Here is a 72,089-nt window from a genome sequence, read left to right on the forward strand (position 1 = left end):
CACCTAATATAGTATATAAGGAAACTTTGGGGGATGCCATGGCACCTGCCTGCCCCCAAAGAGATCCGCCCCTGTTCATATTGATTTAATAAAATAACGTACTACTGAGAAGCTGGAGATTATTGTTGTGTCCTTCTTACTACATCATCCATGTGCATTAGAGCATACACATCGCCTGGCAAAATGGAGGGTAACACACTGACCAATGCATTTGTATCATAGTATCTTGGATAATTGGCATTGGATATGAGTAGCTAAACTAACCATAGTGGCAATGCATTACCACGGTTCTGTTCCAGAATTTGTCAGACTTTGTATTACTTTTGAGGTCTTTTTCTTTTAATTAATATTTATATTATTGAAGAGAAGCCCAACGCTAATATACATTTATTCAAGCCAACAAACTATACATTTCTCTTCATACATATTTAACTCATGCAACGGTAATATATATTTTTTTCACTCATGAGAATAACCACAACTAAAAATTATTTTAAAATTTAGTATATTTTGAGGTAGTAGTTTATTTCAACGTTTAATAATTTTATTAATGTATTTTTATATAACTTATTTGTGTCAAGTAGTACATTATTTAATATATTTTCGTATAATTTTCATTTAATTTTATTTATTATTTAGATATTTTGATTCATTTTGAGTATATTGTGTGATACATTTTATATATTTTCATTACACATTTTATATATTAATGTAAAATATAATTTAAAGTATATTGTAGTTGTAAGATAAGTGAGACCCATTTTAGAGTTTTAGAGGAGTGGTATAGATATTTAAAAAATGTAATTGAGTGGTTTAAATAATTGAGAAATGTAAAATAATATAATATATTATATGGGTCCCATTTATACCACCCATTTGGGTGGCATGGATGTGGGTGCTCTAGAGGCCACATACTTCACACTCACATTCTCACTCACATTCACATGCCTTGTGACACAGTACATATTCTATTTTCCCTGTGTGTTCTGCCAAACTAGGGCCTGTGTTTTCTACTATGGTCGGTTTTAGGTAAAAGCCACTGAAAATCACTTTTATATCATGTGAGTTTACTTGAAAAGAAACCAAAATTAAAGATGAAATTATTTTGGAAGACTAATAATCGAAAAAAATAATTTAAAAAGACAAATAAAAAATAAGTATATTTATTGGGATCAAAAACATATTTAACCCTACAAACATCATCTATATTTTTTGGTGAAAAATATTATCTATTTAGAAAATATGAAGTATGATGTTATTTTTATTTATTTATTTATTTATTTGTATAGTGATATCTTTTTTCTTTTATGTCAAGTAGTCTAGTGATTAAAACTCACACAATTAAATTGTGGAGAAGTGGAGTGTCCGGGGTTCGAACCCCAACTCCTACATATAAAATGCAATATCCCTACCAACCGGCTAAGCTCACGGGATTTTGTATAGTGATATCTAATGCTATTGAAAGAGTTTTTTCAGCTAATAACAAAACTAGATATTTCTTTAAAAAAAACAAAAAACAAAACTAGATACGAAAATATATCAGTATTCTCTCACACTTTAAAATTTCTGAATCCATTCTTAAATTAAAAAAAGTAATATTTTTTTATATGTGAATAAACGGCCCTTAATGAAGACACGTGCCCCCATAGAATTGGACGAATATACTCCCTCCGGTCACTATTATAAGCAAAAATCAACTTTTTAGGTTCATTTATTAAATGACGTATTTGATCAATAATATAGACTAAATACATCATTTAATGAATGAACCTAAAAAATTGATTTTTGCTTATAATAGTGACTGGATGGAGTATTTCCCACGTCCTTTCGGATGGATGAAACTAGAACGAACGAGGGACAAATTTGGTTGGTACCCACATCAACCTAATCATTTTCACGCAGTCTGAAAAGAAAACAAAAGGAGATCACAAATCTGTTGTTGTTTCAAAAAAAAAAATGTTGTGCTGTCTATAATGTTCCAAACAAAAAAGTGTTAGAATTATTGTGCTTTCTATAATGTTCCAAACAAAAAAGTGTTAGAATTATTTTTTGAGTATTTTTTGGTGTGTAAATTTGTACTCTATCCGCCTCATATTAAGTGACACAGTTGACACTGTCACATATACCAATGCATATGTTTATCTTTAATATCTTCAATTCTCAACCAGAAAATATTATGAAAATTTATTATTTTAAAAATATTCATTGAAATGAATCTAATGACATCTTATATGATATTATCTTTGTATATTAGTAAAAAAAATTGGTCAAAATATATTAGGTCAATATTGCACATTATCAAATAGATCATCTATTACGGAACGGGGGAAGTATTTAATTTTAAGCAAGTGCATATTCGATCAATGATTTTTATATCATTAAAATATATGTTAACCAAAAAATACTTAAAAGATTACTTAAAATAATGTGTACCCATGTGTACAAAATTACTTAAAAAAAAAATTGTACACATGACTTAAAAAAAACATGTATACACATTTCTCTAAACTATATTAAAATCTTTTTCGTTTTGTGGTAAAACTTCTGTTTTGAAGGTGAAGAGATCCTTATAACCTAAAATTCGTTTGAATGTTAGTAAAACTGACCTATAATTATTTCACCTAATAATTAAACTCAGGCTCTTCTGATATTCATCATTCAATGAAGCTCATTAACAATTTGAGTCCAATCGTTGGTCGAAAACATATTCAATTTATTTTACCTTTTTGTCAATTAAATAAATTAATTAATGTACGTGAAGCTTTTCTTTTCATTTGGACTTGAGAGTTGAGTGCGATTTTTTGCGTTTTGATGTGGGACACTCTACTTACGTCAGGACTATGCATTGTGATTACGTTATACTAGTGGTCGGCTGGAGATTCTATATATCCTTGACTTGTGTGTGAACAAAAAAAGATAATCTAAACATGTAGCACGTTGTCCATGTTTATACTCAATTTTCTTAATATTTTTATACCTTATAGTTTTTTGTGTTTTTCACTAAACCATATAGATCAATTAGAGCATATTGAATGCTATAATATCCCTTAACTATTGCAATTGGGGTCTCTTAGATGGTCTCCACATGCCATATTATTTTTTAATCAACCTACATTGATTTTACTTCAATGCAAGATCACTTACGATGAATCTCTTAGATGGCTCCACATTAATTTAATTTATTTTCAATCTAAAATTTAAATTGAGTTATCTTATTCAATTATTTTTTTATTTAATAATTAATACTAAAAACAAAAATGTGTTTTTTTTAGCAAGAACAAAAATGAGTTCGTTACCTTGCTTCTGGTTATTTTTATATTTTTATATTTGTATATGGTCAAAACTACAGATATTCATTTTTTGCTTCTAGATCTTTCATGGTTTGATTATTTTTCAACACCTGTTTTCCTTTTACCCTGTTGGTAACAAATGAGAAACTAAATTCTTTCTCAGGGTTCAGGATTCTGAATCGCAATATTGATTCAACAACACAACTCATAAATCAATTTCAACTGATGATCTAGCTGCTCCAAGTCAGTGTCTTTGTTTAATCTCTCCTTGTGAGAAGTATCCTCTCTTATTCTCTCATTGTGAGATGTTTATTGTTTAAGTCTCTCCTTGTGGGAAGTTATATTTTGTCTCTCCTCTGTGAGAAGTTTTCCGTCCCTTTTCTTCCTTTTTAATGGCAAAGCTCCTCTTTAACTTTTCACAGAAAACCACCATGACCATTTGCCCTTCTGTCATTGTATTTCATCACTTCTGTTGGAACACGTCCCATAAAGTCCCTCCAACAAGCATATATCAAGCTACAGGATGGGTATCAATTTCTTCGCTAGCTGTCCGGCCACTTCCTAAACCGCGCCCAAGTCACAAATTAACCAGTTTGAGAAAAATTTCAGCCCAAAAAATGTGTCACGTTTTGGGCAACGTGACACGATTTGAGAATGTCGAATGCCACCAGTTTGAGACTTAGAAATTTTTTGAAGTGCCAAAATCGTGTCACGATTTCAGCATCGTGACACATTTTTCAGAATGTCGAATGGCACATTTTTTACTTAGAAAAATTATGTGAAGAGCTTCAGAGGCGAGGCAAAATCGTATCACGTTTTTCCCAAAACGTGTAACGATTTTGCCCAGTATTGGACTTGAAAAATTTTGTTCCTCTGTTCTTTTCAGCAAAAATCTTTTTGTGTTTTTTAATTTTTTTTAAAGCAATAAAAAATAAGATATACTACCTGAAATAAAAATGTGGGTTGCCTCCCAACAAGCGCTTCTTTACCGTCACTAGCTTGACTGTTGACGACCCTTAGAGGTCCGTCAGAATAAGTCCTACCCTTGCCTTCGGTAGGTCGCCACCCAGATATGGCTTAACTCTCTGCCCATTCACCTTGAAACTTCGGTCACCTTCAGGTGTCATCAACTCAACAGCTCCATGAGGTGACACACTTTTTACTACAAATGGTCCAGACCACTTTGACTTGAGCGTTCCAGGAAACAGCTTCAACCTGGAATTATACAATAAAACTAGTTGCCCAGAGTTAATATCCCTAGATACTAAGTTTTTGTCATGATACCTTTTAGTCATGGCTTTATAGATGAGCGCATTTTCATACGCTCTAAGCCTCATCTCCTCAAGTTCATTAAGTTTCAGGAGTCTTTTCTTACCAGCGGATACTTGATCAAAATTTAAGGCCTTAATGGCCCAGTATGCTTTATGTTCTAGCTCAACTAGAAGATGACATGTCTTACCATAGACTAACTGATAGGGTGAAAGCCCTAGATGAGTCTTAAAGGCTGCCCTATTTGCCCACAGTGCGTCATCTAATTTTTTAGACCAATCTTTCCTATTTGACGCAACTGTCTTCTCTAGTATCTGTTTCAGCTGTCGGTTTGAAATCTCTGCTTGACCACTTGTTTGTGGGTGATAGGGAGTTGAAACTTTGTGCCTGATATTATACTTTTTGAGCACATTTTCAAGAAAATTATTGCAAAAGTGCCTCCCCGGCAACGACGCCAAAAACTTGATAAACGTTTGGCAAGTGTACAAAAAACTATCGAAGTAGTAAAAATATCGATCCCACGAGGACTGTTTTTAATCTCAATAATTTAATTACATTGGAACTTAGGATGTATAAAAGTTATTTTTGTTTGCCACTAGGCAGTAGTTTTAGTTTGATTGCATAAAAGTAATGACAGAAAATAAAGTTGGTTTTAAAGAATAAGAGAGAGATGAGTTTAGGTCTTTCGAATCATCTATGTTCCCCTAAGTGGTATGTTGCACCTATTCTTATGAATGATTTTCTAGTCCCACGATAGTTAACAAAATAGTCCTAATCAATCCCTTTAGTTAGGACCCTCTTCTCAAACTACAGCCCCTAATTCCTTAGGTGGTCTAATAATCCTTGAAGGTTTAAGCACGTTAACCTAATATCACTAACAAATGATTATCTATTCCTAGACTAACCATGTTTATTAGAACAATTCAATTAGGTCTAAGTCGAAAGCTATGGTCAGTAGTCATTCATTCTCACAAAATCATGTTTATATTTGATCAGGATATAAAAAGCATTAAGAACAATTGAATTGAATAAAGACTAAATAATCATTCACAATAAATAGAGTTTCACATCATCATGTATCAATTAGGGTTAAAAAGAATCATCTCAGATCTAACCTCTAATGGATTTAGCTACTCATAATGGTGTTTACAAATAACATAATCATTAGAGGAATTAAAACATACACAAACTGATGGAAGGATGAAGAAATCGTCCTTCTTGGCCGTCTTGTAGTCTCAAAATCGCGCTTTGCTCTCTTCAATTCGTAACCCTTGTTTTTGGAATAGACTTCAGCTTAAATAGGCACAGAATATCGCCCAAATCGTGTCACATTTTAAGTAAATCGTGACACGTTTTCACCTTGTAGAGCAAAAAACTGAATTAGGGTTTCTCCAAATTGTGTCACGTTTTACCGATCGTGACACGTTTCCTTAATGTCGAAGCCATGTTTCCGGTCTTCACCAAATCGTGTCACGTTTTTACCAAATCATGACACGTTTTCCTTTTTGCATTTTCTTCAGTTTTTCTGCTCTTTTTGCTGCATAAGTGTCCTTGTGAACTCCATTTTGTGATCAAAATACATAGAAAATTACGTAATGACGAGATGTCATCAGGTTTCTTTTATGTTAATCTTGTAAATATTGTTTGGACCTTGTTGTTTCTTCCTTAGTACATCTTGTGCTAGGAAGGACACTTTTTTGTTGGTAATATATTCCATTTTAACTTCTTCAAAAAAAAATTAAAAATAATATGCATAATGTATAGTAGAAGAATATTTTTTATTGACCAACTATACATCAACCTTTGTTGATCCATCTGCATCATTTTGGATGTTATTTTCGCACAATACATTAGTTTTTGTTGTAGTGCGTAAAAAATGATGTAGCCTGCCCATAAAAGAAATGATGTAGCCATCATTTTAGTAGGGATAGCAATTGGACCCAAACTCAATAGGCATCCGCAAAAAAAAGTCATGATAGCGGGTAAATACCCACATTGTTGGGTGTGAGTCTGGATCCGGGTAATTAATTACTTGCAAATTTGAACGGGTATGGGCGCGGGTATAGACACTCTAGTGCTCACTCGCCCCAGACTCGCACGTTGTATAGACTATAACGATACATTTATGTAATACTAAAATTAGTTAATTAATCTTAAGTATATGAAATTTATTGTAATATGAACTTGTTTCTTATATTTTTAGATGCTTTTTTATTTTGGCTAAATAATATGGTGTGATATTTTCTATGTTGATTTTGGAGATTTCAGATCATATTTTAATTATGTTGTGGTAGTATTTGTTTGTTATCTATTACCTTTTTTAAATTAAAATGCAGGGTAATGGGTACGGGTAACATCGCTTAGATGCTCATAGGCACTATATACCCTGCTTAAAGTGTATCCATGTCATCCCTACATTTTGGGCACATGCTCGGATGCTCCCACTATATTTTCAAAATATATCATCGAATACTTATTAGGGTTAATTAAGTTTTTAGTCCCTATAAATATTAACAGTTTTGTTTTTAGTCCCTACAAAATAAAATCACACTTTTTAGTCCCTGTGACATTTTCCTTAAGCATTTTAGGGACCAAAAATGTTGATGAAAATTTTTGATAGGGACTAAAACTGATGATGAATTTTTTTTATAGGGACTAAAATGCTGATGGAAAATTTTATAAGGACTAAAAAATGTGATTTTATTTTATAGGGACTAAAAACAAAATTCTGTATATTTACAGGGACCATTTACTTAATTAACCCTACTTATTATTATTGTTGTTGTTGTTCATTTAAATTATTTTATCATTTTTATGATATTATTTAAGTTCTCAATTAAAAAATTAATTAAATCACATACAAATAGGAACGACTCACAACAATATGATGAACAATCGACAACAATATACAAACAATATGGAGACTATAAAAAAAATCCTTATTTTAACTTTATTTATTTTTTGTATTATTTTTATCTTTCAATTTTACAGTTCACTTAATTATTATTTTACCATTTTATTGTTTTTCACTTTATTATTTTACCATTTTATTGTTTTTCACTTTTTTATCAATAAAAACGGAAAGACCGTACCCCAAAAGTAAGATTAAAATAAAAATTTGTTTGTTAAGTGTCATGACGTTTGTTAACATAAAAATATTATTTATTTAGAAAATATGGAGTATATTATGATATTTATTCGTAAAGTAATATCTAATGCTATTGAAAGAATTTTTTCCACTAATGAGAAAACTAGATGAGAAATTAATTGTCATTTTCTGTTTTATATGTAAACGGACCTTAAAGAAGACACGTACCCCCAAAGAATTTGACGAATATTGGATGGATGAAACTAGAACGAAGGACCAATTTGGTTGCCCCGAAAAAGAACATATTGGATTGGTACCCACTTCAACCTAATCATTTTCACGCAGTCCGAAAAGAAAACGAATGGAGATCGCAAATCTGTTGTGTTGTCTATTATTAATGTTCCAAAAAGGAGTTGTTCAATGAACACACGTATTTTTTTAGAATTTAAATACTATCATTTTAATGTTGGTAATTTAAATATCATCTTTACAAGAAGATAAAATTTCTAGAGAGAACATCGAGACTTGAAGGTTTTTGTCATATTTTAAAGAAATGAAGAGAGTAAACCATCAAATTCACCATTAATTTTATAAGACACTTTTAAATAGATGTATGAGATTATAAATATTTCAAAATAGTTTTTGACCCTATTAAACTATCAAATTCATCCTTAAATTTAACTACTTATTATTAACTAGGCCCTTGAATTTTAACAACCTACTGTTAATTTGGTCTCTACCTTTAACCACTTACTATCAATTTAGTTTCAATCATATTTTAAGAAAAACTAATATGAATAAATGTGACACGCGGCTACGTGGTCCTCACCACTCCATCTAACACTCTCCTTCACGTGTTACATTTGTGTGTGGTGGTAGAAGAGGTATGTCACCTCCTATGATGATCACCTTATCACCATTCTTTCAAAATATTGATACTCTCAAATATCTATTTAAGAGCATCTTAGAAACTCACACTAATTTGCATGTTTACTCTAAACAAATGTATCTGAAGCTTCTACTCTACTTACGTCAGGACTATGAATTCATTGTGATTACGTTATACTAGTGGTGAGCTGGAGATTCTATATACTACTATCATATTTACTAGATAAATAAACTAACACGACTTGACCAAAACAATAAATAAACCCATCATGTAGCAGGTTGTCCATTTGTAGTCAATTTTTCTTGTTTTTTTTTTTTTAAGCAAAAAGATAATTTAATAAAACGAAAATAGAAAGATACAAAGACTGGGGGGACATAGGACCTGACCCAGGAAAACCCAAACGGGAATACAACTTTATAAATCAGCCTAGGTGTATCTACTTTAATCTATCCTAACAAAGTTCACTAATCATAGGCGCAATCCAGCGAACCCGCGTACGGGCGCGAAATTAGATTACAAAAAATAATGAAAAGTGAACATATGCATAGAACAATTAAAGTGCAGTTTTGACGAATGGATTGACCGCCAACACGGTAACAAAATCCAAGAGTCAACAGCTCCCTGAAAAACAGCAAGTATAAAAGCTCTTTCGAGCAAGCAACGCGTAAGAACTCAGATCGCGGGATGAGTATGATACGTCAGTAACCAGACCCTTTCGGGTTATTGTAACCGACCCTTTCGGCTTTTTGTAACCAAACCACCGCAACAAGCAAGCTGCTAAATTCAACCACTGCAAAATAGTCCCGATCTGCTACCACCCCAACCTCTGTTGTACAAGGAACAGGAAAACACATACCAAACTGCCTAAACCGTGAATAGCACAAAGACGTGACGAAAACCAGCCACCTACAAACACCACCATCGACCCAGCCAAAACAAGCAACCAACACCCGAAGCAAAACAAATAAAACTGAATTTGATAGGACAGCAACACGGTCACCAGCGCAAACCACAACCGTCGGCAAGAACGACCTCGAACCACCACGATCCTTTCGACGACGAACTATCTGGAAGTGCGTTGAAGGAGGATTAATCGTAGAGGAGAGAGATGCCCACACCTCAAACACTGGCAATGGAGCAGCCATGACCGATCACCACCATCAAAATCAGTTGAAACAGCCACGGATCTGGAAAAACAACAATCAACCCCAAAACAACCGCAAATCTCCGACGCAAACCAACAAGTTATAACGCCGAGAAACTTGAAACTGAGAGGTAAAAGCTCCATCCAGCACCGTGACAGCAACCGCAAACAAACCACCAAAATCCACCGGCGCGGCAACCTCCGGAGGCATGGTTTGGGTGGTGCAGGTGGGTAGCACCAACCATCTCACCACCACAAGTCTGATGTCTACATGATGAAAGCACATGTTTGGATTAGAAGGGGAAAGAGATTTGTGTAAGGCGGTTGGCTTTTTCTTAGAGAGAAGTGGAGGATAGTTTAGAGAGAGAGAGCCGATAGGTCTTTAAAAAAATTCCATATAGTTTTATTAGAGCATATTCAATGCTATAATATCCCTTAACTATTGTGATTTGGGTCTCTTAAATGGTCTCCACATGCCACATTCCACATGCCACATTATTTGTTAATCAACATATATTGATTTTACTTCAGTGCAAGAGGTTTTTTGCAGGACTTGAACACGTGACTTTTCAGTCACATGACAACAACTTTACCAGTTGCGTCAAGGTTACCACTCATATGTTTTGCACGTCTAACTAATTTTTTTTTAGAAGGGTATATCTAACTAATTTGTTTAACTAGAGTATATATTTATCAAAAGTTTTAGTAATTATGTTCAAATCCCGTAAGTTATTTGATTTTTTTTTTTTACATACAACCGAAAATTTTCGATTAGACCCAAATTTCATTAAAATTTATTGTTAATATCCAAATTGCCCATGTTCATCTAATTTTTCAAAACCCTAATTTTTTTTATCTCTCACTCTAATTCTTTGTATGCTCTCTCACAAACATTCATAGATCAATCTCAATGAAACTTTGCTTCTTCAACGACGATTTTATGAGGTTTCGTGTTTTTTCTTCAATTTCTTTTTGTCACTTTGTGTTTGGAAAATGTTCTTCGATTCTCTTTGATTTCATATTTTTTCTTCAGATTTAGAGGTATAGTGTAAACTCAATTTACGTACACTACCGTATACTTAGTTTACATGACTTACGTATTCTGAATTTACTCAGACTTGTATATATTTTTTACATTTTAGAGGTTTACGCGAATGGAGTTGTTTATAGTTTAGTGTATGTAAACTCAGTTTATGATAGTATATATAATATAGGTTTACGTACAAGGTCGTAAACTCAGTTTACATGACTTGCATTTATTTAATTTACGTAGATTGAGTTTATTGAATAATACAATAGATCATTTATTTTAAAAATATTTTTACACCATTACCTAATGAAAGTCTATCATCTTACACATAAACTTATTTTGCAGTCGTCTTTTAATTAAAGCTAACAACAAAAAACACAATATGTCTCATAATAATCTTCACTTTTTCTTTTTTTTTTCTCCGTATCAAAATAATCATCGCATGCAACTTTTATTATTTTCTCCATCAATGAACTCTTATATATTGAATTTCATTTATCTTAACTACTCCACTAAGTACAATTAAAAAATATATTCAACTTGTAACCAAAAAAAATATTCAACCAAATAATATTAATTTTAATATTAAAATCAATCCAAATAATTATTTTTTAAGAACCATCCACGACAGGGCCGGACCCTAGGGGTTGCAAGCAGCGCTATAGCACCGAGCCTCCCCAGGGTATGGGCCTCCAAAAAAAATTTATAGCCCAGTACCCCCCACTAAAAAAAAAAATACTCTTTCTCTAATACATACCAACGCGCGTTCCATTCCTCTCACCATCAGTGTTTCGTTTTTCTTTTACTTCCTTTTATGGAATTGGCTGATTTTTGTTGAATTTTAAAATTGTTAAATGCTGGAATAGAGTTTGATAGAGATTAATTTTATGAGTTCTTCAAAGAGAGATTAATTTTATGAGTTTTTCAAATTGCTAAATTGGCTGATTTATGGTTTAATTTTATGAGGCTGACAAGTTCAAATAGAGATTAACGTTTTCCCCTTTCCAAAACAACAGTGACATTGTTCTTTTAAAAAAAATACATCTTTATTTTATTATGGGCCTCATTTCAATTTCAGCACCGAACCTCCATATTTGTAGGAACGGCCCTGCGACTCAAAAACGACGACTCAAAAACGACTATTAAGTTAAGACAGAGAGTTGTACCAGAAAGAAAAGTTAAGACGGAGAGAGCATAACTATCTTAAAATATACTCCCTCCGTTTCAAAATATAAGCAAAATTCACTTTTTAGGTTCATTCATTTAATGATGTATGTGGTTCATAATATGGACCACATACATCATTAAATGAATGAACCTAAAAAGTGAATTTTGCTTATAATTTGAAACGGAGGGAGTAAGTGTAAAATTAGTTTATAGTACTATCTTAAAATATTTTTATTTTTTCGTCATTTTTAATTATTTTTCTCTATTCACATTTTTTGATTAGATAGGAGAGTGCTAGCTGTAGGACGAGGAGCACATCATAAGAAAACCTTGTAAGTGCGTTAGTGAAGGAAGAATTTAATGTTGTGTTTGTTTTTACCCGACATTTAAGTGACATTTGAATCTCTTGTTCTTTTCTTTCTTTTTTTAGGCAAATACTCCATCCGGTCCTAAATATAAGCAAATTTCACTTTTTAGGTTCATTCAATTAATGATGTATGTGGTCCATAATATTGACCACATACATCATTAATTGAATGAACCTAAAAAGTGAAATTTGCTTATATTTAGGATCGGAGGGAGTACAATCTCTTTCCGCGTGTTACTATATTTAACCATTTCTTTTATCAACGTGCGTTTTAGATGCATGAGATTGAGGACAAACCTTGTTTTTGTTTAAGTAGAAATGTGAATGTAATTAATTATTAATGAGAGGAACAGTACAATAAATCTATTGTCAGTGCATTCATATTGATTTGATAATAGTATAACATACTACTGATAAGCTGCAGATTATTGTTGTGTCCTTCTTCCTACATCATCCATGTGCATTAGAGGCCACATACTTAGTTATCTTATCTCGTTCTCACTTGACACTCACGTTCACATTAACATGCCATGCCTTGTGATACAGTACATATTCTATTTTCCCTGTGTGTTCTGTCAAACTAGGGCCTGTGTTTTCTACTATGGTCGGTTTTAGGTGAAAGCCACTAAAAGTTTTTTTGTGATGGCCGGGGTTTAAACCTCGGAACGTGCATATAACCAACTAAGCTAAGAGCATCTCTAATGGGAGGTCCTTACTTAACAAGGACCACTCCCCGTTAAGGACCCTCCATTGGAGGAAGAAAAATTGAGTCCGAACGGGCAACTATATAAGAACTCTCTCTCCTGAGTAACTAACGGGTCCCATGTTTAAAAAAGTAATAAAATGTGTACTACTTGGTCCCACTTGCATAAATAAGTACTCTCTCCGTTTCAAAATGAGTGTCGCTTTAGTCAAAAAAATTTGTTTCAAAATGAGTGTCGCTTTCAGTTTTCAATGCAATAATAACTTTTTCTTTTCAATTGTACCCTCCAATTAATGCTCTGCACACTACTTTCAAAGTATTACTTTTAAAACTAACCAATAGTTAATAAGGATAATTTGGTAAAATAACCATTCTTTTTCTTTTAATCATTGCATTTCTTAATATGTGTGTTAACACCTAAAACGACACTCATTTTGAAACGGAGGGAGTAGCTTTTTGTTTTTTTGTACTAAACCATATAGTTTTATTAGAGCATATTCAATGCATAATACCCTTAACACTTAACTATTGCAATTTGGGTCTCTTAAATGGTCTCCATCCACATTATTTTTTAGGGGTTAAGATCCTAATATATTTTCAACCTATGATTAGGCTGAAATTGTTAACCTAATATTCATTTTTTTTTTACGTTTTTGTAAATTAAATAAATTAACACCCAAATTATATTTTTTTTTTCAACCTAATATATTTTCAACCTATGATTAGGCTGAAATTTTCCAGTTACATCCAAATTTCATTAAAACTTATTGATAATATCAAAATTACCCTTGTGCATCTAAGTTTTCAAAACCATTTTTTATCTCTCACTCTAAATCTTCATACGCTCTCTCACAAACATTCATAGATGTGTGATCAATCTCAATAAAATTCAGCTTGTTAATTTCTTTTTGTCACTTGATGTTTGGAAAATGTTATTCAATTCTATTTGATTTCATGTTTTTCTTTGGTTTAGAGGTATAGTATAAATTCAGTTTATGTACACTTCCTTATACCCAGTTTATATGACTTATGTAAATTGAGTTTACCAAAACTTATATTTTTCCCCAATTTTAGAAGTTTATGTGGGTTAAGTTGTTTATGGTTTAGTGCATGTAAACCCAGTTTACGATAGTGTCTATACTATGGGTTTACGTACAGGGATATAAACTCAGTTTACATGAATTACGTAAATTGAGTTTACGTAGACTGGGATAGCATAATACAATGAATCATTTATTTTATAGTTATTTTAGTCGTTTTAAGGTGTAATTAGGTTTTTTTTTCAACGTGACTTAAAAATTCAAAATATTTTTACATCATTATCCAATGAATGTCTATCATCTTACACATAAACTTATTTTGTAATCGTCTTTTAAAGCTAACTATCAAATACTCTCTCTATCTCATAATAACTGGCACTTTTTCATTTTTTTTCTCTATATCAAAATAATTGTCGTTTTAGCATATTAATACAACCTTTCATTATTTAGTCCATCAATGTATCATTATTTATTGAATTTCACTTATCTTAACTACTCCACTAACTGTAATTAATAAAGATGTTCAGATAAATAATTTTGACATTAAAATTAATTCAATTAATCATTTCTTTTTTGGAATCTTTAGAGTGAGTTTCTTTCAAAGTCTCAAGTTTTATTCTCTGTTGTGACCATTTCGATGAATTAACTTATTTTTTTAAAATAAAAACTAACATTTTTTTAAGAACCATCCATGATTAAAAAATACAATTAAGTTAAGATGGAGGGAGTATGTATTGAATAAAGGTGTAAAATTAATTTATACTATCTGAAAATATTTTTATTTTTTCCGTCATTTTTAATTATTTTTCTCTATTCACATTTTGAGTAGCTAGAGAGTGCTTGCAGTTACATCATAAAGAAATCTAGTTAACGTCAAAAAAAAAAAAAAAAAATCTAGGGAGTGCGTCTTTAGTGGAAGAGGAATTTAATGTTGTGTTTGTTTTTACCCGACAACATTTAAGTGACATGTGTATCTCTTTTTCTTTTCTTTTTTAGCCAAAGTATATTGCTTTCCTCGTGTTACAGTAATCATTTCTTTTTTTTTTATCAACGTGCGTTTTAGATGTACATGAGGACAAACCTTGTTTTTGCTTGAGTAGAAATGTGAATGTGATGAGTGGAAGAGGACAGTAAACCTTTTTGTCAGAGCATTCATATTGATTTGATAAGATAATACATCCATGCATTATAGGCCACAAACTTGTTATCTTATCTCGTTCGCAGGTGACCGTTTACATAATTTTATGACCTATTACTTTTTCTAACCTACTACGTGTTTCGGACATCACTTGTGTACGATTGAGATATCAATGTCATATAACATTGATCAATAAATGTGTCAAGTAGGAAGGTTAAAGAAAGATAAAATATATGCATGTGAAGTGTTACGTGACACACCTTCATTGGCCAATGTTATATAACATTGGTATCCCAATAGTACGCAAGTGCTGTCCCCAACCCTAGGGTGAAAAAAAGAGTTTTTCACCAATTCAGATTTTATAATTCGAAAATATCAAAAAATAAGGCGCGCTACTTGATTTTTTCGGATTATAGAATCCGAACACCCCATAAACACCCTTTTGTAAGGGAAAAACAATTCGGATTATATAACTCAAACTGTATCAACACAAATTCTGAACATGTTTCTAACATGGATAGTCATTTTATGGTCAATATTAATCTTCCTAACTATCATCTTTCTGTTTTAGGTCATTGTCAGTGGTTCCCAGTCAAAAAACGATATTCAGGCTACTTGATCCGATTGCTCCGAAACTTTCACAGAAAATCAGAAGAAAAAAAATCACGGATCAAGACCCATTTATAATTTTATTTTTATTTTTCATATTCTCAGAAAAATCCGAAAAAACTTGTATTAGTTTTATTTGATTTTTAGAATTTTTGTGGTATTTTTTTATTTTTATGATTTTATTTGAGAAATTTTTAGCATTTTTTACTTTATTTTTTTGTTGTTTTTAAAAGCAAATTTTAAAAACTGCTGAAATGGGAGAATGATATTTCGGATTATACATAAACATATTTTGGATTATAAAATCCGAACTCAGTTTGGATGTTTTCGGATTTTATAATCTAAAACCTCGGAAGTATTTTTTGAAAATTTTACAAGGTGCGTGAGAATGACATAATGTAGAAAAGTAATAGTCTGATTTTAACTCACATTCACATGCCTTGTGTCACAATACATATTCTATTATCCCCGTGTGTTCTACCAAACTAGGGCCTCTGTTTTCAAATCTCTTTCCCTATCATGGCCAAACTTGTGCCAAACTAGGGCCTATCATGGCCGGTCCGAGGGTAAGGCGATTGAAAGTTGAAACCATTCGCTTTAGGCCTACTAGAAAAATAGATTTTTCATTAGTTTTACAATTAAAATGGTCATATATTTCCTAAAAAAAATAAATTAAAATGGTCATATATGTAGAGAAGAAAGACTCATATTCAAAACTCGTTTTAGACTTTCATATATTTTTTTAAGATTATTGGACCGACTTTGTATTATATAATTCTATTATCTAGTAATTAAATGTTTGAAATGAATTTTATTTATGAATACCACACCAAATCAAACTCTATATATTAAGAATTTACCTTAAATATTTCAGACGAACTATATCAACAAATTGATTTAGGAGGGTTTCCATAATATTTTTATTTTAGCCCAATTTTAATAATTTTATGTTTTTTGTTTGAGTTTATTATTTTCGGCCCATTAGAATTTTGTTATTTCCTTATTTTAAGAGACAACTTTTATTCATTCAATGTTATTTTAGAGTGTTTTCTGTTAGCTTACGCTTCAGATTGCATCGCATATTCACTCTAACACCAAATAACATACACACACTTCTTCGGATATCAAATATAGTAAAATTTGTCCAAAAAACTTAATGTGTTTGTATTTTGTAATGCCCTCGTTGTTTTGAAACAAATCAAATTGTTGAAACAACCAAAGTTTTGAAAGAAAAATCACGTTAATTAAAAATATTATTTAGTTATATTGATTTTGATTCCTTTTAGGCACATCTTATGCTTCTAAAGGATTTTAATATAGTTCTTTGTTGACTTAAAAAAAATTTGTTATTCTAAAAAATATATTAGTCAGTTATATTAAACCTTTTAAATGTAACAAGAAATATAGTTATGTTTATCAATTCTATAAGAATTCACATATTTCATGAAAGTTTTAGTTTAAGATAGTTTTTTTTTAAGCCTGTTAAGGATAGTTAAAAATATTAAAATTAAATATGATTTACCTATTCCATATGAGTCTCCTACTTGAGTGCATCAAACATAATCACTTATGTCTTTAGTTTAATTTTTTTTAAAGGGAAAAACATAACAAAGTGCTCCATATTAGGCAAAAAAATATTTCCAGAAGGAGCTGGTATATGATCAATCATGCACATCATCACATGAACGATCCAGAACGAACTCATTATATAAGTTGGATCAACATTCATTAAATTTTCTTCTTCCTTTATGATCATTATTTTCCAGGTTTGTCTAATAACCTCCAACAAAGAACCGGTTGGTGGACCATTAAAATTGACAATAGAAGAGTCATCATTTCACTTGTACCATGACTTTCTAAATTTTAACTACACTCATTCCAAAAAAAATCAAAATATTTTCTTTTATGCGCAAATGTAAACTTTCATGATACTCCCTCCGTCTCTATATGTAAGCACTCTTTGTCTCTAATAAAATGGTGGTTACATATAGGGACGGAAGGAGTACTAAATTTTGTTCCCTACAATAGTGGTTCTATGATAAGATCAAATTTAATATAAAGAGATAATATATATAAAAAATAGATTTTGCTAACAAGTGTCCTAAACACACTTATTAGCACTTCCATAAAAAAAAAGGCTTAAATAGGTTTTTCGTCCCTGCAAATATAGACCATTTGAACTTTCATCCCTGAAGTTACTAATTCTTCCAATCTGCCACTGCAAATATTAATCATTTGAAAAATGGTCCTAATTACAGCTGATTAGTAACTTCAGGGACGAAAACTCAAATGACCTATATTTGCAGGGACGCAAGACCTATTTAAGCCAACCACCTCGCCCAATCATCACTTGCCACATGGGCACCACGTTGCTAATGAAAGCCCACCTCAGCAAAAAAACCTAATTAGGACCAAAAGTCAAATGATTAATATTTGCAGGGCAGATTGGAAGGATTAGTAACTTCAGGGATGAAAATTTAAATGACCTATATTTGAAGGGGCGAAAGACCTATTTAAGCAAAAAAAAAAAAAAAAATTAGCCGTGGATTAAAAAGATGATACCATAGAGAAAAAAACTACAAAAAGAAATGAATGGAGTATCATTTTGGTATTAAAACTTTGGTTCCTAACGGAAATAGACTTTTTTTTTGAAGGAAAACGGAAAGAGACTTAAAGTGTGTTTGGATGAAGAGTTTATGAGGGGAAGGGAGGGGAGGATTTACTTCTCATCTTTAAATTACGGCTTATGAAATGTTTTAAAAAAGTTAAAATATTAACATGATAAACAATCATATAATAATTCAATCACACATAATTTATTTTAGAAAAACATGTTATATAATTTGTTATCTAAAAAAGAAAAATAAACTCTCACATCCTAAACCCTCAATCTAAATACACCCTTAATAATCTGAAGTTCAGCCAAAATGTAAGTAAAGCCTGATTAAAAATTATTCTACAAAATAATCAAACTCACATTCTTCCGATGATTCAGCATTTAATAAAACTCATTAACCACTTAAACTCAATCAATTAGTTAATACGGCTGCTTAAAAAAATATGGATATACCCCACTTTCTGTTGTTCACATCATCTTCATTTAGTTGATGTTTTTTTTTTTTTTTGGTAGATAAACAAAATGACAAAACCATTATAAACTCACACACACAAGTGGAGGTGCCGGGATTCGAACCCCGGTCATAACGTCAGGCCTAACAATTTCGGCATTTTGCCAGTTGAGCTAGTTGCAGGCTTCATTTAGTTGATGTTAGCAATAACAAAAAATAAAAAACGGAGCTCGCGTATTCTACGCTCACACGAAAGAAAACAAAGCCTCTCACTTATGTGTCCTATGCTAACGTTGTTCTCTTGAATAGGACGGTTGTTTGGACAATAATTTTATTTTTAATTTAGTTAAAATGTTTTTTTCAATAGATATCTTTTTGGTTAATCAATTTAGTCATTAAATATATATATTTTTTAATTTATTTATTCTGTTAAATTATCCACCAAAACATAATAAGAAAATAAATATTAATGATTCATTGTAATTGTAAAATTAAATATAAATTAATTTGAGACACAAATTTTGTTAGAATGACAAATAAGTTTCGATAGAAGAAGTGATTAATAAATGGAAAATGTTAACAACAATCTTAGGCCTTTAGGGCATTGTATAAGTATTTACAATTACTTATTTTTATATTAAAAATTGTGTAATTATGACTTTTACATACGTTTAATTTGTATTTTCGAGATAAAATTTCTTTTGGTAGATTCTTTAACGATAACCTAAAAAACACTTGTTTAAATAAATATTCCTGTGATTAATTTTAGTATATTTTATATTTTATCAATAAGAGGACGTATGTGTCTTTATCAGCTTGTTAATTGTTATGACAAGTTAGCACCAAGAACGGGAGGGATCTATGCTCCACTTCAATAATTATAAAAAAGAAAGCACGTGCTCAAGTCTCTTCCCTCGTGCATCTTCCAAAGTCTTCGTGTCCTAATTCTCAATTTTAAAACATAGTTTTCTTAACACAAAAAAATTAGAGAATTAACAAACAAATAAAAATTTAGTTGGATATATTCATCACTTAAGATTTGTAGGCTTGCTTTTGACACTACATGCATAATACTGATGCATGAGTCCATGATTCGACTTACATATGACCTATTACATATTGTAAGTTTTTCTGATAATATGCAAATGCATATGAATAAAGAGAAATTTTAATATGGTTGCAGGACCAAAGAAATAGTGTTTGGTCATACACACATAAAAAAATATTTGTTTAATAATAAAGAAGAAATTGATAAAAAAGAAGATTGAATATTTTGAGGAGAATCTTTTTATGTGTGTATCCAAACATTATTGATTTGGTCTTGTGACCATATAAAAATACCTCTATGAATAAAATAAAAGAGATTCTGCGTGAGGGGAGTATATCGGCAAACAAATCGATTCATGAGATAGAGAGAGGGAGTCATTGTATTGTGGTTTATACTCTCGTAAACAATGAGTATAAACCACAACAACAAATTTGAAGTTCAACAAACAAGCAAGAGAGAGAGGTTTTCGAGTATAAATCACAACAACAACGACAAATTTGAGGTTCAATAAACATGAGTGTGAGAGTTGTTTAATAGCTAAATGTGTAAATATTGAACAACAAATGACTTAAGATTTAAGAAAAACATGAGGAGTTCATCAGCTACTTTACGGTTGCTCTTTTTTTTTCTTCTTTCTAATGACACTTGTACGGTCGTTGTTAAGTTCAACGTAATATTCTTAGATACTTTAGAGATTAGTTGAGTATCACTACCTTGTAGGAAATACTTATTTAACATTTAGATATATTTTAATATAAATTACCATTGTGTTGACCTAAGTTCAATGGACTAATCCTCTAATATTCTAAGCTTATATTGTAACTCAAAATATATGGTAACATAGAAGTATTGAACGAAATATGCCTCAATTCATTAAATCTGAATTCTGATTAGATGTGTTCAAGCCAAACCAGCATCTTATATGTCTAACTTCATACTTTGTTTCCATAATTATTTTTCATGCGATTGATTGACTTGTGCTTTGTATTAATTTGTATTACCAATTTGTGTGCTCATGAGTAGGTCATTTCTCATTATTGCTTTAAATAACTCTAATTCTTCTTTTGTTTGCTTGTTGCATTTTCTATTTATTTTTAGAAGAGACAAAGTCGATTCTGGAATGATCGATTTATTTTGACATGTTTATACGTTTTTTTTTTTAGTATAAATGATTTTGCCAAGAATTGACTTTAACTTGAAATTCGAATTTGAATTTAAAATCATTGTGTTTACAATTGAATTTTAGCATTGACGATATTGTTCAACATTTTCTACAATAATACACTATTCAACTTATATACTTTTATATTAATATCTTCAAATATAAATTACTCTATATAGTTCAACATGATTTTAACCCGAATCAATTTAGGCTTAATTACAATTTTAGCCCCCTAAGTATCAAAAAGTTGTGATTTTGGCCTCTTAACAAAATTAATTACTTTCGAGCCCCCTATGTTTAGCCCCTTATGCAGTTTTGGCCCCCCCAGACCAATTTTGACTCAGTTAATGCAGACGTGGCGCACACATGGACGCCACGTGTGTAATTTTTAAAAAAGTCACGTGTAAATGTGTTAATTAAAAAATAATTTAAAAAAACAAAATAATTTTTAATTAAAAAAATAAAAAATTACACACATGGCGTCCACATGTGCGTTGACTGGGTCAAAATTGGCCTGAGGGGCCAAAACTGCAAAAGGGGCTAAACACAGAGGGCTCGAAAGTAGTTATTTTTATTAGGGGGCCAAAATCAAAACATTTGAATGAGCGCATAACCAATTTATTCACTGTTAGAAACTTATGTTGTATTTGATGGTTTAATGGTTTGATTGGGGAAGCGAATCCTCTCCGGACATTGGAGGGTCCTGCTCAATCTTAGCCATGAATTTCAATATATTATTAGCTATCATTTCTAGTGGTAAAATGATAGGTCTTGAATATAAAGATTTTGGGCTTGACCTCGATAATACCATTAAAATGAGGTAAAAGTAAATATCAGTCTCTTTAAATTTTAAGGTTTTTCATGCCTTGAAATGGGAAACCATTGTCTCACCTTAAAAAATTTCATAAAAAGAAAAACTGAAGGCCAAATAAAATTGAAGAAAGAAAGGACTGTTTTGTAATCAATGTCACCATATGCTATGGACCAACCCTATTTTTATATAGAACATTTATATCATTACTCCTTCCGCCTTACATTAGGTGTCTCATTTGAGTTTCATATGGTTGTTAAGGAAATGACTAGTAGTGTTGATTTTAATAACAAAATATGTATCATTTACTAAAACATCTTTATTAATTATATTTAGTGGAGTAGTTATATAGATGATTAAAAAAAGAGACTATGTTAGTGAAAAAAGATAATAAATATTGTATTAATATTATAAAATGGACAAATAATTTCAGACAAGAAAAAATAGGAAAGATGACATCTATTGTGAGACAGATGGAGTAATATATATGTTTGAGTTTAATATATTTACATCGTCAATATAACAAAGTTTTACATATACATTCAATAATATGTTGCCACGTCATTTAATAAGTTAAAAACACATGACTTGCATACATCATTAAATAACAACGCATTATTCGATACATGCTTAAAGTTTTTTTTTTTTTGGTCAGGTAGCCTAGTGGCTAGAATTCACCTTATAAGGTGAATAAGTGGGGTGTCCGGGGTTCGAACCCCAGCCCCTGCATATAATAATGCATTGTCCTACCAGCTGAACTATGCTCACGGGACTACATGCTTAAAGTTTTATTAGATAGACATTTGTTTCCTATCCTTCTTCTATTCCATTCTCTCCCAAACCAAACAACTAAATGCACCACATATGGTAAAAAATATGCACCACAAGTCAATATGTCTAACATAAGATATTTGATTCTTCTAACAATTTCAATCAAGTGCAGTGCTTATGTTTAGACAAACATCTCATAGTTGAATTCAAATTGTCAACCGTCCAAGATTTCAAACATTCACGCAGTTACAACTTTGGCAATCGTTGGATGAGATCAAATTATCTAAATTTTAGTGCTATCTTTTAAACTTTGTTAACAAGTACCCCGATATATTCTTTAAGGATCTTAAATTTAAAAATTATTCTTTAAAAAAAAAATCAAATACTACTATTATAAATCCAATGTGTTGAACACTCATTAACATTTCCTATCCTTAAAATAAAACATGTGAACCCCGGACAAAAAAAAAAAAAAAACCCCTGTGACACCTTGCCTGATGTTAATTCGGATTCCTCATAGTAGCATAAAGTATTAGTCTCAAGTCTCAACCATTACACGTTATTTTTTTTTTTTGAAGGACCATTACACGTTATTTATTATTTTAGTTAAAAAAATGGACCACGTGAAGAAATTGTAGGGTGAATATTGTGTCAATCATACGGCTGAAATCCCAACAGCTGCACACAAGGCTTATCCTAAACGAAAAAATAAAAACCATTTACCCTCCCAAAAAAGAAAATCTTGCAGCTCTCAAGGCTATAAATAGGGCACTGAAGCTACCACACAAAACACAAAAAATCTTTGCTTCTAAACCATAGTAACCCACAAGAGTAATTCTAGTGCACTTTTTTCTCTGAATCAATATGGTTAGCCTAGTGCGATCACTTATTCACATTGGTAATGATAATAGCATTGACCATAACCCTTTAACCATGTCTGATGAGCACATTTTGGAAGAGATTTATGTAACTCATGTCCATAGTGACACTAAGTTTGATGCTGAATCTCTTTTCAACATTGCTGGGAACATCCTTACACGTTCAACCCATGTTGTTGATAACGTTCTGCAAGTATGTAAATATACATGCACATTAATCTTTTTTTTTTTTGTTTTCATTTTATTTATGCATTTTGATTTTTGTGATTTTGCCAACTTCTAATAATATATTTTTCGGTTTGATCTTTTTATATATAGTGCCTCTAATTAAATACAAATAACTTGTTTATAATTATCAGGGACATCAAGGAGGTCTGGACCACCTGGATAACATTAATCCACCAGCTAGCTTCACTTCACCGCTGTGTACTTTGAAGCAAATTAACTCTGAGGTGTCAATTTAATATTTTATTTTCGTATGATAAGTAAATAGGGGTTAAATATAGTTTTAGTCTCTACAAAATTATGAGATTTTAATTTAGTTTAATCTCACAAAATACTATTTTAAAGACTAAAAACATATCCAATGGAAAGTCATTTACTTTTTTTGTTACAAAAGTCATTTACTTACTTATTAAGATCTCCCTCTCTAATAACAACTGGACCCATAATTAAAATAAGAAACAAAACAGATAAAAGTTGAACATATTAGTGCAACCCATTTAATGATTTATTTTAGAGGTGAAGAATTGGAGTCATTGAATATTTAACAGGTACTTTCATTAAAAAAGTTTCTTAACAGGTACTTTCACTAAAAAAGTTTTAAATAGGTGATGGGTAACCCATTAATAGTTTTGACATTTTTATTTTCCCAAAATAAATGTATATAATTATCCACATCAAAAGTCTCTTATCTATGTTTGTTAACAAGTAAAAATCAATACAAATAATAGAAAATAAAAATAAAAAAGTTTTTTATAATGTAAACACACACACTTAACGAAAAAAAAGTTTCCAATTCTAAGTGTTTTGTCCATTTCATAATAAAATGCATTATGAAAATGTTTTTTTAAATGACATATTAATTGTTATATTAGTATTTTCTTCTTTATCAGAATTCAAACTTCAAACCTTTAACTCTAACTTAAACTGCTTTGTCCTTTCTTCCTTTGATATTGCTTCAAACACTTTTTACCTTTTCTCAAATAAGCCCACAATTGAATCAACGAAAAACCTTATCCATTTGAATATAACATTTTTTGTTTTATCGAAAGATTTGGTACCAATTCTTTGCTACAGCTCTAATAGTTATTTAGAGGTCTAAAACAATTTTTATAGTGAGACCATTTAAAATAAAAGTTATAATAATACAATACTTATGAAAATAAAAAATCAAGTTTTGACGAGTTTAAGGAGAAAATGAGACCCTCTTTTTGACCAATTAAGCTAGCTGCACATCTATAATCATTTTGTTATATTGTATATTTATAACTAAATTGAATTTAATTATTTTTTTAGTTCAAAATCTTTTTTTAATTTAAAATCTTAAGGCCTAAAAACCTAAATTGAATTTTTTGCTTTATTCTTTTAGAGGTTCATACTGATCAAATTCTTTTAACCTGAGTTTGTCTAACGTGGACCTCCGAAGAAAGGGGTCCAAAGGGAGGCCCTTGTCAATTTTAGTAAAATAAAAAAAATTGGTATAAAAGAGGGCAAAAGCTCGGTAAAATAATAAATTTTAGAGTTAAATATGTTTTTGGTCCCTATAAAATTGGGAACTTCTAAGTTTAGTCCTTACTTAATTTTATTAGCATTTTTAGTCCCTACAAAAAGAAAATTACATGTAATTTTAGTCCTTGTAAAAACTAAATTTGTTTAATTATCCTTGAATTCTTAAATTTTTGAACGATATTTTGGAGACATGTTTAGAACATTATAAAATGTTCATTTACTAAAAAAACAGAATTTTTTAACATGAGAAGAATTAAATATGAATTTTTTTAAACGACAAAAGTTCATGAAAAGAGTAACAAAAATATGGACGTCGAAATCAAATATTTTGCAGAGGGACTTTTAGTAATGTTCTTAACAAGTCTACAAAAAATTGTTTAAAAATTCAAGAATTTAAGCATAATTAAACAAATTTGGATTAAGAAGGTACTAAAACTAAATGCAGAATGTTTTTATACGGACTAAAAAAGCTATTAAAATTAAGTAAGGACTAAATTTTAAAGGTCCTAATTTTATAGGGATAAAAAAAATATTTAACCCTAAATTTTATAATAATGAAAATGGAAAAGGTGTAATATTAAAATTAAGAAGGTACTAAAACTAAATGCAGAATGTTTTTATACGGACTAAAAAAGCTATTAAAATTAAGTAAGGACTAAATTTTAAAGGTCCTAATTTTATAGGGATAAAAAAATATTTAACCCTAAATTTTATAATAATGAAAATGGAAAAGGTGTAATATTAAAATTTACTAAAAAGGTACATGTCCATCTTTTAAAAAACAAAATTGGAGAAAGGAGAATTTTTTTTTTTTTTTGACAAGTGAGAAGAAAGGAGAATTATTATTTTGAGTTTCGAATCATCTCCAACATTTTTTAAAAGTTCATATTAATCAAATTCATGAAAGGAAGAAAATTTCAGCGTAGATCTTTCTTAAGGGCATCTACTAAACTAAATTCTTTATTTAAAGAAAAAAGAGTTCTATCCAAAAAATATCCTTATGTAAACTTTATAGTAAAAAATAACTAATACATTTATATTGCACGACGATGGCAGATGTCATGCAAGGCACCAGGTGAGGAAATAGCATACAAAACAACACTAGCAATCCTGAAAAACCTGTCAAACTATTCATGGGTTGCAAAAGGAGTTCTCACTCTTTCTGCTTTTGCCCTTGAGTATGGAGACTTCTGGTTGTTATCACAGAACCAACCAACAGAACCACTTGCCAAATCATTAGGCATAATCAAGAGAGTTCCTCAACTTTCAAAGCCTGAAGCACTGAAAAAACATCGCAATGAAATTTTGGAGCTCAACAATTTGATCAAGGCAACTTGGCAAGTCATTGAAATCATCATTGAGTTGGAAAGACTCAACTCGCGTCATGACATCAAGGAAGTTCCAGCTCTTGCACCAGCTTTGGAACAATTCCCAGTTGATGTATATTGGGTTATCATCACCATTGTTGCAATTGTTACTCAGTTTGAATGTCTCACTACTAATTCGTAAGTTTAATTATTCTTAGCACTGATGTGATACATCATGGACTATCATGTTAAAACCTTGTTTTGTTTATAATCAAGTTAGCAACATTATAAGTCAATAACTTCATTAAATTAATTACTGTCTAAATAGTTACAATTTTTTTTTTTTCCAGGGATAAGAGGCAGGATTTATCTCATTTTGGTCAAAAGATTAACATCATAATCAGCAAATTGAGGAAGCATTTGTCACAATGCACTATACAGATTGGTAATTACAGCTTTACACATTTGGAAAATTATTGATTTATATGTTTTTGTTTTGTCAACCCAAAATGGAAGTATTTTCTTCCCATATTGATGGAGATTATTTGAATTCGCAGATGAAGCAGAATATAACAAGTTACTCAGGAAGCTCTTTCAAACCCCGACGGAAATTATGGAAGTGTTTAAGGTGCTGATATTTTGGAAAGACACTCCAAAAGCTCCCATCTACGATGGTTCCACTAAAACACTGGTTAGTAGTATTGATCGTATCTTAATTTAGTTTCATTTGATTTATGTTTAAGTATGTACAACGTTGGTTTATGTTTAAATATGTTTTTTATAATTAAACAGGTTAATATCGAAGTGTTGAAAAAGAAGGACGTGTTCTTGTTCATTTCAACTCTGGACATAAGCCAAGAAGACATCTCAATTTTGATCCCAATTTATGATCATATAAAGAAAACAGGAAGCCAACACAAGATTGTGTGGGTTCCCATTGTGGAGGAATGGAATGATAAGTTGAAGAAAAAATTTGATTCTTTGAAGTCAAAGATGCCTTGGTATGTTTTGCATCACTTTGCACCAATTAAAGGCATCAAATACATAAAGGAGGAATTGCATTTCAAGCAAAAGCCTTTATTTGTTGTGTTGAGTCCACAAGGAAAGATTCTGCATCAGAATGCATTCCATATGATTCAAGTTTGGGGAGTAAAGGGCTTCCCTTACTCCAAATCCAAAGAAGAATCAATGACCCAAGAATTAATGTGGGTTGATTCCCTGCTGGCTGACATTGATATAAAGATTAAATGGGTACGTATTCGGCTGATCATAACTCTTAGAAAAAAAAATTCATATTATGATAAGCTTTTATAAATTTAATCACTATGTACTAATGTTGTAATTTCATGTGAACTTTGGAAATTGAAGAAGGAGGAAAAGTCTGTCATCATTTATGGAGGTAAAGATAAGGAATGGATTCAACAATTCACTAAGTATGCTGGCGCCCTAGCAAATGATGCCGCTATTAAGCAGACGAAGACTTCAATTGACCTATTTTGCTTGGAGTCTCAACAGCCAAATGTGGTTAACAACTTTTGGAAAAAGGTAGAAAGTTTGTTTGTGACCAAGATGCATGAGAAAACAAACACTGTTACACAACAGGTTGAGAAATTGCTTTCTTACAAAACTGAGACAGGGTGGGCAATTGTAACCAAAGGGTCTATTGTGACTTCCGTTGGTCATGGGACTACAGTTTTGAAGACCGTGGCGGAGTTTGACAAATGGAAAGATGTCGCAATCAATAAAGGCTTTGAATTTGCATTTAGAGAACATCATCACAAGGTTGCTAGTACCGTTCATATTTGCTCTCACCTTGAGATTCCTAATGTTGCTGGAAAAATCCCAGATTTTATCGAGTGTCCAGATTGTCACCGCACAATGGAAGTGTTCATTAGCTACAAGTGTTGCCATAATATGGATAAGGTCAATGGCGAGCATTAGGTAGCTTCATGGGTATTTAGCATTGGCAAACTATATGTACTATGTTTAATTATTGCATTTTCTTCTTAGTTTTCTTTATGGTCATTTGAGTGTGAGATCATCTCTGTCAGTTTTATGTAACCTTAAGCAATGTAGCCATGAGTCTTGCATTACCGTTGATCACAGTGAGATCACAAATGCAACTAGAATAAGGCTATTTGTCAACTTTGTATTACATTGTTATATCAATAAAGTGTTATTTAAGTTATCTGTTCTTAAGGTTTCACATTTGAGATTTTTAACTATACTTCAACAAAACTTAGTTGATATATCAGTAACATTACTACATTCAATTATATAATGAATTGAGTACTTTAGGATTTAAATGGACACCATCTATATTCTTTGGTCATCAATTGAATTGGACAACATAAGTTAACTGTTTTTGCATCTAAAACAAGTTATGACTGTGTGACAGAAAAGATAGTTGGTAACTAAAACCTTGAAGGTGATGGTGCCAACTTTCTAGAACAGAAAGTTACAACAAGGGAAATAAACAGATATTGCAATTAAAAGAGATGAGAAAGAAGGCAAGGAGAGAAAATAATGACAGTTTGTATAAAGTACGATTCGATTAGTTCACGCGTTGAATCTAAAGAAGGATAATTACATGGACAATCATACATCATGTTTCTTACTCGAAGCAAACCTTACACATGAGACATGTTTCAACGGAAATAAGTAAAACTCGTCTCAATAAAAACAAACTCAAATTCATATAACAGTACCGCAAACAGAATATCAAGAAGTTAATAGAATCAAAATTCTTTTCTTCCAAGCATGCAAGTAGAATATCAAGAAGTACTGGCTTGAGCTGTTCTTTTCAGAAGAAACCCTAATATGTTTGGTTGTGAGAAGAAAGTGTGAAGAGAGAAAGAGGTAAGAGAGAGTAACAGAAGAGAGAAGTTGATAAGAAATAGAGTAGATTTGAGATATTGTTTGGTATAAGAGAGAAAGAAGAGAAATAGAAGAGAAAGAAGTGTGTTTAGTTTTTAAAAAGACTAAAATATCCTTATACTAGAAATGTTAATATAAACACAAATGTAGTTTTATTTTATTTTAATTTAACAAAGAATTAACTAAAATAAATTTTTTACATAGAAATTGAATAGATTATTTGAATTTAGTCTATTAAATTAATTCTTGTTTACATAGTCATTCAATTAAACTAAATTATCAGTTAACTAATTAGTGAATTCCAAAATATTCATTTGGTCCTTAAAAAAAAGTTTCATTTGGATTTCCATAAAAAAAAAAAAGTTTCATTTGGATTAAATTAATTCGAACAAAGAGGAAGATGCCTGTTGTTCATTCTAATCCATTAAATTAATTGCTTTCTAGTTTCCTGACCCGCTGCTACAACAACAAAAATAACTTGAAAATTAAAAAAAAATTGGTGCATACTAGCATTTTCTTTTTGTTGGTGTGAAAACAAGTAAATAATAGTAGCTACTGCGCCTACTGTATATAATAGGGAGAAAAGTGGAAAACTAAACAAAATTTGCGTCTCCACTACGTTTCTTCCCACTTATGGAGAGAAGTGATAAAGGCGTGGGTCCCACATCATTTTATCTCTCTGCCCACTTTCTCTTCTTAACCGAACAGGAGAAATTGTCCCTCTCTCCCCAACTTCTCTCTCCCCTCTTTCTCTCTTTCTTATTTCTCTTCTACCAAACACACCGTAAGAGACTAGACTTAATGATTTAGGCAACTTTAATATTATGAAATATTTTTCATATATCCTAGCAACTAGTGTTAGACCTATTCCAATAGATAATTTTTTTTTTATTCATCTCTTTATGAATTTAGTTCATAGTAGTTATAACATCTTGTAGTCTTGAAGAGTCCCTAGGATTTACATAAGTCATTTACCAAAGACCATAAAGAATTCGAGATACGAAGAATGTTTCTGCAACTTGTGTCCGAGATGAGAGAAACCTGCAAAGAATCTGAAAGGTGATCATAAATCAAAGGACATTATGTTTGGTCAATAAATTTAAAGATGGAGATTGGGATCCACTTGTTAGGTGGTACAAGTTGGATTGCACTACAAGAATATACAAAGGGTCATTTTGGATTGGCTTCTTTGAGCTTATTTACCACATGAGCCAGTTCTGAAACTGTTTGAGAGCTCATATAAAAACGGCTTATTTCCATATGTTCTTTAAGATTGCTTATGAAAACAGAGCTTGTAACTTGTATAAAAACAAATTGACTTTATTTTATCTTTTGTTGTTAAAATAGATTATACACAAACATTTATATGATAAGCGCTCAATTAAGCTGTTTATCCAAATATGACACGACTAATCCGAATTCCTAGGCTGAAGCCCTTATTAACACTGGCATTATTGTTAAACATGACCTGCAAACAATGAACATGATATTGTTTCATCAAACGAAATACATTTTACATACACATAACATTAACAGTGTTACAATCTCATACCGAACATGAACACTCAGAGAAGCGATTTGCACCTTCTTTAAGCAAGAGGCGAGTTGCAGAACAATGGCGAGACTTTGTGTGAAGCAAGAGAGAAGAAAGGGTGAAGCAAGTCATGCGATTGAAATTAAATATGATGGTGACTAAAAGAGAAGTGTGGGGAATTCTTTTGGTTATAATAAAGTTTAGGTGGGTTCGGTTCCGGTCACCACCAGGGTCAGGGCACGCCTCCGGGCCCAAAGGGCACTTATAGAGGTACTTACAGATCACCCACCAACACTGCCCTCACATCGGCAGAGGGAATCGAACACACAACCTTCTGCAAGGAAGTGGCCCGTTCCTTACCAACTGAGCCAACGTGTGTTGGTCAAGTGTGTGTGGGGAATTCTGAAATTCCATGTGAAGGGGTGGAATTATAAATTCTTTGAAATTAGTCAATTGGAAAATTTATGCAATTTCAAAATATGAAAAATAGGGACTAATTTGCAAACCTTTAAAATTTAGTGACCAATTTTAAAATTTTGAAAAAAATAAATAAAGGGACCAATTTGCAAAATTTAATATAATTAGTGTAATGGTATGAGTCTAAAAGGTCCAACTCAATTATTTCATATGAACCTCCAACCCTATTAATTTTGTCGATTTTCACTTTGTAATTGAGTTAGCTTTTTGCTTGTTTATTTTATTCTTGTATTTTAACCCAACTTTTCCCTTCAAGGCACACCTTGTGCGTTTAAGGGAGGTATGTTAACATAATTCACTTTTTGACTTTTCAAATTTTTTTTTTTTGGGTCAGGTAGCCTAGTTGCTAGAATTCACTTTATAAGGTGAATAAGTAGGATGTCTGAGGTTCGAACTCCCGCCCCTGCATATAATAATGCATCGTCCTACCAGCTGAGCTATGCTCACCGGACGACTTTTCGAAAATTAATCCAATAAGGAATCTCACTTTCAAGGGAGCAAACATGCCCAATATGTCCATATACAATACAAAGGAGTTAACATACCAACATATAAGGATTCTAAGAAACACTGATGTGCTTCCACCGTTACCATAACAAACTAGACTAATCTGACATGAATGCATTAGTCAACATAGCAATAAATTGTAGAATACTCACATCGAGTCTTCATTCATATCTCAGAAAACTCCTCCATATATTGTGTCTTACTTTGACATAAGAGTGTCTTTAACTCTCAAAGTGAAATTTTAAGAATGCAACTCCTTGCTCACTTGAAAACTTACTTTCCATTGATTTCTTCGCTCGATTTCAATTCTGAGGTATAGTAACCAGCTATAATGCCAAATTTGGCTCATCGACAGAAGGAAAGGTAGAGAAAATAGAGAAACTCTCTAATTTGCTCAAAGAAAGTTGTTATTGTTGAATGCTTGGATGTTTGATTATGCCAAAACACACGGTGATGAGCCTTATTTATACTATTCTAGTGAGGCTCCACATTACAAAGTAGAATGATCTAGAAGTATTGGTTACAAACAGGGGCGGAGCCAACCCCCAGCTAGCCTGGGCACTAGCCCAGGCTCAGCTCCAACTTTTCTTGTAGCAAGCCCAACCATTACTAGAATTTTTAGTTTTTCCTGCGGATTTTTGGGCATATTCCGCAGGAAACACATTTCCTGCAGATTTTGCCATGGATTTAGGTTCCCAGGTGAGGTAATACTAGGATTTTAGGATCCGCAGGAAATGTGAAATTATTCGCAGGAAATGTGAAATTATCTGCAGGAAATGTGAAATTATTCGCAGGAAGAAAGTAACGTTTTGCGATATTTTTTTTGCCCAGGCTCTATAAAATTTATGGCTCCGCCACTGATTACAAAGAAAGGTCTAGATATGGATACAGTAGTTCATATGACAAGAAGGATTTAGAAAAGTTAAGATTTTCCAAATGCTTAATTTTATCTTATTTAGTAGAGTGTCTAAAAGCTTCTTAATATTCTATCTATCTAAAAACTTCCATATTATTCTGCATCATTCTCGATTCAGCTAAGCAGTTTTTTCTCCCAGGTTGCACACTTGAAAACTTGTAACTATATCAATATTGAGAGGAAATAATATAATGTTATAGATATATTCTGCACACTTGTGCATCGACCCAACTATTGAGAAACCGACCAACCCATTGACATGTTTCTTGCTTTAATATTTTACTGTATTACTTATGCTTCGATAAAATTCGTATCAAAATTGGCAGCCTATATACCGAGAATTAGCTACCAATACAATTCGTATCAAAATTTTGGTAGCAAACTTCATATTTTCTTGTAGTGACTTTTCAAGGTGTAAGCCATTTTGCATTTTAAACCCAACTCATTGGATATTAATCATTTTTAGTTATTGATAAGTTGTTAGTTTCATGACTTAGATATAGGTTGATCATATCATGAGTAGGGACGGACCCAAGAATTTTAAACATTGTAGGCCATATATATATATATATATATATATATATATATATATATATATATATATATATATATATATATATATATATATATATATATATATATATATATATACACACACATACACACCATTATATAAAGCAATTATATATAGTTAATTTCAAAAAAAAAATAGTTAATTAACGCTTAACTATTTTTTGGTTGGATCTTTTTCTTGATAAATTTACCTTTAACAACTTAATTTTTTTTCAAACTTAAATTTTAATTCAAACTCCAAACTAAGTATAGGAAATTTGAAAACTATTTGTCTATTTTAGTTAAATTTCTCTTGTTAAAATTCATTTCAAATCTAGATAATATAGATACAATAAAACACAAACAAACTAATTAAAGTTGACACCAAATATCAAATTAAAATTTAACACCAAATCTCTATCTTTTGTTTTTTTTTTAAATTTAAAGGCTAATAATACTACTCTAAATTAACACTCTCATGAATTTCTATTTCATGAGTGCCACTCCTCAATATTCTTTCTTAAGCACAATTGACATTGTTTTATGTTGACCAAAAATACAATTGTGTTAAGTTGTAGGCATTTCCAATGTATTAGGTAGTACAGTAGAAACTCTTTAAATTAATACTCGGTAAATTAATAAACTCTCTAAAATAATAAATTTGTCCGGTCCCGACTTGGGCCAATGTAAAAAATTGAAAAACTCGATAAAATAATAAGATAATAATTTTTCGAGAGATCCCTTTATAATTTTCGGTCCCAAGAAAATCATAAATTAATAATTCATAGAAACAAAAAAATATATTAAGAATACATTGAACACATTTGTTCCTCTTGTTTACATTTACTGTACTTCAAAAGTCATTATTGATTTCCAATGCATATGAACACAGTAGTTACTAATTTACATTGAGTCCCAAAGTTCGCTGCAACGTAATTCTAAAAGGCATAGACTAATTTGCCTTTTTGTTTGGTATGTACAGTATAATTACTTAAAAACTCTTTAAATTAATAATTATTAATTTATTGATAAATTAATAACTCTCTAAATTAATAAATTTCTCTGATTCTGACATTATTAATTTATAGAGTTTTAACTGTATTTCATAACCACTTCCACTCAAACACTACGTCACTACCACACATGTATTACAGTGTTAGTATTAAAAAAAAAAAAAAAAGAAGTGAGGGCTAAGGCCCACATACAGCTTCAAGTGGGTCCGTGATTCATGAGCCAGTCACATGAAAAGTCGATCAAAATTGTGACTTAAGATAAATTCAACCACACACCCAACTACATGAATTGGTGAGCCAAATATTAAGAAACAACGGTAATTAACTAGGTTTTCATTTGATGGGAAAAAAACCAAAACATATGCTTCAGACAAGTTAGCTAGCTAGCATGGTGTTTAGCATCATATGCATACAGTACAATAGACCAAACGAATGAATTCATGGATATCTATATAATAATTTGCAAGAATATTGCTGAAGTTTTGTGAGCTGATCTTTGTTGTTGGGTTCAAGAATGAAGAGCAAGACATGATGTGTGCCTGTTTATTCCGCAACAACAATTTTATTGATAAAACCATATGGTTGATTAGAAGTACTAGTTGTGATACCATTTACTCGAAAACCAATAAAGACTAAAAAAAATGCAGAATATAGTAAGAAAAAGAGCATATATAATTGTTTTTTTAGTAGCAAAATGAAATTTTATTGATAAAAAGCAAAGAAAAGTACAAGTAAAACTAGATCCAAACCACATATGCAGTACAAGGAAAAGAGCATAGTTGCATTTAAACCATGATAGATACATAGTTGTAGACCAAACATTTAGCATGCAAGAGACATTAACTGTAACATGGTTCACGTATAGGTCACACAAGCTGCTTACTAGCAGGGTCTTTATTTTAAAAGGAAATCACGTAAAGTTCACACAAGCTGCTTACTAGCAGGTTCTTTATTTATATACAGTAGATAATTATAATAAGCTCCATGCATGCATTAGTTATCATATAGCCTGCAACATGTCTGAGGCGTTGCTTGTCGTTGTTTTCAAGTTTGAAGTGGTCAATGACCATGAATGGATGTCGTATTTAAAACCAGTTATTGAAGCACCAGATAGACCAAACCTAACCTTGTTGGGAAGCACAGTTTTCAAATCAACGATTTGAGCAATGGTAGAAAATGTTCCATTGGCATAAGTGACAACAACACTCAATGTGTTAGAGGAAGAGTCATATGCTATGCTTACATTCGTCAATGACCCACTCGCAAATTGCCAATTCACGGTCTTGAGAGAAATTAAGGAGTTTACATTGATTCCAATATGGTATATATTGGGATCATAACTATTGGCATAAAGGTCGAACTCTACACCAACAAATTGATTGTAAGAACTTTTTGAATCAACTACTCCAAGATATTCACTTTCTGAGTTGGGTGGAATCACAGTGTTTTGTGGTGCAATAAAGAAGACCAATCCATCGGTGGGAACACTACCATAACCTCTGATATAGAAAGAAAAGGAAGTGACAAAGCTAGCAACATTGCCGGCAGTGTCCCAGAGGGACACAGGTGGGGTTAAGATACGACCAGTACTTGGTATAGTTGTACCAGAAGGAAGTCTCATAGGCTTAGTCAGTGCGATGACCCCATTGTTTAACGTCTGAGCATCCCCTTGGAAGGCTATACCAGAAGGAAACGTCTTAAGATTTGGAGTGAACTTGGTGAAATTGAAGGAAAGGGATTGTACTGAGTTTATATTTGTTGCTAGCAAAAGAAAGAAAGTTGTGTATATCATGCCTAAAACAAGTTCATGAGTTGGAAGATTTGTGCGGTAAAATGCCATGGTACTGTAAAGTTTGATACCAAGTTATGAGTGAGTAATTGTAAGTTGTCAAACACACACATATATAGACACAGATTTAGATGATCTTATTTGGACACACACCTGACAAAATGAACATTATAATTATTTTTAAAAAATACATATTACTTAATTATTATATCTTTCTTCATTATTCTTTTGTGTGTATAAAGATGTGTACAAATCTTTGCGTCCATATAAGAAATATTCATATAGAAAAATATTTGATAGCCAATAATACACCTAGCTAAGACTTTAAGAGAGAAAAATATAGAGTTGTGTTATCATTATAGTCGGGCCATAAAATATAAAAGTTTAAAATTAAATTTAAAATGAGGGAGAAAATAAGATCACAATATGAATATGAAAAAGAAAGTTGTTTCAAAAGTTGTTAAAAAACATTATTCAAGTATCATTTCTCAAGTAAAGATTCATACTTGCAAGACATTATTAATACTTTATTCAAACCTTTTTAATGAATTTTGTGACGTTGAACTGATTGAAAGATTTTATATTTTTTATTAAAATAATCTTACGTGCAAGACACAAGCTCTTGCATTTTGTGCAAGTTGCAAAGATCAGGCAAAAGTGAAATATAAGTTAAAATGATAGTTGAAAGATTATTACATGTGGTTAAAAATTTAGTCCACATACATCAACTTTTCAACTATCATTTTTGTTTATATTTCATTCTAGATCGAGTATTGTTTTCCGCAATAATTACAAAAAAGATCACCAACAACAAAGATCTAGCAGCAACAAAAATCAGAACAATAGAAAAAAATTAAAAAAACAATGTGAGTATGAGAGAGAAAATTGTTCTAGATATTATCACAAAATAATTGTCCAAATATTATTTCTCGCGCAAGAGTTCCTTGCATTTTGTTTGCAAAAACGAGGAAAAGGAGATATATGTTTAACATTTTCGTTTCACAAACTAAACAACAAAGCAAGATATATGCACAAAAACAAAACAAAACAAAAAATGCCCCACTGCAGGTACATAAACATGTTTATCATTTCCGTTCCATAATTGTTGACATAAGTATGTATGTGCAGGCGGTATTATAAAGATTCGGAAGGGAAAATAAAAAAGGTTAAATAAGTTTTTTAGTGGCTATGAATGTCTTCATAAAAAAAGGTTACATGTTTTAGTCTCTATAATCATTCACACAACATACAAGTAATTGAAACTTCCCAAAAAGGTTACATGTTTTAGTCTGTAGTTTGTTTTGTTTCTTTTCTTTTTCTTCTTTTGTTCTTTTTAGCCTTGTCACCAAGAAAAAAACAAGACACCAGTAATTTTTATTATTCAAACATTTTTAATGAATTTTCTGACATTGAATTGATTAAAAGATGTTAAAGAGTCTTACTTCGGACAAAGTATGGCCTTAACGTGTGTTTATGAGTGAAGGTAATCATCACTTCACAAGCCGGTTTTGTAACGATGAGTTAGACCAAATTTCAACATGGTATTAGAGTCTATCAATCGAGCAACCCACGATTTATATTCATGCACCAAGCCTAAGAGTGTTGGGAATGAAGGGTGCATTGGGAAAAATTTTAATATCCATGATAGACGTTTGGCAAGTGCACCAAATACTATCGAGGTAGTAAAAATATCGATCCCACGATGTTTTTAACTTCAATAATTCAATTGCGTTAGTAAAATAGGATGTGTAAAGGTTATTTTGTTTTGCCACTAGGCAGTAGATTGGTTTGATTTTATGAAATCAAGTAACAAAAAAAAACGTTTTGATTAAGAAAATATGGAGAGAGATGAGATCAGGTCTGTCGAATCCTCTATGTTTCCCCTAATTGGTATACTGCACCTATTCGTATGAATGATTCCCTAGCTTTACGATAGTTAACAAATTAGCCCTAATCAATCCCTTGAGTTAGGACCCTCTTCTTAAACTACAACCCCTAATTCCTTAGGCGGTCTAATAATCCTTGAAGGTTTAAGCACGTTAACCTAATATCACTAACAAACGATTATCTATTCCTAGACTAACCCTGTTTATTAGAACAATTCAATTTGGTCTAAGTTGAAAGCTATGGTCAGTAGTCGTTCAATCTCACTAGGTTTATATGTGATCAAGATATAAAAAGCAATAACAACAATTGAATTGAATAAATACTAGATTGTCATTCATAACAAATAGAGTTTCACAGCAACAATCAATTAGGGTTACATAGATTCATCTCTGACCTAATCTCTGAGAGATTTAGCTACTCATAATTGAGTTTACAAATAGCATAATCAATGGAAGAATTAAAACATACATAAACTGGATTAGAGATGATGAAATCGCCTCCTCTGCAGCCTTCTGGGTGTTAAAATCGCACTTTTGCTCTCCAAAATCGTAATAATTATGTTTGGAACTGACTTCAGCTTAAATAGGCAAGTCTGGCTGCGCCCAAAATCGTACCACGCCAGTGAAAATCGTACCACGATTGTGCATTAAACCCTAATTTCTTTCCAGATCCTTCTTGAAATCGTACCACGCCAGGAGTAATCGTACTGCGATTTGGTGACTTCAAAAACATGCATTCTGCCAAGCCAAAATCGTATCATGATGGTGAAAATCGCAGTACGATTGCCAGCTTCCAAGTCTTCCAATTTTCTTGCTTTTAACACCTCCTGGATACTTTATATTGCTCAGAACTCTATCAAAATGTCAAATTAAGTCCTAAAAATTACGTAATGACAGCATGTCATCAATCCACATCGGATAGATAAGACTTTTGATAAAAGTTTATAAAGGTGAGACACTCATCGTCTTATATACCGATTTTGTAAGGATAAGTTAGACCCAATTTAAACAGAAGAATTTATATTTTATATTTGCATTTTGTGCCAAGTTGCAAAGACGAGGCAACGGAAATAAAACTAAGCAAGAATCAAGGTCACTAAGACATATACCACAAAAGTTTACGAGGAAAAGAAAAAAAGAAAACGTCCCACTCCAAGTGTACATAAACGTCCTTTCAAAAAAAAGTGTACATAAACGTTTATCATTTCCGTTCCATAATTGTTTCAAGTAGACATAAATATCTGTGTGCTGGCGATATTGTGAAGATTCGAAAATGAAGAAAGGGTTATGTTAATTTTTGGTCCGTCAATTTTCTTTTTATTCTTTACAACAAAAAGTTACATGTTTTGATGTCTATAAAAAGTTTCAGCACGCAGTTTTTTTTTTATAATCTTTCAGCACACAATTCTAGTCTCTATTTAATTAAAATTTGTTTAATTATGCATAAACTTATAAAAAAATTAAAACTTAAAATAAGAGAGTTAGTCCAGCAAACAAATCTAGACGCTTAAAGTTAAACTTAAAATGAGAGAGAGTAAAAATATAATAAGTATGAGATAGAAAGTTGTTAAAAAAATTATGGCAAAAAGATTGTTCAAATATAATTTTTCGAGTAAATAATCATACACGCAAGACACTAATAATACTTTGTTCAAACATTTTTAATGAGTTTGTGATATTGAACTCATTGAAAGATTTCATCTTTTTTTAATTAAAAAAAATCACAAGTTAGCATTTTGTGCCAAATTGCCAAGATGAGGCAAAGGAGATAAAACTATTTTATACCAAGTTGCCACCAATATGAAGTATAAAGGAGATAAAAGTAAGACAGAGTCAAGGTCACTAAGACACATGCCACAAACGTTTATCAGGAAAACAAAACAAAAAAACCTCACTGCAAAGTGTACATAAAAACGTTTATCATTTTCCGTTCCATAGTTATTTCAAGTGGACATAAGTATGAGTGTGCAGGCGATAAGATTCAAAAACAAGAAAAAGGTTAAATAAATTTCTGTTCCCTATAAATTTTGTTTAACAAGCTAAAATGATATCCTTCAAAAAAAAAAGCTAAAATGATATATTCCTTAAAAAAATAAAATAGAATATATTATTAAAGCTAGAGAATTCTTCCTAACACATGATTTACCATAGTATAACATCAAATTTTAGGAAACGGTTACAATTCAGAAAGAAAAGAACAAAAGGGAAAAGAAAACTATTAGCCAATGCTCAAACAAGAGAAATGATTAAGCAATCAGCTTTGGTAACCAAAAGCAAAACTATAATTTTTTGCCTTCAACCACAATTAAGAGAGTGACTTAATTTTATCCAAAAGGTGATGAATTGAGTCTTCCTTATTGCTAAAAATTTGAATATTCCTCTAATTTCAAATTACTCACACATAAGAGCACCAAATTAAATTAAATTAAAAATTGTCAATATATTCTCTTGACGCTTCCTCTATTGATGCATAAACAAAAACACAAGATCGAAGCTTGGTTGAAGGAGAGAAAGTGTTAAGAGAATATATTGACAAATCTTGCAATAAGGAACTCTCAATTGATTAAGAATATATATATATATATATATATATATATATATATATATATATATATATATATATATATATATGGGTAATGCTAATACACACCCACCTTAATTTTAGAAGGTGTGCATTAGCATCATGCACCTATTTGTTTTGGACAAAATTTACCCCTTTCTCTTTCTTCAATTATCATTAAATGCATGTCCATTAAAGTAATTTTCTAAACCACACCCATCAATTTCTTTCTCTTTCTATGCAGCAATCACCATCGCAGGCTCCAAGGTACAAGGAAAGAAGAAAATGTTCACCAATCTTTTTACTGCTCTCGTTAATCAACACCTAAATCTGCCATTCAACCATCTTTAGACATTCATTAGACTCTTTAATTGAAACAATCCATTTTTGGGTTTTTAGTTGAAGAGACTTTCTAGAATTTTTTTAACAAAGGATTTTGATAGGAGCCCATTTTTAGTATTTTGTTGATCCAATCTTGTTTCATTTTTAACTTGGAAGATTTTTTTTTTTGAACAATTGGAAGAAATTATTACTAATATGAATACGTGTTATATTCTTCTTCTTAAAATTGGAACGTTGTTGACCCAATCTCATTCTACCTATTTCTCATCTAAAAATTTATTGACCCATGTCTGTTGGTGTTCCTTTCAATTTTATTATATCCATTCATGTACAGAATTAAGAGGCAAGTTGGAGAAGAAGATGGACAAAGCAAGAGCGGGAAGGATTGTTTTGAGAGAGAGAAAAAGAAATTGATTGGTGTGGGTTAGAAAATTACTTTAAGGGACATGCATTTAATGATAATTTAAGAAAGAGAAAGGGGTAAATTTTGTCCAAAACAAATAGGTGCATGATGCTAATGCACACCTTCTAAAATTAAGGTGGGTGTGTATTAGCATTACCCTATATATATATATATATATATATATAGACACACACATAAAGAAAATTAGGCATGGCAATGGGGCGGGGTGGGGACGGGTTTTACCTTCCCCATCCCCATACCCTATTCTCATATACTTACCCGTTACCCTACCCATACCCAACGGGGATGAGAAATCGAACCCCATCCCCATCCCCGACGGGTTCGGGGATCCCATCCCCATCCCCGTACCCGCAGTGAATTATTTTTTAATAAAAAAAAGTCTTTTTTTTTCCAACCCCAATGGCAATTTTGTAAAGCATTATGTTCCCTTTAACATTTTCTTAACATAATGATTTGGTTGCTCCTTTAAAAATCAAAGGCAATTTTTATAACATGGAAATTATTAAACCAAATAACGTAACATGATCTAGGATTGTGTTTCTATTTATATAAAAAGGGGTAAAAAAATAATTTTTTACATTTGGGACGGGTATGGGTATGGGTTCGGGGTGGGTACATATAACCTCGTTACCCGTCCCATACCCGTGTTTTAAAATCGGGGAAAACCCAAACCCATACCCAAACCCAGTCAAAGCGGGGAAAACCCGTCAAATCGGGGTGGGTTTGGGCGGGTACCCATGGGGACGGGTATTGTTGCCATGTCTAAAGAAAATAGATGAGTTTTGGATGGTTGTTTCCTTTTCTATCTCACTCTTCATTAAACTATTTTATTTACTATAATATCCTTTTATAATATTATTTAAATTATTGATTAAGAAAATAACATCCCTTTAATATATGAGTTAATCCACAACAATAGCATGAACACTGTGAAAATCCTTATGTTGATTGGCTACAAGAATACCATTCATGATATGTCTTCCTTGGACAAAAGTAGACTGAGAATCTGAGGTAACACTTCCAATTATTTTCCTCAATCAAGTAGATAACACTTGATAGAACTTTGTACATGATGCCTACCATGGAAATCAACCTAAAATCAGCAAGTCTTTGAGGACTTTCAACTTTTTGAATAAGAGCTATAAAAGTGTTATTAATACCTTTGGATAGCTTCCAGTTTCGGTGGAATTCAGACATGAAGCACATAAAATCATCCAGAGGATCGACCCAAAAATCTTTGATGAAGCCAAAATTGATTCCAAATTGAAGCATATTATGAAATCTGGATACGGGTATGGGTACAAATACCATACGGATACGCAGATACGTGACAATTTTAAACTTCAGGATATGATATGGCTAAGATACGTTAACAAATTTTTTATATTTAAGCTTATATGCATGTACAATACTTGAAGAAAATAACCAGACATTATTCTTCATTATTATATTATATTATTATAAAAGTCGTAAAATTTTAAAAATAATACATGTGATCTAAATAAAAAAAAAAATTAAGTTTTCATATATATCATATTATATTTTCATTCATATGCTAGGATATCAACAGAAGCATAGTTAAAAGAACTCAACACAAATTATGTCTAATGTTGACTAACTGAATCTCCTATCTCATGTTACCTTCATCCACAAGAAGTATAACTTTAATGGTTCATGGAGAAACAATTCTACTAATGCATATCTAAAATTGAATCATATACATCTTCATTGAATTTTCACAACATTTGTCTCACTTTTTTACCCTTCAACTTTCTTAGGATACATATGTGTGAAGTATCTTATAATTATTCTTGTGTATTTGTGGAGTGTCCTTTTCAATCACCACTTTTGGTTACTATTTTTTAGTTAACTCATATGTAGCTTTTGTATTTTTTTAGTGAAATTGCGCAGAAATGTGTAGAATATTATAAAAATCACTCACAAATCCCCGCGATCTTAGCTCAGTTGGTAAGGACAATGCATAATATATGCAAGGTCTAGGGTTCGAATCCAGGACACCACAAAAAAAAATCACTCACAAAAAAATAGAATTTTTTAACCAGACATTAATTAAATATGAATTTTTAACTGTCAAAAATATATTTGTCAAAAAAAAAACTGTCAAAAATATAAAAATTAATATTTAATTTCTGTTTTGTTAAAAAATTCTATTTTTTTTTTTGAGATATTCTTATAATATTATAAACTTTTATGCAATGATTTATTCAAAAATATGAATTCTACATGTGAGTTTACTTAAAAAAAAGATCAAAATTGAAGATCAAAAACTTTTTGGGACTAAAAATTGAAAAAAAAAATTGAAAGACTAAAACAAAAAGTTGGTATATTTATAAGAAAAAACATGTTTAACCCTAAAAATAGCATATATTTTTTTGGGGAAAAATATTATCTATTTAGAAAATATGAAGTATGTTGTTATATTTATATAGTGATATCTTTTTTTTATTTGGTGGTGGTCAGGGTATGAACCCTGAACCTTGCATATATTATGTATTGTCCCTAACAGCTGAGCAAAGCTCACGAGGACTTCTATAGTGATAGCATTGAAAGAGTTTTTTTTTTCCACTAATAACAAAACTAAATATGAAAATACATCAGCATTGTCTCACACTTTAAAATTTATGAATCAGTTCTTAAATTAAAATTTTGGTTTTATATATGGATAAACGGCCTTAAAGAAGACACGTGCCCCCAAAGAATTGGACGAATATATTTCCCACGTCCTTTCGGATGGATGAAACTAGAATAGAACTAGGGACAAATTTGGTTGGTACCCACATCAACCTAATCATTTTCACGCAGTCTGAAAAGAAAACAAAAGGAGATCACAAATCTGTTGTGTTGTCTATTAATGTTCCAAACAAAAAAGTGTTGATGAATTATTATTTTATACTCCCTCCGTTTCAAAATGAGTGTCGCTTTAGCCAAAAAATTTGTTTTAAAATGAATGTCACTTTCAGTTTTCAATGCAATAATAACTTTTTCTTTTCAATTGTACCCTCCAATTAATACTCTGCACACTACTTCCAAAGTATTACTTTTAAAACTAATCAATAGTCAATAAGGATAATTTGGTAAAATAATCATTCTCTTTCTTTTAATCATTGTATTTCTTAATATGTGTGTAAACACCTAAAACGACACTCATTTTGAAACGGAGGGAGTAGTAGTTTTTTTTTATAATGTGCAAATTCGCATTTAATTTTTAGTAAGTGCAGATTCAATTTAACGTTGCAGATCTAAAAAACTTGAATATTTTAGAGACTTTAACATATTTATCTTTCTAGGCATATATGCAGTTTGTCGTTTTATGCTATTAATATAGATAATGTGAGTTTGTTCGCAGATTCATTCTTTTTTGTTTTTAACGACTTTAGATTTGTATTGTATGCATGCACTCTATCAATTTGAATAAATGAATATCGTTTATTTTTGTAAAAAAAATGTATTGTCAAATAATTTAAAGGTATTATTCAAAAAATAAAAATTTAAAGGTAAAATTACACAATTCGTCTCTTAACTTAATTTCAGGTAGCACTTTTCTGTTTTGGGTCATTGTTAGTGGTTCCCAGTCAAAAAACGATATTCGGACTACTTGATCCGATTGCTCGGAAACTTTCACAGAAAATCAGAAGAAAAAAAAAATCACGGATCAAGACCCATTTTTCTTTTTCTCTTTTTTAAATTTTTCATATTCTCAGAAAAATTCGAAAAAAAATTTGCATTAGTTTTATTTGTCTTTTAGAATTTTTTTGTGGTATTTTTTTATGAATTTATTTGACAAGTTTTTAGCATTTTTTATTTTATTTTTTGGTTGTTTTTAAAAAAAATATAAAACTGCTGAAATGAGAGATTCTGATTGTTGCTGATTATACATAAGCATATTTCGGATTATAAAATTTGAACTCAGTTTGGATGTTTTTGGAGTTTATAATCCAAAAATCTGGGAGTATTTTTGAAAATTTTACAGGATACGTGAGAATGACATAAATAGAAAAGTAATAGTCTAATTTTAACTCACATTCACATGCCTTGTATCATAGTACATATTCTATTATTCCTGTGTGTTCTGCCAAACTAGGGTCTGTGTTTTCAAATCTCTTTCCCTATCATGGCCAAACTTGTGCCAAACTAGGGCCTATCTATCATGGCCGGTCCGAGGGTAAGGCGATTGAAAGTTGAAACCATTCGCTTTAGGCCTACTAGAAAAATAGATTTTTCATTAGTTTTATAATTAAAATGGTCATAGATGTAGAGAAGAAAGACTCATATTCAAAACTTGTTTTAGACTTTCATTTATTTTTTAAGATTATTGGACCGACTTTGTATTCTATAATTCTATTATCTAGTAATTAAATGTTTGAATGAATTTTATTTATGAATACCAGCACCAAATCAAACTCTATATATTAAGAATTTGCCTTAAATATTTCAGACGAACTATATCAACAAATTGATGTAGGAAGGTTTCCATAGTATTTTCTATAATATTTTTATTTTAGCTCAATTTTAATAATTTTATGTTTTTTGTTTCAGTTTGTTATTTTCGACCCATTAAGATTTTGTTATTTCCTTATTTAAGTCTAACAGTTGTAGCTTAAGAGACAACTTTTATTCATTCAATAATATTTTAGAATGTTTTCTGTTAGCTTACGGTTCCGACTACATCACATATTCACTCTAACACCAAATAACATTCGCTCCTTCGGATATCACCAAATAACATACACTCCTTCGGATATCAAATATAGTAAAATTAGTCCAAAAAACTTGATGTGTTTGTATTTTGTAAAGCCCTCGTTGTTTTGAAACAAAATCAAATTATTGAAACAACCAAAGTTTTGAAAGAAAAATCACGTTAATTAAAAATATTATTTAGTTATATTGATTTTGATTCCTTTTAGGCACATCTTATGCTTCTAAAGGATTTTAATACAGTTCTTTGTTGACTTAAAAAAAAAAGTTTGTTATTCTAAAAAATATATTAGTCAGTTATATTAAACTTTTTAAATGTAACAAGAAATATAGTTATGTTTATCAATTTTTTATAAGAATTCACATATTTCATGAAAGTTTTAGTTTAAGGATAGTTTTTTTTTTAAGCCTGTTAAGGATAGTTAAAAAAAATTAAAATTAAATATGATTTACCTATTCCATATACTCCTACTTGAGTGCATCAAACATAATCACTTATGTCTTTTGTTTTTTTTTTTTTTAAAAAAGGAAAAAACATAACAAAGTGCTCCATATTAGGCAAAAAAATATTTCCTGAAGGAGCTGGTATATGATCATGCACATCATCACATGCTTGTGTCGACAACAATTAATAGTTGAATTTATGCTATTACGACCCAGAACCAACTCATTATATAAGTTGGATCAACATTAATTAAATTTTCTTCTTCTTTTATGATCATTATTTTCCAGGTTTGTCTAATAACCTCCAACAAAGAACCGGTTGGTGGACCATTAAAATTGACAACAGAAGAGTCATCATTTCACTTGTACCATGACTTTCTAAATTTTAATTACACTCATTCCAAAAAAATCAAAATATTTTCTTTTAGGTGGTGTTTCACACGGGAAGGTGTAAAACCTTCCCACCATGGGAAAATTTATTTTAGCCATTAGATCAATTTGAGAACACAATCTGATCGTACCTGATCAGAAGGTGACTGTCGGTGCTTTGAATGCGGTGGTTGTGACGGTGGTGGAATACGTCAGAATGCTTCTTGGAGCGGATGGGGGGTGTGTACCTGCAGGCACTCTGACGCTCAAGTCAGTAGAGATCAGAGAGTGAGGGTTTGAGAGGAAGAAAGAGTTCTACCTTGGGGACTGCAGTGAGTCCCCTATTTATAGAGGTGGAGAGATGCAGAGCCGTTGAGGAGGCACACCTGGCTCCGGCGGTTATGAAATCGTGGGAAGTGTAACCGCCAGAGAGTTTATTGCAGGAACGTGCAGAATGTGCAAGAGAGACGTTGGGGTTCGTTTGAACCAGTCTCGTTTGCTTCGTGCACCCCCCTCAGGGAGGGGGTAAGTTGCGAGCAATAATGCCAAACGTGCAGTTTGGGCTTTGAGTGATATTGGGCCTAAGTGGATGGGCCAAGAATCCTTTTGGCCGGTCCAGAACAGTAGCCCCCCAAGTCGTTGCTCTTGACGAAGAGTGATGACTTAAGTGCGGGCGTTTTGCTCGTCAGAAGCCGACCTCAAGGGGAATTCAGTTGGTATGTATCCCCATGCTAGGGGAAGAGATGGATATCGTTCGCGGGACTTATGCATGCCTTGACATGAAGAATCGTTTGCGAGGCGGACTGAGAATGCTAAGAATTTGGGCCGAAAAGGCTCGCCTATCTCGAAGCGTTTGTTCTCCCTCTAACGATGTGAGTTCGCCTGACAGTGGGGCGGAGTCCGGCATATGTATGTCCGGCGGTGAGATCGGACGGAAAGATTCCCTCGTCAGGAAGTTTGGTCGGATGTCATTCCGTAATTAATACCAACGTCTCGAGGAAGAAGTTGAGGGGACATGACCTTTGGTTTCTGAGTGACACGTGTGAAAGCTGTTGGTAGCACTTGAGTACCTATAGTTTCCAGCGTGTTCACGGGTTGTATTTCCGAGGTGCCATCATCACCGTTGATTGGATCCAGACGTTTGGAGAACTGTAGTTAAGGATCATAGCCCTTGGATGAATAGGTATGATTGAATCTGGACCGTAGAAGCAGCGTTTTAGAGGAGGAGTAGCGAGTGAAGGGATGCACCGGATAGAGTCATAGAACGTCAGAGGTGGCCTTTCGCCTCGATTTGATGGAGCTAAGGCATTGACGCTCATGAGCTCTTCGAATTTCCTTTTCATGCTGCCCATGGAGATGTTTAGTGTTCCTCCGGTGATGATGTTGGCGGTGGGGAACTGTTCCCAGGTGCATGAATAGGGGGTGATTTCCATGTTGTCAGGAAAATCACCGAGATGTTCCACGGACATGGCGATGGTCCTTCCGTGCTCAGATCTGTCACCGATGAGCTCGACATGTTTCCTTTCGGCTTCGGGATTTTTCACGTACTGCTTGAGCCGTCCCCTCTGGATGAGGAGTTCGATGGCATCCTTCAGATGAAAGCAGTCGTCGGTGGTGTGTCCGTGGCATTTGTGGAACCAGCCATATTTTGTTTTGTCGATTCCCTTCCTCTCCTGAGATGGAGCCTTTGGTGGCTTGATGCCAACTTCTGCTAGATCGGCTACGGCGATCTCGGCGAGGATTTTCTCCCTTGACATAGCCAATGGAGTGTACTCGGTGAAGTGGCCGCTTGGCCTCTTGCCTTTGCGAGCAGCTTTGCCTTCCTTCTTTTTCTCATGGAAGGGCTTTTTGGAGGATTCAGCAGCAGGTTCCTCCTTCCTGAACTTGTTGAGGTTGTCCGTGTACAAAGCCTCTTCGTAGGCGATGTAAATCTTAGCGATCGCTAGGAACTCGTTGAGAGTCCTTGGGCGATCCAGGAGGACAGCTTTCTTCACGTCCGTCTCGTCGCGTAGGCCTTTGGCAATGAGGTATAGCTTCATAGTCCAATTTGCGCCCCGGACCTGGACGGCTTCTTTGTTGAACCTCTCGATGTAGTCTCGGAGAGGTTCGCTTCTTCCTTGGACGATGGCTTCGAGGGAAGCCACCGTTTTTGGTTGCGTCCTTGACGCGGTGAAATGGGTGGTGAACTCGTTGCAGAGGTCACTCCAAGAGTCTATGGAGTTTCTCCTCAAGTTCTTGAACCACATGACCGCTCCTCGTCTCAAGGTGGTGACGAAAAGCTTGCATTTGACGGCGCCCCGCACCGACCGGTAAGTGAGAACTGCTTCGATGTTCTTGATGGGCTCATCCGGATCGGTAGTCCCGTCGTATGAGTCCATTTGTGGCGGCTTTTCCAGTTCGCGAGGGATAGGAGCTTCCCGGATACGCCGTGTGAACGGACCGTAAGATTTACGATCCGTTCGGGTATCGCGAGTGTCCAATGAACTGGAAGGTGACCGTGAACGCCCGTTGCGCCTGGGTGGAGTTCGACGCAGAGGGGATCATCTCGACGAGGCCTTTCTTGGGGGAGATCTCCTGGGTGGAGATCGTCTAGGAGGAGACCTCCTCGGTGGAGACCGTCGGGGAGATCTCGTTGTTGACCTCCTGATGAAAGAAGGAGATCCGATGCTCACCGAGTGCCGGGGGGATCTGGAACGTGACCGACTAGGAGTCTCTCCTCTTCTGTTACGTGTTGGGGAGAGAGATCGCCGGGTTTGAACGGTTGGACGTGCTTGCTCCAGATCCATCAGTCGGCGGTTCTGTTCCTCGATTAACGACGTCTGTAGTTGAACCGTGCGGATCAGGTTACCGATGAGTACGCCGGTTGGGGTAGCATCTTCTGGTGTCTCTGTAGGCTGACTGGGACCTTGCAGAGGCCTTTGCTGGAGAGGAACTATTTGAGCTAGTTCCTCCCTGGGTGTATCCACAGGTGAAGGTGAGGATGTCATGCCATCCCGTTGAGGAATGCGCACTTCACTTCGTAACTGGAATTTGGCACCGTTGGCAGCCATGGTATTTTATGAAAGCTTTGGTTTTTAGTATCGTAAAAACGGGGGAGCTTATGTATTCCCCACAGACGGCGCCACTGATCGTACCTGATCAGAAGGTGACTGTCGGTGCTTTGAATGCGGTGGTTGTGACGGTGGTGGAATACGTCAGAATGCTTCTTGGAGCGGATGGGGGGTGTGTACCTGCAGGCACTCCGACGCTCAAGTCAGTAGAGATCAAAGAGTGAGGGTTTGAGAGGAAGAAAGAGTTCTACCTTGGGGACTGCAGTGAGTCCCCTATTTATAGAGGTGGAGAGCTGCAGAGCCGTTGAGGAGGCACACCTGGCTCCGGCGGTTACGAAATCGTGGGAAGTGTAACCGCCAGAGAGTTTATTGCGGGAACGTGCAGAATGTGCAAGAGAGACGTTGGGGTTCGTTTGAACTAGTCTTGTTTGCTTCGTGCACCCCCCTCAAGGAGGGGGTAAGTTGCGAGCAATAATGCCAAACGTGGAGTTTGGGCTTTGAGTGATATTGGGCCTAAGTGGAAGGGCCAAGAATCCTTTTGGCCGGTCCAGAACACAATCTTATGATACTCTTCCAACACTAGATTTTTTTTTAACCCTTCCACCACCCTTCTCTCTCCTTCCTCCCCACCACCTGCAGACCTGTACCTTCTTCTCACGTTCCAAACTCATCATCACCACTTCACTGGATGTCTCTAGATCTATACCTTATTCTCACGTTCCAAATTCAAGGTTCGCATATGTTTTAGCTTTTTTCCGCTTAATTCAAACGCGCATTTTCAAATTCCTACATGATTATTAAGTTGAAATTATTTGTTTCCATACAAAGTGATTTTATAGATATTAGGGATTGAAGATGGTTTCTGAAGCCAGCAAGAAAAAGCTGCTCAGAAGAAGGTTGTCGCCGCTGCAAAGAGAGGTGGGAAGGTAGTTGTTGCTGCCACTTCATCGAAATAAGCGTCGGAGAAGGCGGTTGATAGTGTTGCTAATGGAATTGGAGATATTCAGATATCTGATTGAGGATATTACAGGTTGTTTGATGTTGGTGGTGGTGGGAGGATGGTAGTGGTGGAGGGGAGGAAGGAGAGAGAGGGTGGTGGAAGGGTAAAATAAATAATCTAGTGTTGTAGGTGTATGAAAAGATTGTGTTCTGAAATTAATCTAATGGCTTAAATAAATTTTCCCATGGTGGGAAGGGAATGTACCTTCCCATGTGAAATGCCACCTTTCTACCTTTCTTTTTGCGCAGATTTAAACTTTCATGATACCTAAATTTTGTTCCCTACAATAGTGGTTCTATGATAAGATCGAATTTAATATAAAGAGATAATATATAGAAAAAAGATTTTGCTAACAAATGTCCTAAAAACAATTATTAGCATTTCCATAAAAAAAAAAATTAGCCGTGGATTAAAAAGATGATACCATAGAGAAAAAAATTACAAAAAGAAATGAATGGAGTATCATTTTGGTATTAAAACTTTATTCCTAACGGAAAGAGACTTAGACTGTGTTTGGATGAAGAGTTTATGAGGGAAATGGAGGGGAGGATTTACTTTTCATCTTTAAATTACAGACTACGAAATGTTGTTAAAAAAGTTAACATATTAACATGATAAACGATCATATACTCATTCAATCATACATAATTTATTTTAGAAAAACATGTTTTATAATTTGTTATTTAAAAAAGAAAAATAAACTCTCTCATCATAAACCTCCAATCCAAATACACCCTTAATAATCTGATGTTCAGCCAAAATGTAAGTAAAACATGATTAAAAATTATTCTACAAAATAATCAACAGATAGTTCAACATTTAATAAAACTCATTAACCATTTAAACTCAATCAATTAGTTAATGCGGCTGCTTAAAAAAATATGGATACCTCACTTTCTGTTCTTCACATCATCTTCATTTAGTTGATGATAGCAATAACAAAAAATAAAAAACTGAACTCGCGTATTCTACGTTCACACGGAAGAAAACAGACAACAAAGTCTGTCACTTACTTCCTCTGGTCACTATTATAAGCAAATTTTGACTTTTTAGGTTCATTCAATAAATGATGTATGTGGTCTACATTGTAAACCACATACATCATTTCTTGAATGAATCTAAAAAGTAGAAATTTGCTTATAATAGTGACCGGAGGGAGTATGTGTCTTATGCTTACATTGTTCTCTTGAATAGGACGGTTGTTTGGACAATAATTTTATTTTTAATTAAGTTAAAATGTTTCTTCAATTAGATATCTTTTTGGTTAATCAATTTAATCATTAAATATTTTTTTTGTTGATTTATTTAATCTGTTATATTATCCACAAAAAGTCCTATAAATAGTAAAATTGTAAAATTACATATAGCTAATTTGGGACGCAATTAATAAATGCAAAATGTTAAAACGGTTTGCAACACTTTAATGGTGGGTATGCCCCGAAGCTCTCATTGTGTTTTCAAAGTAATTTGGTTTGCTTGTGTGTGGGTGAGTTGGAAGGATCGTAATGACCGTGTTTAAAATACGGGCTCAAATTCTTCCGTCCTCATAGAGAAAATCAAATTGAATTTTTATTGGTGGCTGAAAGCTAAATGGCCGTCTTTTACTTTATGTTATCATGATTGGTGGCAACACCCGCTCCATTGTTTGGGAGCTCACTTGTAATTATTTTTTCTGTTTTGACGGTGCCTCAATTATCTTGGCACTTTTCTATTGTATACTTTGAGCAGTGTTTTCCTTAGCACACCTTGTGCGGGGAATTGCACTGTGGTTTTTTATATATATCATTTTGATTTGTGCAACAAAAAAAAAATAGTATACACATTTATAAATAGTAACTTTTACATTAAAAATTGCGTAGTTATGACTTTTATATGTGTTTGATTTATTTTTCTAAAGCAATTTTTTTTTATGGATTCTTTAACCATGCCTTTAGAAAAAATTTGTTATAAATAATTTTGCGTTTAAAATATTCGTTAATAAGACTCTTAAAAAAATATTTCTTAAAAAAAAACTCTTAAAAAATATATACCATCAATAAAAGTAGGTATGTGTCTTTATTAGAGCTTGTTACGACAAGTTAGCCACAGAAACGGGTGGGAACTTTGCTCCACTTTACTCCCTCCGTTTTAAAATGAGTGTCGCTTTAGCCAATTGCACACAAATTAAGGAATGAAATAATGATGTCTAAAGATATGATATTTTTACTAAAATAGCCTCGCTAGCTATTGGTGCATTTGCCATCATTATAAATTAAAGTACAAAATGATACTTTGGAAGTTGTGTGGATAATAATAATTAAGGGTACTATTGGAAAAAATTAATTAATAGTACATTGAAAAGTTAGAATGACATTCACTTTGAAACAAAATATTTTTGCTAAAGTGACACTTATTTTAAAACGGAAGGAATAATAATTAATCATAAAAAAGAAAGCACGTGCTCAGGTTTCTTCCCTCGTGCATCTTCCAAAGTCTTCGTGTCCTAATTCTCAATTACTACCTCCGTTCCTTTTTAATTGTCACTTTTTAACATTTTACACAAACCAAGACAATCAATAAAAGTTACTACTTTTGATACAATTGTTTTTACTTTTACTATAATGACCTTATTAATTTAATATTTCATTTCATGTGTTTCTCTCTCTGCAATAAATATCTAAGGGTTGATAAAACAACATTTAATGTTGCATTGAACTTTGAAAGTGACAGTTAAATAGGAACAAAATTTTTCTCTAAAAGTGACAATTAAAAAGGAACGGAGGGAGTATTATTTTGTCCCAATATGCTCAATTTTTTAAAACATAGTTTACTTAACACAAAAACTTCGAGAATTAACAAAAAAATACAGATATAATTTAGTTGAATATATCCATCATTTAAATGTATCTCATCTTTGTATTCCTTTGTCATTTCTTTATAAGATTTGTAGGTTTGCTTAGGACACCACATGCATAATACTGATGAATGAGTCCATGATTTGTCATTTCTTTACAATTGCTCTTTTTTTCTATAGAGATAATAGAGGTGATTTTCTTGGAGCTTTTGCTTATAATTTGGGTGACACAAACTCTCTTATTGCTGAACTTAATGGAGCAATGTACGCTATTGAATTAGCGGCTCTTAAAGGTTGGGGATATTTAACTTCATTTTGGTGGGATGATTTACCGCCTCAAATTAGGGAAGCTTACACTAGAAATAAGTTAGGCTTACCTTATTTTAGGTTTTGTTGATTATGTTTTCTTATTCTAGAGGGTTTTGGTTGTTTTGTCCCCCCTCTTTTCCTTTGTATTTTCTCTCTTTTTATAATATATTTCAGGGACTTGCACTTTTGGCAAGTCTCCTTTGCTTAAAAAAAAAATGACACTTATGCAGTTGTTGTTAAGTTGAAGGTAAATTCTTAGACACTTTGAAGATTTGTTGAATATCCTTGTAAGAAAAAGTTGTTTTAACATTTAGATTTATTTTAATATAAATTAATATAAAAATATTATGAGATGATGTTGAATAATTGGATGAGTTAGTGACGAAGCCAAAAATTTTATAGAGTCTGGACAAATGTAACATAATATATAAATAGTCATAAATCGAAATAAAAGAGGCTTGTCATTTTGTCAATAAAAGTACAATTTAAAATAAGAGAGATGAAACATAACATGTCAATAGTGTGCTAAATAAAATTAGGAGGAAAATGCCCTTTCTGAGACCTTTTTGCGGTGAATGTTCGAATAATATCAACATCATCAAGTGACTTGAATATCACCTTCTCGGTTTAACATATCATCAAGTCATTGAACCACACATCGTTGATCATGTTGTAACAATTCTTTCTCAGGGGCATATAAGATTATTTTACTAGCTTATTGATAGGGCTTGATAACAGGTGGACTTTCAACTTTTGTTGATGTTGGTAATAGCTTTGATACACCCGCTATTGTTGAAGATCCACAAATTAGAAGTTAAAATCTGATTTATTATGTCCTGTTGTAAAAGTGATTGTAAGTTTTTTTTTTAGGTATGAAGTGATTGTAAAAGTGATTGTAAGTTGTAACTTGATAGTATGTCATTTAGTATAATAAGCTATTATGATTTGTGATTCAAATTTTGTTACCATAAATTAAATGAGCAATGAAGTATATATAGATTTTGTGAGTATTGAGTATTGGTTTGGGTGAATGGTATAATAGTTTATAGTTAGGGAGAATTATTCTAGTTAAGTCACTTCAAGAATTTATTATAAAAATTGATTATAATAATCAATTTCAAATTCCAATGATATTGATTTTAATATTTTACTATATTGATTGAACTAATTTTAGTGGTAATTTTATGAATTATTCATTTTTAGAATTTATAGTAGAATCGAAAATATAAAAAATAAAATAAAACAATGATAAGTTTTAGTGACAGCCGCAACCGTAGGTAGATGTCCATAATGTTTTTAAAATGGTCTCCTTAGAATTACCTACGGTTTTGTCCGTCGGTAAAGGTGGAAAACATGCAGCCATTGGATTTAGCTACGGAAATTTGCCCTATAGTGACAGATTTTGGCCGTCACTACAATTCAAATTTCTTGTAGTGATACAAAGAAAGTATGGGTTGAGCCTAGACATGTGTCCAGGCTTGTCGGGTGGTAAAACCGCCACTGGGATGAGTGATACATATCCATTCGACTACCATTGTGTTCTCCTAAGTTCAATAGAGTAATCCTCTAATGTACTAAGCTTATATTGTAATTCAAAGTATATGGTAATATAGAAGTATTGAAAGAAGAGAGCCGCTATATGCAACGAAAACTTTTTCCCGAAAGTTTCACGAAGAGATGCATATATGTTTTTTTAACATATTAACAAGGTAGGACTTTCCCTAAAAAAAAAAAAAGGCAGAACTTAACAAACATAGCTACAACACAGTCTTAACCCAAAAATCAACTAGCCATTATACCACCATCCCCTATACTATACAAAAGCAGGGTGATAGGCCGCAAGTGTACGACTATGTCGGTTTTAATATAAAAAGTTTGTCCAATCTACAGAGACCAATTACAGCTATCGCTTTCTATATGTTTATCTAAGGCTATTCGAAACAATTGGTTTTGCGCAGAAAAATAAAATCGTGGATTTAATTCAATAATAATAACAAGAGAGCGGAATGTAGTTCTCGCAGACCGTTGATACTCCCAAAATAGTATTTTTATAATTAAAACGAGAGCATTTTCTTCGTGGGAAAAAAATTAAGTTAAAGATACCACTTAATTTAACACATGCGGTGCCAAAAGTCGAATATGTAATTTCCTGTTTTCGCGTGGTACGAATTACGGCCAAGTTCTCTTTTGTTAAATAATCAATTCTTACTAAGAAAAAGTCATTTTAGTAGAAAACCAATTTAAAGGGTGTGGTTATGGTGCATAAGGAGATCCTTATGCACCGTACATAATTGCTTTCTACACCCAACATAATTGCTTTCTACACCCCAAGTAAGCCCACTATCAAATCTATTTATTTGTGGGCCTAATAAAGCCCCATATTATAATTTTTTTCTTAACAATTTATTTATGCAAAATAACTTATTCGAAATAAATTATTTATGCAAAACAACTTATTAGAATGATTTTTTAAAAACCGCTTATTCAAAACAACTTATTTATGCAAAACAGCTTATTCCGATCTCATTTTAAAAAACAACTTATTCAAAATAGATTATTTATGCAAAACAGCTTATTCGAAACAACTTATTAGGATCACTTTTTTTAAAACCGCTTATTCAAAACAGTTTGTTTATGCAAAACAGCTTATTTGTGCAAAACAGCTTATTCAAAACAGCTTATTTATACAAAACAGCTTATTCCGATTTCATTTTATAAAACAACTTATTCAAAACGACTTATTTATGCAAAACAACATATTTATGCAAAACAACTTATTCAAAACAGCTTATTTATGCAAAACAGCTTATTCGAAACAACTTATCTATACAAAATAGCTTATTTGTGCACAACAGCTTATTCAAAACAGCTTATTTATACAAAACAGCTTATTCCGATTTCATTTTATAAAAACAACTTATTCAAAACAACTTATTTATGCAAAACAACATATTTATGCAAAACAACTTATTCAAAACAGCTTATTTATGCAAAACAGCTTATTCGAAACAACTTATCTATACAAAATAGCTTATTTGTGCACAACAGCTTATTCAAAACAACTTATTTATACAAAACAGCTTATTTGTGAAAAACAACTTATTCAAAACAGCTTATTTATACAAAACAACTTATTCCGATTTCATTTTAAAAAACAACTTATTTATGCAAAACAACATATTTATGCAAAACAACTTATTCAAAACAGCTTATTTATGCAAAACAGCTTATTCGAAACAACTTATTTATACAAAACAGCTTATTTGTGCAAAACAGCTTATTCAAAACAGCTTATTTATACAAAATAACTTATTTGTGCAAAACAGCTTATTCAAAACAGCTTATTTATACAAAACAGCTTATTCAAAACACCTTATTTATACAAAACAGCTTATTTGTGCAAAACAGCTTATTCAAAACAGCTTATTTATACAAAACAGCTTATTCCGATTTCATTTTAAAAAACAACTTATTCAAAACAACTTATTTATGCAAAACAACATATTTATGCAAAACAACTTATTCAAAACAGCTTATTTATCCAAAACAGCTTATTCGAAACAACTTATCTATACAAAATAGCTTATTTGTGCACAACAACTTATTCAAAACAACTTATTCAAAACAACTTATTTATACAAAACAACTTATTCCGATTTCATTTTAATAAACAACTTATTCAATACAACTTATTTATGCAAAACAACATATTTATGCAAAACAACTTATTCAAAACAGCTTATTTGTGCAAAACAGCTTATTCAAAACAGCTTCTTTTTACAAAACAGCTTATTCAAAACACCTTATTTATACAAAACAGCTTATTTGTGCAAAACAACTTATTCAAAACAGCTTATTTATACAAAACAGCTTATTCCGATTTCATTTTAAAAAAAAACTTATTCAAAACAACTTATTAATGCAAAACAACATATTTATGCAAAACAACTTATTCAAAACAGTTTATTTATGCAAAACAGCTTAGTCGAAACAACTTATTTATACAAAATAGCTTATTTGTGCAAAACAACTTTTTCAAAACAGCTTATTTATACAAAACAGCTTATTCAAAACAACTTATTTATACAAAACAACTTATTTGTGCAAAACAGCTTATTTATACAAAACAACTTATTTGTACAAAACAACTTATTCAAAACAGCTTATTTATACAAAACAACTTATTCAAAACAACTTATTTATAAAAAACAGCTTATTTGTGCAAAACAGCTTATTCAAAACAACTTATTTATACAAAACAACTTATTCCGATTTCATTTTAAAAAACAACTTATTCAAAACAACTTATTTATGCAAAACAACATATTTATGCAAAACAACTTATTCAAAACAACTTATTTATGCAAAACAGCTTATTCGAAACAACTTATTTATACAAAATAGTTTATTTGTGCAAAACAACTTATTCGAAACAACTTATTTATACAAAACCGCTTATTTGTGCAAAACAACTTATTTATACAAAACAACTTATTCTGATTTCATTTTAAAAAACAACTTATTTATGCAAAACAACATATTCATGCAAAACAACTTATTCAAAACAGTTTATTTATACAAAACAGCTTATTTGAAACAACTTATTTATACAAAATAGCTTATTTGTGCAAAATAGCTTATTCAAAACAACTTATTTATACAAAACAACTTATTTGTGCAAAACAGCTATTTTGCACAAAATAAGCTGTTTTGAGTAATCTTTTTATGAGTTAGAGAGAGAAATGAGTATGGATTATGAGTTTCTTTACTGGAACGTTGTTTAACATGTTATACACTGAAATTATTACTGAAACCATAATTATGGTTTAATGGTTTTGATAATCATGTATGTGAAACCAAGATAATTGTGTAATGGTTTTTAATGAAATTATTATTGTTAGATGGTTTTGAATAATGATTAAGATGTTATACACTGAAATTATTACTGAAACCATAATTATGGTTTAATGGTTTTGATAGTCTTCTATGAGAAACCAAAATAATTGTCTAATGGTTTTGCTATGGCTATGGTTTCTGTGAGTTGGTTTCAAAACCATTTTGATGTGGAAATGGTTTCTGTGAGTTGTACTCCAAAACCATTTTGCAGTGAAAATGGTTTCCGTTAGTTAGACTCCAAAACCATTTTGCAGTGAAAAAGGTTTTCGTTAGTTAGACTCCAAAACCATTTTGCAGTGAAAATGGTTTCCGTGAGTAATGCTAACACCAGATCCGAACCGGATTGATCATAAACAACACAATTCATCACAACATTCTCAATAATACTAGTTGTTTATAGTATCTATCATATTATACTATTCATCTTATTTAATTTTTGGCCCAATAATGTTCAATTTAATTTAATTTTACTAAAATTAGGGGTATGGAATACTGAAACCATAAGTACGGTTAAATGGTTTTGATAGTGTTCTATGTGAAACCAAAATAACTTCCTAATGATTTTAAATGAAATTATTAATTTGTTTTAAACAATTTATCTTCTTGAAAAAGAAAACATACTTTTGCTTTATTTTATGTTTGTTTTTCGTGTTAAACCTCTCGAGTTTCTACGAAAAGTGACATAATCAGTTGGTTGTGTCTTTTTATAGTATCTATCATAGTATACCATTCATTTTATTTAATTTTTGGCCCAAGAATGTTCAATTTTATTAAAAATAGTTTTTAATGTAACCACTTAATAGTACACATTTTGATAGTTTTCAATGTGAAACCAAAATAATTGTCTAATGGTTTTGTAATAAAAAAAATGTGATAAACATTAAAATCATTATTAAGTAACCACTTAATAGTACACACTTATAACCTATTAAATAATTGTCAAATGGTAAATAAAATAAAAGAATAGTGAAAATTATTATTGATAAATGGTTTTAAATAAAAACTATTATTGAAACCAAAAGTATGGTTCAATGGTTTTACAAGTGTTCAATGCGAAACTAAACTAACTGTCTAATGGTTTTGTAACAACTTATAATCATGAATACGTAACAACAAAGAATGTGAATGTATAAAAACTATTACTGAAACCATAAGCTGTTTTGAATAAGCTGTTTTGCACAAATACGCTGTTTTCTATAAATAAGTTGTTTTGAATAAGCTGTTTTGCACAAATAAGCTATTTTGTATAAATAAGTTGTTTCGAATAAGCTGTTTTGCATAAATAAGCTGTTTTGAATAAGTTGTTTTGCATAAATATGTTGTTTTGAATAAGTAGTTTTTTAAAATGAAATCGGAATAAGCTGTTTTGTATAAATAAGCTGTTTTGAATAAGCTGTTTTGCACAAATAAGCTGTTTTGTATAAATAAGTTGTTTTGAATAAGCTGTTTTGCACAAATAAGCTATTTTGTATAAATAAGTTGTTTCGAATAAGCTGTTTTGCATAAATAAGATGTTTTGAATAAGTTGTTTTGCATAAATAAGTTGTTTTGAATAGGTTGTTTTTTAAAATGAAATCGGAATAAGCTGTTTTGTATAAATAAGCTATTTTGAATAAGCTGTTTTGTATAAATAAGTTGTTTTGAATAAGCTGTTTTGCACAAATAAGCTATTTTGTATAAATAAGTTGTTTCGAATAAGCTGTTTTGCATAAATAAACTGTTTTGAATAAGTTGTTTTGCATAAATAAATTGTTTTGAATAAGTTGTTTTTTAAAATGAAACCGGAATAAGTTGTTTTGTATAAATAAGCTGTTTTGAACAAATAAGCTGTTTTGTATAAATAAGTTGTTTCAAATAAGTTGTTTTGCACAAATAAGCTATTTTGTATAAATAAGTTGTTTCGAATAAGCTGTTTTGCATAAATAAGTTGTTTTGAATAAGTTGTTTTGCATAAATATGTTGTTTTGCATAAATAAGTTGTTTTGAATAAGTTGTTTTTTAAAATGAAATCGGAATAAGTTGTTTTGTATAAATAAGCTGTTTTGAATAAGCTGTTTTGCACAAATAAGCTGTTTTGTATAAATAAGTTGTTTTGAATAAGCTGTTGTGCACAAATAAGCTATTTAGTATAGATAAGTTGTTTCGAATAAGCTGTTTTGCATAAATAAGCTGTTTTGAATAAGTTGTTTTGCATAAATATGTTGTTTTGCATAAATAAGTTGTTTTGAATAAGTTGTTTTTTAAAATGAAATCGGAATAAGCTGTTTTGTATAAATAAGCTGTTTTGAATAAGTTGTTTTGCACAAATAAGCTATTTTGTATAAATAAGTTGTTTTGAATAAGCTGTTTTGCACAAATAAGCTATTTTGTATAAATATGTTGTTTCGAATAAGATGTTTTGCAAATATAAGCTGTTTTGAATAAGTTGTTTTGCATAAATATGTTGTTTTGCATAAATAAGTTGTTTTGAATAAGTTGTTTTTTAAAATGAAATCGGAATAAGTTGTTTTGTATAAATAAGCTGTTTTGAATAAGCTGTTTTGCACAAATAAGCTGTTTTGTATAAATAAGTTGTTTTGAATAAGATGTTGTGCACAAATAAGCTAATTTGTATAGATAAGTTGTTTCGAATAAGCTGTTTTGCATAAATAAGCTGTTTTGAATAAGTTGTTTTGCATAAATATGTTGTTTTGCATAAATAAGTTGTTTTGAATAAGTTGTTTTTTAAAATGAAATCGGAATAAGCTGTTTTGTATAAATAAGCTGTTTTGAATAAGTTGTTTTGCACAAATAAGCTGTTTTGTATAAATAAGCTGTTTTGCACAAATAAGCTGTTTTGTATAAATATGTCGTTTCGAATAAGCTGTTTTGCATAAATAAGCTGTTTTGAATAAGTTGTTTTGCATAAATATGTTGTTTTGCATAAATAAGTTGTTTTGAATAAGTTGTTTTTTGAAATGAAATCGGAATAAGTTGTTTTGTATAAATAAGCTGTTTTGAATAAGTTGTTTTGCACAAATAAGCTGTTTTGTATAAATAAGTTGTTTTGAATAAGCTGTTGTGCACAAATAAGCTATTTTGTATAGATAAGTTGTTTCGAATAAGCTGTTTTGCATAAATAAGCTGTTTTGAATAAGTTGTTTTGCATAAATATGTTGTTTTGCATAAATAAGTTGTTTTGAATAAGTTGTTTTTTAAAATAAAATCGGAATAAGCTGTTTTGTATAAATAAGCTGTTTTGAATAAGCTGTTTTGCACAAATAAGCTGTTTTGTATAAATAAGTTGTTTTGAATAAGCTGTTTTGCACAAATAAGCTATTTTGTATAAATATGTTGTTTCGAATAAGCTGTTTTGCATAAATAAGTTGTTTTGAATAAGTTGTTTTTTAAAATGAAATCGGAATAAGTTGTTTTGTATAAATAAGCTGTTTTGAATAAGCTGTTTTGCACAAATAAGCTGTTTTGTATAAATAAGTTGTTTTGAATAAGTTGTTTTGCACAAATAAGCTATTTTGTATAAATAAGTTTTTTCGAATAAGCTGTTTTGCATAAATAAGCTGTTTTGAATAAGTTGTTTTGCATAAATAAGTTGTTTTGAATAAGTTGTTTTTTAAAATGAAATCGGAATAAGCTGTTTTGTATAAATAAGTTGTTTTGAATAAGCTGTTTTGCACAAATAAGCTATTTTGTATAAATAAGTTGTTTCGAATAAGCTGTTTTGCATAAATAAGATGTTTTGAATAAGTTGTTTTGCATAAATAAGTTGTTTTGAATAGGTTGTTTTTTAAAATGAAATCGGAATAAGCTGTTTTGTATAAATAAGCTATTTTGAATAAGCTGTTTTGTATAAATAAGTTGTTTTGAATAAGCTGTTTTGCACAAATAAGCTATTTTGTATAAATAAGTTGTTTCGAATAAGCTGTTTTGCATAAATAAACTGTTTTGAATAAGTTGTTTTGCATAAATAAATTGTTTTGAATAAGTTGTTTTTTAAAATGAAACCGGAATAAGTTGTTTTGTATAAATAAGCTGTTTTGAACAAATAAGCTGTTTTGTATAAATAAGTTGTTTCAAATAAGTTGTTTTGCACAAATAAGCTATTTTGTATAAATAAGTTGTTTCGAATAAGCTGTTTTGCATAAATAAGTTGTTTTGAATAAGTTGTTTTGCATAAATATGTTGTTTTGCATAAATAAGTTGTTTTGAATAAGTTGTTTTTTAAAATGAAATCGGAATAAGTTGTTTTGTATAAATAAGCTGTTTTGAATAAGCTGTTTTGCACAAATAAGCTGTTTTGTATAAATAAGTTGTTTTGAATAAGCTGTTGTGCACAAATAAGCTATTTAGTATAGATAAGTTGTTTCGAATAAGCTGTTTTGCATAAATAAGCTGTTTTGAATAAGTTGTTTTGCATAAATATGTTGTTTTGCATAAATAAGTTGTTTTGAATAAGTTGTTTTTTAAAATGAAATCGGAATAAGCTGTTTTGTATAAATAAGCTGTTTTGAATAAGTTGTTTTGCACAAATAAGCTATTTTGTATAAATAAGTTGTTTTGAATAAGCTGTTTTGCACAAATAAGCTATTTTGTATAAATATGTTGTTTCGAATAAGATGTTTTGCAAATATAAGCTGTTTTGAATAAGTTGTTTTGCATAAATATGTTGTTTTGCATAAATAAGTTGTTTTGAATAAGTTGTTTTTTAAAATGAAATCGGAATAAGTTGTTTTGTATAAATAAGCTGTTTTGAATAAGCTGTTTTGCACAAATAAGCTGTTTTGTATAAATAAGTTGTTTTGAATAAGATGTTGTGCACAAATAAGCTAATTTGTATAGATAAGTTGTTTCGAATAAGCTGTTTTGCATAAATAAGCTGTTTTGAATAAGTTGTTTTGCATAAATATGTTGTTTTGCATAAATAAGTTGTTTTGAATAAGTTGTTTTTTAAAATGAAATCGGAATAAGCTGTTTTGTATAAATAAGCTGTTTTGAATAAGTTGTTTTGCACAAATAAGCTGTTTTGTATAAATAAGCTGTTTTGCACAAATAAGCTGTTTTGTATAAATATGTCGTTTCGAATAAGCTGTTTTGCATAAATAAGCTGTTTTGAATAAGTTGTTTTGCATAAATATGTTGTTTTGCATAAATAAGTTGTTTTGAATAAGTTGTTTTTTGAAATGAAATCGGAATAAGTTGTTTTGTATAAATAAGCTGTTTTGAATAAGTTGTTTTGCACAAATAAGCTGTTTTGTATAAATAAGTTGTTTTGAATAAGCTGTTGTGCACAAATAAGCTATTTTGTATAGATAAGTTGTTTCGAATAAGCTGTTTTGCATAAATAAGCTGTTTTGAATAAGTTGTTTTGCATAAATATGTTGTTTTGCATAAATAAGTTGTTTTGAATAAGTTGTTTTTTAAAATGAAATCGGAATAAGCTGTTTTGTATAAATAAGCTGTTTTGAATAAGCTGTTTTGCACAAATAAGCTGTTTTGTATAAATAAGTTGTTTTGAATAAGCTGTTTTGCACAAATAAGCTATTTTGTATAAATATGTTGTTTCGAATAAGCTGTTTTGCATAAATAAGTTGTTTTGAATAAGTTGTTTTTTAAAATGAAATCGGAATAAGTTGTTTTGTATAAATAAGCTGTTTTGAATAAGCTGTTTTGCACAAATAAGCTGTTTTGTATAAATAAGTTGTTTTGAATAAGTTGTTTTGCACAAATAAGCTATTTTGTATAAATAAGTTTTTTCGAATAAGCTGTTTTGCATAAATAAGCTGTTTTGAATAAGTTGTTTTGCATAAATAAGTTGTTTTGAATAAGTTGTTTTTTAAAATGAAATCGGAATAAGCTGTTTTGTATAAATAAGCTGTTTTGAATAAGCTGTTTTGAACAAATTAGCTGTTTTGCATAAATAAGCTGTTTTGAATAAGCGGTTTTAAAAAAGTGATCCTAATAAGTTGGGTGTAGAAAGCGGTTTTAAAATTATAATATGAGGCTTTATTAGGCCCACAAATAAATAGATTTTATAGTGGGCTTGACCCCAAATAATTCTTTTCACTTGGGGTGTAGAAAGCAATTATGTTGGGTGTAGAAAGCAATTATGCACGGTGCATAAGGATCTCCTTATGCACCATAACCACAACCCAATTTAAAGGTACCGTAGTCTTTCGCGCGTCCGTTATTGGATTTTAAACTTATAACCGCTATCTTTCGTGTGCACGATTACAATTTTAAAAACTCTTTTTAGAAATTTGTATTTTCTAAATTAATTTAAAAAGTGCTTTCGTTGTGTTTAAAAATTAATTCCCGAATCTTCTAAAGTCAGATACCTTTCTCACTTTCACGGTGTTTTTACTTTCGCAGTAAAATTTTAATCAATAAATTAAGCAGAATATTCGGACCAAATATACTTTTTGTTTCAATTATTTAACATACAATCTATTATAGTATCATTGGTATAACGGTCCTCACATTCCGAACTCAAAGAAAACTACTCTGACATGGTGAAATAAAATTTTAATCACGCTTTTAATAAATCATATTAAGAAGCAGTAAAGAGAATTAAACCTGCAACCGATAGAAACTTTTAATGCTATAGAAAAACGGTGAAACAACATCACCAATCGAATGAATTAAAGTAGAATAGAGGCAATAAAAATAGGAGAGCAGAATAGAAATAAAGAACTTAAAATTTCATAAAAGTAATTGTTTGATCAATATTTGTGTACAAGGTAGCTTAGATCCTTTTCCTAAGTGTTTCTATGCTATTTATATGTCAATTCAGACACTGAAGGTGCCCCAAAATCGTGCAGAATTTGGGTGGAAGTGATTGGGATCGTGCGACATGCTGTTGAGAAAATTCTGGAAAAACAGAGACCGAGTTCATGACGGACGTCATGGCTCATGACGGTCTGCCAGTCATGGACCATGACAGGCGTCATTGCCTTTTTCAACGCCTCTCTTGATCGTTTGTCCATTAGTGTTGAAGGCCGTCTTCAGAAGAGGATGACGCCTGTCACTCCTGGGATTTGACAATTTTAGCCTTTTTCTTCCATTTTTGCCTCTAACACTCAAGTACCTGAAACGCAAACAAAACACCGACCAACAACCATGCAAAACACAATAAACTGTTCTAAAACAAGTGTAAATAAAGCTATTTAAATGGTGTATTTTGCATGTTATCACATGGCCAAATTTCACAAGAGCAAGAAGAAGGCCAGAAACACCATACTTGATCTTGCATATAATAGCATTAAGCTTTGAACAAAAGAAGAGTAAGAACAACCAATTCACTAGCAAGCTTCAATTTCTTCAGATTTTTGCATCTCTTTCATGCCTAATTTGTTATCAAAATCAATATTTTTAAAAACCCATTATTGAAATTAACCTCCAATAATTTGAAGGAGAAATTATGGAAGAGAGAGGAACAAGACAAGCCAATAATTTGAGAGAGATTTGTTTGGAAGAAGAACACATAAATTGCTAAGTGAAGAAGAAGGGGTATTGCTGTTTGGAACCGAAAACGATTTAGGAATGATTTGAATTGTGAATCTTTGCGATTTGAGTTTTGATTTGTGTTTCAAACTAGAACGAACTGGTAACTTGTGAGATTTATGTTCCAAGTGAGATAGTGAACGATGAACTGGTAACCATGATTTATCTTTTTGTTAGTGAGGAACGAGTGAGGAAGGTATGATTTGAGATTCCATCTTTATAATTCAGAGGAACATGTGAGATTTGGTTTTTGAGGGAAAATTTGGAAAAGGTGGGGTTTTTCGCGGTTTAATTTTCATTGGGAGCTATTTTTTTCCTCATTAATTCACCGAGCTTTATTGCTTTTTAGGGATTTATTTTTGATTTTTTTAAAAATGTCTATACCTACGGCCACATATAATTCTGTAGGTAAATATGTTTTTGTACCTACAGTTTTTTTGTCCGTCATTATAAAACTCCGTTGGTATATGGCAGTTTTCTTGTAGTAACGGGTTTCTATTCCAATTTAATTATGTTTTTTTAAAGCTTCGTTTGAGTATTTTTTTTAATTTTATTTAACTCTTGTTTTGAAAATTTAAGTGTACAGTTGATCAATTATACTTTTTTCAATTACTTTTATTTGCTTGTTTTTAATAAGACTACAAATATATTTTTTTAAAACAATTTGTCTGGTCAATAAACAAAGTTTATTTTCTGTTATGCACAAATTTAAACTTTCATGATACTAAACTTGGTTCTCTATAATAATCGTTCTATGATGAGATCGAATTTAATATAAAGAGACAACCAATTTGTGTGGGCTAATTTAATTTCTTAAAAAAATATATAAAGAGACAATGTATAAAAAAAAAAAAAGAATTTATATGTGGATTAAAAAGATGATATCATAGGAAAAAAAAACTCCAAAAAGAAACGAAGGAAGTATCTATCATTTTGATATTAAAACTTCAGTTCCTAACAGAAAGAGACTTAGTAATCTCAAGTTCAGTCGAAAGATAAGTAAAGTCAGATTAATAGTTATTCCACTAAATAATCGAACTCATATTCTCATGAACAATTGATCCTTTAATAAAACTCATTAACCACTTAAACTTAATTACTTAATAGGAATACCTCAATGCTTCAAAAAATACGGATACCTCACTTTCTTTTGTTCACATTATCTTCATTTAGGTGATGATAGCATTAATAAAAAAAATTAGAACTCGCATGTTGAACGTTCACACGGAAGAAAACAGACAACAAAGCCTCTCACTTGTGTCTTATGCTAACGTTGTTCTCTTGAATCGGACGGTTGTTTTGGACAATAATTTTATTTTTAATTTAGTTAAAATGTTTTTTAATTAGATATATCTTTTTGGTTAATCAATTTAGTCATTAAATATATATATTTTTTGATTTTTTTTATTCTGTTAAATTATCCACAAAAACATAATAAGAAAATAAATATTAATGATTCATTGTAATCGTAAAATTAAATATAACTAATTTGAGGCACAAATTTTGTTAGAATGACAAATAAGTTTGGATAGAAGAAGTAATTAATAAATGGAAAATGTTAACAACAATCTTAGGGCATTGTATAAGTATTCAAAATTACTTATTTTTATATTAAAAACTGTGTAATTATTATTTTATTTTTTTTTGAAAAACTGTGTAATTATAACTTTTACATACATTTAATTTGTATTTTTAAGATAAATTTTTTTTTGATAGATTCTTTAACGATAACCTAAAAAACACTTGTTTAAATAAATAATAAATATTCCTGTGATTAATTTTAGTATATTTTATCAATAAGAGGACATGTGTCTTTATCAGCTTGTTATGACAAGTTAGCAAAAAGAAAGGGAGGGATATATGCTCCACTTTAATAATTATTATCATCAATAAGAGGACGTATGTGTCTTTATCAGCTTGTTATGACAAGTTAGCAAAAAGAACGGGAGGGATCTATGCTCCACTTTAATAATTATCTATCTATCTATCTATTCTCTAATTATAAAACTTAATGTCTATCAAAAATACAATCTTACTCCTTCTTAATTTTTTGACACGTCATCAAAATTATATCCTTTTGTGTCTTTTTCTTCACCTTTTCCCTATTTTTTCTCTCTAAAAAACAAATTAAAACAAACTCACTCAATAAAACACACTAACTAAATCTTTTTTAAAGAAAAAAACAAACTTAATCTTAATCCCAATCAAAACAAATTTTTCTCTAATTCAACTTTTAAATAACTAAAGAGTTTAAAAAATTACAATCTTCTATTTTCTATTCTCTAATCATGATACTTAATGTCTACCAAAAATACAATCTTACCCCTTTTTAATCTTATAACACGTCATCAAAATTATATCCTTTTGTGTCTTTTGTTTCAACTTTCCCCTATTTTTTCTCTTTTAAAAACAAATTAAAACAAATTCACTCAATAAAACACACTAACTTAATCAAAAAACAAACTTAATCTTAATCTCAATCAAAACAAATTTTCTTATAATTCAACTTTTAAATATCTAAAGAGTTAAAAAAAAACAAATACAATCTATTATCTGTCTCTAATTATGAAAGTTAATGATCAGGAAAAACACAATTTTGCAACATCTTAAAATTTTGACACCTCAACTTATATTTATCTTTTTGTGTCTTTTGTAACAAAAGAACCTATTTAGCTGAGAGAGAACATAAATTTCAAAAGATTGATGTGATTTTGCAACAAAAAGTTTCTTTTATATTGATGTATTTTTTTTTTTGATGGTGACCGGGGTTTGAACCCCAGACCTTGCATATGTTATGTCCATACGAGCTAAGTTCACGAGGACTTATATTGATGTATTTAAACAAACTACAGTATATTATTTTTTTAAAATGATTTTATATTACCATAAACAAACACAAATAGATTATGATATTTTTATTAAAATTTAAAAAAATCACTAAATTATTGAATGTCAATATTATTTTTATTTTAATTCGTGACAAATAAGCCCTACGAGGTTTGCTATAAATCTAAAAAAAAAAACTTTAAACAAGAAGATAATTTTGTAACACAAAATCCATTTTATATAGTTGTATCCAAACAATTATTTTTTCAAAGAAGTGATTGTTATTATGATAAACAAACACAAAATTGATTTCACTTTTTCAAAAATAATCTCTAAATGATTGAATATCAAAATATATATAACTTTTTATTCAATATCAAAAATATATTTTTATTTTATTCAACGCGAAACATATATTCAATTTACATTTATTAAAAATAAGTTTTTTGATTGTACGAATTTTTTTTATGATGTTCATGTGCTTTTATCTGACAGTGAGTCTATTCGATGCAACATAACTAACTTCCTATGATTTTATAGTTTTTAGGATGCAATAGAACTACGTTCCTATGAGTTTTTCTTTTGTAGGTAATCCAATGAAAAAATGACAATTGTTTACATATTTAGACTAAAAAAAAAATTCATAAATATAAATTTTAATAAAAAAAACATTAATAAATATATCTCACTTATCAATAAAATAACAAAATATGGTTGAGACAGTTAACTTCGATACTAACAAAACATTGAAAAAATATTTTCATTAAGAAAATAAAAAAAAACGTTCAATAATTTCTGATTGATAATCACAAAATAACAAAACTTCATTCTTAAAAAACAAAAAAAAACATAACTTCAAGAAAGTTACAAAATATTTAGTACAAGACATATATCTATTTTTCAATAAATTAGACATTTTCAAGATTGCTTATTTTCTAAAAATACTTAGTCAAAAGAACAATTATATTAAATAAAAAGAAATAGATAAAGAGTCTGAGGGCATTAAAGTTGACTCAGGTACAACCCAAAACGGGGATACAACATAATAAATCAGACCAAGTGGATAGACCCAAATCTATCCTAACAAAAATTCACTAATCACGGGCGCAACCTAGCAAACCCATATACAGGTGCGAAACACAAAAAAAATATGAAAAGGGAACCTCAGGACTCATAACGACATCTTTATCAATAATGAAATCTTTACTATTTTAAATATTTTTACATATAATTACACTAACCTCCCTTAAGATCTTCTTAAATAACACAAACACCCGCTATATTTTTTTTAACTAAATACTAATCTCCCTTTTTTTATCAAATTGACAAGCACTTTCTTATAATATAACATGGTTTAAACTTTGTTAATTCCATTTATTTTGAGCAATTAACTTCTTCATATAAGTATGAAACTCATTTAATTTTCGACCATTTTTCTTTCCATTTTTCATGTAGGTAATTTTCCCGAACTAATTGTTCCTGGGTCAAGGTGGTTTAATTTTTAAACTCTAATGTAATAAAACGGATATATCGAAGATTATTTCCTTTTCATTGATCAACCACAATGTCCATCCACCAAAATATTTCTCATTTCTATATTTTCTTTTGATCTCTTCTGTAATTGTCAATGTTAGAATCTATTTGGTGGTAAAAACAAATGTTGTTATTGTTTCTCCATTGCGAGAAAAACACTTCATTTAACTTATTTGTGAAAAGAGAAAGCTGATACAAACAAACCAAAATGACTGATTAAATTGTATATTTACAAAGTGATTGAAATGGATTAAATGAAGGGAGATTGATGTGTTTCAAAAATTAGAAGGAGGTGTCTATGTTATTTAAGAAAATCTCATGGGAAATCAAAATAATTTTCCATTTTATCATTAACGTCGACTTTATCATTAGTTTTTTCATATCTTCTCAATTCATATAACATTGCAATATGCTTTGATGCACACCCCCCGCTTCGAATTAGCCCGTGCGGAGCACGGGCCCGTGCTTAGCACGAGTTAGTTGGTAGTGATATAATAAAAAACATGAGATCTTTACTATATTTAATATTTTGACATATTTTTATTCTACTATGCCATAATATTAAATAAAAATTATTTCAATGTTTTTATCATTAACGTCAACTTTATCGTTAATTTGTTTCTTATTTCTCAATGCATATAACATTGCAAATGTGCTTCGACGCATAACTTGCACTTCAACGCTCAGCCCATGCGTAGCACGGGCCCCGTGCTTAGCACGGGTCTGTTGCTAGTTATCATCAATAAGAGGACGTATGTGTCTTTATCAGCTTGTTATGACAAGTTAGCAAAAAGAACGGGAGGGATCTATGCTCCACTTTAATAATTATAAAAAAAAAAATAAAAAAACACGTGCTCAAGTCACTACCCTCGTGCATCTTCCAAAGTCTTCGTGTCCTAATTCTCAATTATTATTTTTGTCACAATCTGTTAAATTTTTTAAACTTAACAAAAAAAAATTAGAGAATTAACAAACAAAAAAAATTTAGTTGGATATATCATCACTTAAAATGTATCTCATCTTTGTATTCCTTTGTCATTTCTTTATAAGATTTGTAGGCTTGCTTTTGATAGTATACTACATGCATAATACTGATGCATGAGTCCATGATTTGACTTACATATGACCTATTACATATTGTAAGTTTTTCTGATAATATGCAAATGCATATGAATAAAATAAAAGAGATTCTGCGTGAGGGGAGTATATCGGCAAACAAATCGATTCAT

The 72,089-nt window shown here is 31.1% G+C and overlaps 3 protein-coding genes across 3 annotated transcripts in view; 1 reads left to right on the forward strand and 2 right to left on the reverse strand.

Annotated features, from left to right (window-relative positions):
* Nucleotides 1-23,385: 23,385 nt before the first annotated feature.
* Nucleotides 23,386-28,698, forward strand: LOC146956678 (protein SIEVE ELEMENT OCCLUSION B-like). The gene is made up of 7 exons (XM_085730587.1): nt 23,386-23,665; nt 23,832-23,924; nt 26,260-26,708; nt 26,861-26,955; nt 27,068-27,201; nt 27,303-27,761; nt 27,879-28,698. Exons 1-7 carry the CDS (start codon nt 23,459-23,461, stop codon nt 28,449-28,451), a joined length of 2,010 nt encoding a protein of 669 aa, XP_085586713.1. The 5' UTR covers nt 23,386-23,458; the 3' UTR covers nt 28,452-28,698.
* A 6,366-nt stretch (nt 28,699-35,064) lies between these two features.
* Nucleotides 35,065-36,309, reverse strand: LOC146956679 (nodule lectin-like). Its single transcript, XM_085730600.1, has one exon. It carries the CDS (start codon nt 36,224-36,226, stop codon nt 35,387-35,389), a length of 840 nt encoding a protein of 279 aa, XP_085586726.1. The 5' UTR covers nt 36,227-36,309; the 3' UTR covers nt 35,065-35,386.
* A 29,616-nt stretch (nt 36,310-65,925) lies between these two features.
* Nucleotides 65,926-72,089, reverse strand: part of LOC146956680 (uncharacterized) — an 8,675-nt gene continuing 2,511 nt past the window's right edge. The window contains exon 3 of the mRNA XM_085749607.1: nt 65,926-66,085. Coding sequence (XP_085605733.1) covers nt 65,926-66,085 — 160 coding nt within the window. The remainder of the gene's footprint in view (nt 66,086-72,089) is intronic.

Source organism: Medicago sativa, chromosome 1 (assembly GCF_051527215.1).
Source record: "Medicago sativa cultivar Bolivia chromosome 1, Bolivia_mono, whole genome shotgun sequence".
NCBI lineage: Eukaryota > Viridiplantae > Streptophyta > Magnoliopsida > Fabales > Fabaceae > Medicago > Medicago sativa.

Excerpts from the sequence above, each read along its gene's own strand:
- LOC146956679 (XM_085730600.1), bottom strand. The coding sequence starts at position 36,226 with ATGGCATTTTACCGCACAAATCTTCCAACTCATGAACTTGTTTTAGGC.
- LOC146956678 (XM_085730587.1), top strand. The coding sequence starts at position 23,459 with ATGGTTAGCCTAGTGCGATCACTTATTCACATTGGTAATGATAATAGC. Across the intron at positions 26,709-26,860 it reads GAATGTCTCACTACTAATTC|GGATAAGAGGCAGGATTTAT; the intron begins GTAAGTTTAATT and ends TTTTTTTTCCAG. Across the intron at positions 27,762-27,878 it reads TTGATATAAAGATTAAATGG|AAGGAGGAAAAGTCTGTCAT; the intron begins GTACGTATTCGG and ends TGGAAATTGAAG.